Source organism: Ischnura elegans, chromosome 10, assembly GCF_921293095.1.
Source record: "Ischnura elegans chromosome 10, ioIscEleg1.1, whole genome shotgun sequence".
Taxonomy (NCBI): Eukaryota; Metazoa; Arthropoda; class Insecta; order Odonata; family Coenagrionidae; genus Ischnura; species Ischnura elegans.
In genome coordinates, this window is record NC_060255.1 from 83,178,606 (window position 1) to 83,250,694 (window position 72,089).

General features: G+C 38.1%; 1 protein-coding gene across 1 annotated transcript; it reads left to right on the top strand.

Moving 5' to 3' along the window:
- Positions 1–24,782: 24,782 nt before the first annotated feature.
- On the top strand, positions 24,783–48,602 carry LOC124167011 (mucin-5AC-like). The gene is made up of 3 exons (XM_046544776.1): positions 24,783–25,310; positions 26,830–26,916; positions 42,491–48,602. The coding sequence occupies exons 1-3, from the start codon at positions 25,296–25,298 to the stop codon at positions 46,499–46,501; spliced, it is 4,113 nt and encodes a 1,370-aa protein (XP_046400732.1). The 5' UTR covers positions 24,783–25,295; the 3' UTR covers positions 46,502–48,602.
- The last annotated feature ends 23,487 nt before the right edge of the window (positions 48,603–72,089 follow it).

Here is a 72,089-nt window from a genome sequence, read left to right on the forward strand (position 1 = left end):
AAAGTCTTACTGCTCTTACTGCATGCAAATGCTAAAACTGCCATCCGGTGCGTCGAAAGAGATCACGCCCATAGGCCGGGAGGGGCAAAACTTCCTAGTTCCATTCACTTGCACCGTGCTATCCACCACTTTATTGTCGATACAAAAGTGCAACTCACTCGAGCCTACAGTGTTTATTACGCTCGTTGTCGCCTGCACAAGTGGCTATGAAGTTTCCCTCTAACGCGTCGCATTTGGTCAGCTTAAGTTTCTCCATTGAATACATCACGTTTTCCTGCATTTTATTCTTATGAGATTTCTCGTCCTCTCTCATAACAACCACCTAGATCCCCTTCAGGCTCTGCGCTGTTCTAAATCCTTATCTGATGACGGAAATTGAAGGAAAAAGCATGCGACCACTGCGCTAGAGGTAATTGAGACAAATATCAAATAGGAATTGACATCTCCCTCGGGCCAATGAAGTTATATCATTAATTTTCACGCACAGTAGTGGATTTAAAAAATATATGCATTCATAAATCTTTCTCTGAGCCTGGATTTCTCCATTCTACATGCAAATAACGAAATTTTTCTATTTTCGCTCTTTTATATCCATATTCTGGGCAGGGGTGGCATGGAGGTTAAACTCATTTTCTACGCCTTTGAGGAGCGATGTGATTCATACTGTTAGTTACTATCTTATTGGTGTTCTTTGAGAGATATTTTTATTCCAATATGATGCCTATTGAGATAAAATTCATAAGCACATTAAAATATAGGTTTCACTTCCTAGTACAAGCTACAGATTCAACGAAAAGCTCCACATTGTGCACTTCATATCTTTCACGAGAGAGCGTATGAGGCTTAACTCATGGAACCTAAAACGCCATGATGCTGTGAAGGAAAATTATAAACCAACGTATTATTCCCATCAAGAGAAGAGCATTAAACATACAGAGTTAGAATGAAAATCCTCCGGATGTGAAAGAGAATTTTGAACCGTCAGAACTACCTTCATTGTCAAGAACTTTAGTCCCAGAACGACAATAATGGCAACGGAAAAAGGAAATACTTTTGCGAGACAGTTCGAGGAGAAATTTAATGAATCAAAATTACAAACAGCGGTCTTCCATTAATTTATTAATAAAGAATGGACCAAACATATTTTCATTTCACGCTAACGCCTTCGTACGCATAAACCTTGGTCCTACACTGTGGAAGCTGTTTGGATATCGATTCTGCTAGAGATAGCTGTATATTCGTCATCCTTCAAATTTCGTACCACGGATTTAGTGACAAGCTTCGTGGGTTTTCAATAACCATCAATAGTATTTTCTCCATTCACGATTCCTTATAACGAATTTTATTTCATATACGAAACTTATGCATCCTTTTTTTTCAATGCTTTCACCCAATTCCATACTCACATATGAGTGTACGGTCTAAGAATTAAACTTGTGAGAGCAGGGAGAAGGAAGTGTTTTGGATAGACAGAAAGGAAGATAAATAGTAGACAGAAGGGATTATGGAAGCTGGTATGCATAATAGAGGTGGAGAAAAAAGTCGTACGGTAGGATGTAAAGAGTGCAATAAGAACGGTTTTTCATTATATATAGGGATAAGTTGGTCCTAGATAATTATATCGACATGACATGGATTTCTGCCAAGTAAATGGGAGGAGAGGAATAGAACAGAGTTCATGGATTATATTTGGGATCGGAAAACATTTCAAACCAGCGGGCAACATGTTGCATTGGGCATGCATGAACGGGCCCCATTTACTAATTGGCAAGACCACTCAGCGTATACTATTATTTTACCAAAATGCAGCACACAAAGAATGTTTTCTCTATGTAGTTATCCTCAGTGATGCCCACTACTAACATTTAATTCCATTATTAGGAATTAAGTTATGTTAAATTACGATTCGTGCAATTTGTATGAAATGTCTTTGGAAGCCGCATGCAATCCGCACTCTAAGTGCACTTGCGATTGATTCCGTTAACCACGAATATTACAGAAGAGGATCCTCAAATAGGCCTCCAAATGTGTTGACACCCAGTGCGTATTTAAATGGGTTTACAAAAGCAGCACTCGCGTTGTTGACGGGCAAATCGATCCGAGTTTAACGTGAAAATATAGTATAAACTGGGGTGCCAACCAAAATTTACATTCACGATGATGTGATTTACCAAATTCATCACTCTTTGATGCTATGCCTACCAATTAAAAACATTATAATGCAAAATATTGGAAAAAAGTTGATCGCATTGTACAAATCAGCGCTCAGCGGACATTTTTGAAAATTGTTTAAAACGTGACCGAAGTGGCAACAGAAATCAGCGTTCTATGGGAAGGAATTGGGTCTCCTCTACACAGTCCCTTTGCCGTTAACTATAACGGCTAGCTAGCATAAAAATTTTCAAGTTTAAAGGCCTCAGACTTTTTTTTCTAACCAACCACTGCTCAAAAACTATGAAACTGGTGTTACATCTCGATGTTATCTCCCTGCAGACACATTTTTCACAATGTCGACGCCGCAATGTCAATGGTTCGATGGACGCAGCGAAAGTTCATTTAGGAGTCTGTTTTGACCACAGGAAAGACACCTATATTTAGTTTGTTGATTTTCTGCCTTCATTAAACTGACACACCTATGGATGTACTTTCGGCATATCCATAACTCCATGCCTCCTTCACTCGTCAATGAATTTAAAATGGTGCCACACCAAGCAAATGGAGGAAACAAATGATTTCACGCACTTCGTGTACGGAAAAAGTCTTCGTTTCGAGTATCTATAACAGTTCATTCCAGACTCAGCCGAAATATTTCTATCTATTCCACAGTTCAACCTGTTCTGTTACGTATTGGCAAAGAGCGCGCACTCATTTTAAAACAACGCACAGGTTTCTTTTTGTTTCCAGTCCGGAGAAAAAAAACCGGAAACCTTAGACCTTAAATGCACCTCGTGTAAAAACATACAATAAATCTAACATATCTGTTCAATTATTTAAAATTACATTATTAAAGGAAATATTAATTTAAGAAACTACTCCTATCAATGGTGGGCAATCATCATTGTTTTCATCAATAATTTCAATTAAGAAACTATGTATCTTTAAGCCAAAAGAAAGAGTGTTCTATATTCTTCAAATATAAGCAGAAGAGTTTTAAATGATCGTCATTATTGGAAAGCAGAACAGGCGGAGTTGACCTTTACATTATTACTCCATATTTTGGTTTCGCGGTGTGGGACAGGTTCTTTAGTCGCATGCTATAGGTTGCCCCGCTTTTTTTTGGACACCCTTTACCAATAAAATGAAACGATGAAATAATTTTTTTCGGTGCCTGTAATAACGATTACAGGCACCAAAAAATTGCCTGAAGTAAATTTTTGAACCGATGATCCAAGCTATTTCTCAAATTCCCCAAGTAGCACACTACAGATTTCTTTCAATCCTTCTCCACCGCTAGTTATCCATGATGAAGGTAATTATTTTTCAATGTTATAAGTACGAAAGGGAATTGTTCTTTTTTATAATATCCACTATAGTATTCACAATGCAAGTAATTAAACAATTTGACGTGAGAAACGAAGTTGCAGTCGAAATTTCGTCGTGTAAACTGTCTAATGCTAGAACGCATGCGTGAATGCATGGATGCAAGATGGCAAAATAGCCCCTGTTCAAATAGGGTAGTTTCCTTCATCAAAGAAAACGAAAGGCATTGATTGCTATTCGTTACCCACCATTACTTTATTCATAATATACAAATTATTTGGTTTAAGAAATCCCAGTTTAGACGACTGGCAATGGTTAATTGTAACCTCATTTGAAAAAGGCCAGATTGGCGGCCATGCGATGCCACTACACGTGACGTCACAGGGACCTAGTTTCTATACTAGCAGATAGGAGTTTTACATCGTCTGAGATAACCAATGCAAGCATGAGGCACAGAGCTCGGAGAAACATCTCTTAATAATCAACTATTAAAATTGCCTATGGTCGGAAAGTTTCTTTCATTTGATAGGGTATTAATAATCCTTATTCAAGCCAAGCGCTATCTGCTAGCAAGGTACTCTGCCCCTCACACCAAGGCGGCCTCACACGGCGGCAGACGGAACTAGAATGACGTCGCACGGGCTTTTCCCAGCATTCATACTTAGCCGTCGCGTTTTCACGCGCTTGAAAATTTTCACTTTTCATTTAATCGCTAAAAATAGATATCGTCATTTAAAAATCTAAAAGCGTTTAATACGTGGTCCAGGAGTAATAATCTTTACATTTAGGCAATAAAAAAATAGGAAATCAACCTATTTCGTTAAAGCATTCGTGTATTGGCACGCCATAATGATAAATAAATGCAGTTCTAAACTGCGCCATTACGTGCCCCGCGTAAAACGGCCTAACTAACAAGTGATTGGCACCAAAAACTTTGAGGATGTTGTGGTTATTAAGTTTGAGAGTAAAATCTAAGAAAGAAACCACGAGGCGAGTAGTTGCGCAGTCCTGACCTGCGCAACTACATGCCCCGTGTAAAACGGCCATTAGGTTGGGGACTAAAGGGGGGCATTCGATTGTTTAGAGTTCATTGCACGTACTCGACGGCCAATGCAATCGAAGATGGTTTCGATAGATCGAAAATTGGAGTTCGCCGAAATAATTATGCTCCAGCAGAAGGCCCTCGGGAGGATACCCGGCCGACGGTCGAGGAGGGGCCGGGCGCGGCCGGGGGACGAGTCCGGCGGTCGTCCCGATGTGGGTCAGGCGGGAAAGAGGAGGAGACGGGGGAGGGGAGGATAGGTAATGAGAGTGGAGAGGCAGAAGACGAACGCCTTCTCGAGAGATCTCTCTCCGTTCGTCCATTTCGCCGCGCCCAACCCACGCCCCGATCTCCTCACATTTGAGAAGTGGGGCTACTATTGCGTCGCCCAGCGCCACGCCCCCGACACGTCCTCCGCTAGAGACAACTATAGTCAGAATTGAAAAAAAATCGAGCTTTTGGTTCGAATCCATTAGTGAAGCAATTGGAGTTTTTAGACTCGTCCACTCAGAGTAAAAATAGCATTTCATTTCAATTTCCTTTCAAACAAGAAAATCAAATTATTGCGATACCTACGTATTGACGCCGGCCTCGGTGGCGGCGGGGCAACCTCCTCGCCTGTCAAACAAGAGGTCGCGGGCTCGAGTCCCGCCTGGGTAGGTTTCCCCGGTCCAGGCCGTGGTTGTTCGTGTACGTTTACATGTTAAATTTGTTGAATACCACAATTTAAAATGGCCAATATGAGTAGTATTCGGTGGTTTGAGAATAAAATAAATAAATAAATAAAAAATTTAAATGTAGCGCACATCAAAGAGGTCCTTCTCAAGATTGTCAAACATGGAAAGGGGTACCAGCATTTCAATGTTTAGAGTTCATGGCACACATCCAATGGCCAATGCAATCGAAGATTATTTGGTTAGGTCAGGGGAAGGGTTTTGGTCCAAGTCCATCAATAAAGCACATGGAGTTATCGGTTCGTCCACTCAGACCCAAAATAGCATTTCATTACAAGCAAAAAAATTCAAATTAATGCGATTTCTTTTGTATTGCAAAGGAACGCACATCAATAGGTCGTTATCAAGATGGAAAAGTGGACAATTTCTTGGCTTCGATTGGGGAGAGGGTACCAGCACTTCAGTGATTTGATTTCATCGCACACAGTCGATGGCCAATACATTCGAATATGGGTTCGTTAGGTCAGGGTTAGCTTTTAGTTCAAATCCGTCCGTGGGGCACATGGAGTCATCGGTTCGTCCACTCAAGACCCGAAATAGCATTTCATTAAAAGATTTCGTCATACGAAAGGGATAGACGGGAGAGTGGTAGCCTAGTGGGCTGATCGAAGAGTTCCTAATTTCAAATGTAATTCAAGGTAAAGCCCTCGGACACTCCTGAAAAAATCATCGGAGATTGAGGTGGCCAAGGGAAAAACGCGTGATACTCAAGTTCCTGAGTATAAATCTGGGGTGGGCTTTATTCTCATTTTTCCAAACCAAAATAAGGGCTGAATCAATAACTGAAGAGAAAGGTAAGGCTTATTTAACGTAAAGGATAAGGATAAAGATACGACGAAAAATAAAGCTTCCCTATTCTGCCATTCGCTCGCTATTGCCTAATTAGTAATCGCGCAAGTAATTGCCCACTTTTCATGAGTTGATTACATCATTAGTGATCTGACTCATTTACTCGTTTAATTTCTTGAGGAAAGGGATTGCTCAAAAGAGTGTAAACAACAGCGACTCATACAGAACCCATGCATAAGGTCTATGAGCGGCATTAAATGGATTAAACCCTCACCATGAGTACATGATGTCATCAACTTAAATACAAAAGGGTCAAGGTTGTCGACATTTCGCCATGAATCGCTGCAGCAATAGGCAACGCATCAAAAAACGGAAATCATATAGGTGTTTTAGTTAAAATCTCTTTCCCAAAATTCAAAAATTTGCATTTGATACTACCTGAATTTTTATTTTATGAATTTAAATTAAGGTTACTTCAATATTCACTTTTATTGGCTCATCTACGACAACAAAACGATTCGGTGCTACAAAGCTGTAAGTGCGTGGAATCTGGCTGGATAATAGATGAATGCGCAAAAATTTCGTTTGAGAGTGCAGTAGGATATGGTAAAATTTTAAAAACCAAATTGACTAATTGTAAGTAAACGCAGACTTAAAAGAGCTTTCATTTTATTTAAGTATTTTCTTTCAAAAAAAGACTGAGTGGTACTTACATATTGATTGATCTAGGGTGACAGAATTTTGCAACGGATTTCCAGAACTTTAGGGGCAGTGCCCCAAAGTATCTAAGCACTATTGAGTAATATTATTCCTCTGGTTAATTCTCATCAATCAGGTTAACAATAGGAATTTCTATGCCATGCCTAAAGTCATTTTCTCATCATGAATTATTCTAGGCCTACGGCTATCCATGCATGATGTCCTTATACTTGTCTACCATAATCCCATGTAATGCAGTCTATTTAGGAGATGAAAGACCCTATAAGCTCTAACGACTTATTCTCCGTTTACATCTCGTATTCAACGTACAAAACGAGAACGAGTTTGGATTTCTTCTCATTAATCTTTGCGCTGTGCTCTCGTAATGATAAAAGACAGCAAATTTCCTCTCTTCTCCTCAACATTTATTTCGCAAACAAGCAGTGGACGCAACAATATAATTCGACCAATGGACCGGAGATTGTTTTTCGAGTTCCAGCAATTTCTTAGAAAACCATTTCCGCCACTCTAACGAGTTTTATATTAGTTTTCGGCTCAATCACACGCACTAGATATATTAAATCATGATAAAAGTAATGAGTTTTATGAAAGGTTGCGTAAAATAGTTGAGGGATATTTCGGGTGCACAGGTCCAGTATAGATGATGGGCGGAGCCGCATCTTCGCGATCGGTAATGACTGCTCTCATCCACTTTCGAAACTGCTTGTTACGACAGCCATGGCGCGCTACTGAAAATGAGAGCGAGGGAAGAAAATTCTATGCTTCCCTATCAAAAAAATATTGAGATACAACGAACTCTCAATCAAAACATACGAGAATAAGGTATTCCGATTCTAAATAAAACGTGAATTAGTCTAATACCTAAAACTCGCAAGCTATAGCTCAAAATATATTGACATTTTCGTTCCTCTGTTATTATATTATCATTGCTCTCGTTATCTTTTCCAGTAAATTTCCTTCAGTATTCACTGAGTCACTGAGTTGCTCTTATGTAAAGAGTAAGGGTTCTCACCAAGATAACTCTTTACTGTTCTATTGAGTTGAAAAATTCGGTCGTAATATGGTAAGTTGAAATTACGCCCTTATGCATTTTGATGCATGCATTTAGGTTATGGTTGAGTATTGTTAATTTGTATGTGTTTTTGGATGATGCTGGTAGCAGAGATAACAGTAGGCGCTATATAAACCTGTTCCGTACTCCATATTCTTTTTAATTCTACTGGCAATTCTTGGAACTTCTTTATCTATCCGGTTATTGTCTTTCCAATGTTATGTGAGAGAGGTACAGCAATATGATCTACTGTACGTCGCAAGTTTTATTTTTCTCGTTGATCAACATTATATCTGGTCTATTATTGACATTGGTTTTATCTGTTTGGATCAAAAATTGCATGGTATAGTTAAAATGAACTATTTTCAGGCACAATTTCGCGGTGGTATCCATGGTATGCGGTCTTGGTATAAGGTATCTAATAGTTTCTGTTGGTAGGCATTTTTTGGTAAATTACTTTTTTAGCTTTATTAATATAACTAAAAATAACTGGTGCCAAAAAATCAGAGAAACCTGGGATTTGATAGTTTATATACAGGTGCCCTACGAAAGATCTAGTTCACATTCTATGAGGAAGTTAGAAGTAGCGCATTGAAACAGCATGTAGGTTAAAGCCCGTAGTTATTTATCAGTCGTGTCGTTATCCGTGAAGACAATACTCCGATCCCAAACACTTAACCATATGGTATTTTATACACAGAGAAATGATAACATCCTACATGGTAAGCGATGGTGAAGGATCAATGAAAACATGTAATATACTAAGGAGGACATTTGAGATACACCATTTAATATTTGTAAAGTGTTTAATTCTTTGAAGCCCATTCTCGCCGTGGAATTTGATCGTTAAATTTTATTCGCAAAAAAGCGATACAGAAGGCGGGATAAGGTTGAACGTTCGGTCTTGGTATCTCTCGCACTATGCGAGACCAAAATCTGGAGTAATTACGTAAAGGTCAGGTCCGCTTTTTCGGTTTTCCTAAAATGGCACACATTTAAAACTTTTCTGCTCAAATTTTTAGAATATACGGATCACTCATTTTCTTTCCCATCACAGATTACTATTTCCGAATTGAAATGATTGATAACAATCAATTGAGAGAAAAATATCTCTTACGATGGTGAGAATTAGTTTTAAAAATTGAGTTTTCCATCCAAAATTTATTATTTTTAATAAGATACTATGTTATGTTTTTATAATACTAAGTAAGATACTATTGGATTTTTATTGTTTTCGTACAGAAATATATATTTATAAATCGATGGTATAAATTTAATAATGAACACAGCCTCTTAATGGATAGGCTTTCAAACTAACTCAGCATCTATATAAATTAAGGGTACTAATGAAAAAATTAAAAATAGGATTGCACCAAAAAAGATATACTTACAGCGGGAAATTTAAAACGAAGGAAAAATGTTATCAGAACTTACATTTGGAGTATACTTCTCTACGGAAGTGAGGCATGGACAATGACTGCCACGGAGATATCAATGGTAGAGGCCTTTGAAACGTGGTGCTAAAGAATAATCATGAGGATCAAATGGATAGGCAGAGTAAGGGATAAGGAAGTGCTATGAAGAGTAGGGCAGAAGAGAAGCCTCATGAAAACCGTAATATGAAGATCTCATAGGCCACAATAACCTGATGAAGATAATCATCGAGGGACAAGTAGATGGTAAGAAAGGAAAAAGAAGATCTCTTATGAAATACATGGAACGAGTACAGAAAGTTGTGATAGAGAAGAAATGCGTAGGTGTGAAAAGATAGCTGATAGAAGAACTGAGTGGAGAGCTGCGTCAAACCAATCTCAGGATTTTTGACCAGTGGGCCTCAAGTATTCGAAAGGTAAGATTTCGGTGAATCACTTGTTCTTGCACTAATGCATGGAAATTCGGTTGAATAGGGTATCACTAAACGGGAATACTATAGAAATTATCCAATTGCCTTCATTACATTATCTTTCATCCATAATAGTGTTTGCGAGCACTATTTTCTACTGTCGCTGTTTGAGCGCTGTCATTTCCAGGAAAAAAATTATCGACTTTTGGAATTAAGTGACTGAGGAAACATATCGTTCGAAAGCAATCGCAGTACTTTTTTATGTACTCTGGATGTAAAAAGCTGGTTATATTTCCGATTTTCAAGACACCCTCCTGGTTTTTATTCGCAATTTTTTCCATATTGCAGCCTTTTAGTTTAACCCAGGTTTCCAGATAAGTGCAGAAGGATCCATTTATTCTAAATATTTCAAACTAATACTACCCTTGGAATGCAATGAAGGATATGAAAGATGAGAGATACGTAAGTGTGAAAAGATTAACCGATAGGAGAATTGAGCGGAGATCTGCGTCAAGAAATCACAGGATTGTTCATCAGTTACGATCATGATTGTCAAATTTCATTAACAACAAATATAGTGATAGTATCTAATATAGTAAAGTAGTATCTATATATAGTAACTAATAACTTCAGGCTTTACTTTGTGAAACCTCTCCATATTGGAAGTAAGGATATAAAACTTTGTAAGGTTAACTTGTAAGGTTCACTGTTAGTATAACAGTGAACCTTACAAAGTTTTATTTCCTTACTTCCAATAGTGATAGTAACTGACCAAATCCGATCCCCGACTTACTTCTTTTAACTACACAAAAATTGCTTCGCGCACCTAAAGAAAGAAAACCTTTTCTCTGGGCTATTGTGACGGGGAAATTTCACATTCCTGCTGGAGTCGCCACTGGCATGGATGAAAGTGAGAATGAAGCTCAGCTGAGGGAGGGAGGGTAGGGCGTCGTGGGGCAGTGGGACGACGAACGGGAAGGCGCGGACCTAACTGGACCGGTCCTCGCTACGGATATTCATAACCCCCTCCCCCCTTCACTCTCTTTCTTTCTTTCTCCCATCTTCTCTCTTCAGCGTCCCTCATCTCCCGTTGCGTGTCGGGTGGGAGAGAGGCAGAGGGAGAGAGAGAGAGAGAGAGAAAGAGGGGCGGGGTCCGGTTGGCCGGCTGCCGATCGTGTCTTCGCCCAGGTGCGGAGAAAGGTGTGCCGCACAGGGAAGTGGTTTGTAGTTTGGCGGAGAAAGAGAGTTTGTTTCCCATTCCACCTGAGAGAAAGAGTCGGGATGATTCATTTGTCCCATCCGCGAGGATAAAATAATAATCAGCGTGAATAGCGGGAAAAGCGAACAGAATGGGCCGTTTAGAAATGTATTTATGGTCGTTTCGTACGAGTTAGCTGGCCATTCCTACACATATCTTATAGCTTAAGTGGATACTTTTTATTTATTCAACTATTCATTTATCTATTTATTTATCTATTTATTTATTTTCATAGTGAAGTAAATAAACAGTACTGTTCATGCTACGTTTATGCTTCTATTTATTTATTTTATTCATTTATTTCACCACCAAAAGCGGCACAAAGGCTTTTACATTTAATTCTTGGGGAGTATGCCCACGCCACGTTTGGGAGATGGTCAAGGATCCACTGGTGGTAGGATTATAATATTTATGAAGGGCCCAGAAGTGGGAGAGATGGTGCGAGCGGTATATAATATATCCGGTCTCGGTGGCGGCGGGGTAAAGTCTCCCCCTGCCAAATCAAAGGTTGCGGGTTCGAGTCCCGCCTGGGTAAGCTACCCTTATTAAGGGCTTGGATGTTTGTGGCTGTTCGATTGCTAAAATGTTATCGAAAACCCCGATGTAAAGGCCGAATAATGCTGTTTTCGAAGGTTTGACATTATTAAGACAAGACTGTCTTGATAATGGTGCTATAACCGTCGGGGGTGAATATATTTTCATTATGTGCATGTACTTGATAATGGCTTGATAGCCGAAACTGGTTTTATTTTTTTTTAATAAATAGTGGAAGTCACGAAGTTTTATCATTGATAATACTCCCCGAGAATTTAAAAGGTGGAATCTATCGGCTTTCTAACTAAAAATCTATAGATCATCCTTCTCATGGGTGGTCTTCCCTTTCTCTGGGAATACTAACTATCAATTTCAACTAGTGATAGCTCGCGCCGCCTTAATGACGGCGAGGGGTTCTTCCTTGCCAAACCTCCCGAATCTATTCGTGGCGTATTCGTTGTGCTTACCACACTGAGACTCCAATTCCCTAACTCATTCCCACATTCTAGGCCCTTCAGAAAATGAGGGGCACTGTCTCTTGACTTATAGATCAAGGTTCAGAAGCGTAACCTCACGACGCTGCTGCGACTCTCTATTCCACTTTCTATCTTTGATGTGCTTTAGCCAAATATACATAACTCGGTGACGTCGAGGGCCTAACAAATGTACTTTAAGTTTTAGGCAATAGTATCATAAACTCCGTAGCGTATCAAGGATAGGGACTAGGGGGGCTAAATATGGGGTAAACACACAGAGGTAATGCGGCTCCGAACAAAAATTGCCATTTTATCAAGTATAAATTGGATGTCCAAGGGGGGGCGCCTTATTAATTAATTAACTGGGAAAGAGGTTAGCGTGCGACAATGTATATCGGACTAGCATATCCTTGTTCTAGGGTATTATAGTAAATAGAAAAGAATTTTTGAAAGTGATGATACGTAAAATTATTATTCTACTGGTAAAAATAGATAAATTATCAGATACATACTATTAATAGATATTTTAGATAGAGTGTCCAATATGAGGAAAGTCAAGCTCTAGTAGAATCATAAGAAAGTTACTCTTTGACTGCAGATCAATATTTCCCTTTAAATTTCCTAAACTGAAGAGCTTCCCACTTTCGGGATCCAGTCGTATTGTGTGAAAATAAGATTAAATGAGCACAATTTGAGTTATAGCGAGCATTTTCCCTCAGTCTTTTATGACGATGTAGTAAATTTCCAATGTTCCGTAAAACTTATCAAATATCGAAATCAAAGCTACTCTGTTTAACATATAATACTGGGAAGTCTGAACGAATAATAATCTTGCTAATGTCGCTGAGATAGTTTCTCATGCCTCATGGTAATCCCATAGCTCTAGATCAGGACGAGAACGATTCGCTTTCATATCTTTCGATTCTAATTCTAAGCAACGAGGTGGTTAAAAACACCAAGTTATTACTCCAACATTTTCCATTTCAAATTTACATTATAATTAATATTTTTATCTATCATTGCCAAGAATTAAGTACCCACTAATTGTGTAAGATCAGTTGGGAGCAAGGCACTGTGGTACTAATATTTTTCATAAGCACTACTCCTTTCCCTGGTAATGGTTTCGGGGAAACAATTTCAAATAGAAATGAAGATGGACCACTCTGATTTCAGTTTTCGTTTCGGCGAAGAACTACCTATCTATCTATAAAAGAGATCTAATCCAATGGAGTGATATGGGACTTTTATATGCTAATATTTCCACTGATCAACACCGGATTTTACTCAACATTCCTCCCATCGCTACTCTTTCCTGCGCGCTTTCAAGCATTACTCAGTGAATGTACGTATGATAATACGATGATTAACGCGAAAGTAAACATGATCTGTTGATAAAGCATCTTCATTATTCTTGTAGGCGAAAATTTTTCGATTTAATTAAATTCAATGAGGATAACTTGGATAATTATTTTAACACAGAACAATAATTGGGATTAATATACATTGATTTCATCAACCCTTCACTAATAAATTTCATGCCTTCACATCTTGTAATTGTATTATCTTTTGAGTAAGAACTTTAATTTCGAACTACAATATTTTATGTACTTCGAAAAACTACCCGGAATCATTTCCCAATGCCAATATAACTATAGTCACACTCTTTGATCTTAAACTTCGACACAATAAATGGATTAAGACGAATATCATGCAGCCTGATATGAATCGTGAATGCAAAAATAGCTCCCCTACCTCTTCAAAAAATAAATCATGACAGACTACTATGCTACTATAACACATGTAGTATACATAGATGACAACATGAGCATGCAGATTATGTAGCAATAAATATATAACTAGTTTAAGAATTACAAACTGTGCCGAGTAAACGGATTCGGCCGATGCATGCTGAGGTTATATGGCAAATAGACAAATATACGATATTATCCCGAAGAGTTTCAACGCTTGCGTGTCTTATCTAGCAACGGGATAGGGTCATTTTGGTAGGAATAAATGAGTTTTGAAATATTGAGAATTATTTATTTTTATTCCTCACTTAACTTTTCATAAAAATTACTATGAATGACCATGAACAGCATTCCAATCAAAACTTTCCGGCCTCTCATCAACAATCCCTAATCAACAAACACATGGAACACTATGGGTATTATTGGAGTTCACTTAAAATGTGGTATCAAACAAATATATTTGTTTAAAAGCTTAGGTAGGAACGTCAGAAAATATAAAACACTCATAAAAGTAAAAAAGTCAAGACTGCGCCCATCTTAGTGCAGCGGGCCAGGCTGTTACGTAGTGTATGGAGGAATTTTATGTCCCCACAAGTATTAAATTCTATTGGCATTATAAAACTTTATCATCATATTTTATAAATTAAAATCAACTAATTCACAATATATAATTTTCAAAACCTGCAAAAACGCAGATGAAAAAATAGCTTCCAAATGCTTTCCTGCATAAGGTGCTGTTTAAGCTAATCTAAGGGATCCAATGCATTTTGTTAAATTGCCCTCAACATTTCTTATAGTAGTAACCCTGAAAAAAGGTAGACACTAAGATGGTAATGAAATTACGCCTTCCTAGCGTACGAATTAGGAAAAGTAAAGGGTATTCCACCACGTAAATTGACCAGGCATTGCCGACGTTTCGATGGCAATACCTGACTAACGTAACTGGTGGATTTCCAAAGAAGACTTCACCTAAAGATGGGATGCATTTAGACCAGACGCTATTGTGTACTCAGCACACGCGTTTAAGTAATATATCTGCGAGAAGTGAAAGGATTGCAAAGATAGCAATACAAGGGTTTCCCGTAAGGTCATAGCCGTGCAAGGGACATGGGGAGGGGAGCGATCTAACGCATGCGAAGGTGAAGGGCAATCGTCACGGACGGTGAGCAGTGGAGAGAATTGGTAGTCTTAGACGGACGGCTTTGCGGTGAATGGGAGTGAATTTCACGCACCAGAGAGCACAATAGTCGCGAAGTCCCATAAAAAGTGAGAAAATACGCCACTTTTTCTATACGTCGCAGACCACTGCCATGCGTTATGAATTTAAATGAGAAGGGATTATATTAATACGAGAACGGGGAACAACGAAAGATGATGGTTCCTTTTGGAAGGGATGTTTGACAGTCCTCAGCTACTTTTTTTAAACCACATATTCAAAAGCATACACATCTCGCTTTGTGAAACAAGGATATACAATTGCGTGGGACCAGTCTCATTATTTTGTGAAGGCATTCACATTTTCAGCTATTTCCACGCACATAAAAATTTACGATGCAATGATATTGACTTACTAAGATAAGCAAAAGAGAAAAAATATAAAAAAATAAACATATTCAGAGGCAGATTTAAGTGTTTAACCTTCCCTCTTATTCTTCAAAACAAAATGAGTTTTCCATAGCCTTATTAAACTGTGATTTGGTTGTGTATTTTAGTAGAATGCATTATAAAAAAATAATTATAATATCTCACTGAGATTCAAAATAATTTAACAGAGTTAACCTAATGTTAAAATATTTTGCTTACTTTATCAGTATTAATAACTAGTATATTACTACTTTTCCTCTTCTATTCTTGACCTTGTTCAATTAACTTTTTATGATGTTTCATGGAGTTTAGGTCAATTGAAATCAAGTTATAGCCAACGTTTCGATTTATGTAAAATCATCCTCAGGGCTATGAAAGTGAAAACATGAACAATATAAAATACAAAGATGACAACGATATACAATATTTCACTTTCATAGCCCTGAGGATGATTTTACATAGATCGTAACGTTGGCTATAACTTGGTTTCAATTGACCTAAACTCCAAGAATCATCATAAAAAGTATTAATAACATCCTAAATGCGGAAAATAAAGTCAAACAATACCAATGTTAGCATACAACGTCAAATAGAGGGCATTATAACGAAAATAATTATGATAAAACACTAAGAGTCTATTTATCTTAATATAGTTAACTTATAGCTCTAGAATTATGTTTACTCAAGTGTTGACTTCGCACGACAAAATAAACCATTCATTCTACCCATCCGTGATGGAATCCAGTAGCACTGACTGACGCTCAATACTTAATTTCCACCTAGCACCCAGGAAGTAAGAAAATAAAAAACTTCGATCTTAGAAAGCTTCGGAAAAAATTATGCTTGATGCGGAGATGTCAGCAGAGGTCGCATTATAACCGCAGGGAAGAGAGAATACCAGTTTCATTAGGGAATGGGAAGGAAGATGTTGATGAAAATGTTGCAGGAGAAACTTCGTCATCTCTTTCAGAGGTGTATAATGCCTGCTAAGTGAGACATCGATAGAAAAGCTGTCAGAGAGTAAGATAACACCGAAGAGATGACCTAAGGCGGAATTATGAAAACCGGATAAAAATCAAGAAAATTCTTTCAGAGAAAAGTTTTCACCACCAGATGACTGGAAAAATGTAATGCAGCTAATTATCCCGAATTAAAAAACCATGAGAGGGTCCAGAAGCCAGAATGAAACGCAAGGTAATAGCCTATTTCAGAATTTTTCAGCTCCTAAATCTGGGTGATCATAAGAGCATTATGTCAGTGTTAATAACCCCCTAAATGTAGAAAATAAAGTCAAGCAATACCAATGTGAGCCTAGCAACATCAAATAAAATACAATCAATCTAAATTGGCCACATAAAATGCGAAAATATCAATTGTGAGGCTATCTGAGTATCAAAATAAAGCAGAGCGCCCGGATAAAGAAGCGATCAATTCATTAAAACAAGGCTCTCACAAATTACTCCAAAGAACAATATAAATTTACTAGTTATCAATTAGCTTGGATCAATTTCAAAAGGAAAAAGTCGTAGATTTATACAAAATTACTGAAAATGCAATTAATTAGCAGGCAAACATGGTGACATAAAATATATAATTATAAATATCAATCGTAGGAATACATGTTGATTATATAAATCAGAAGTAAAAGCTGATGCATGATGATTTAATGATGAATTAAGCGAAACAAAGTGGTGGATGAACAAGAGATTTAAATATGGGCTATAAAATACAAGTTCAAAAACGCATAGAGGTAAATAATCCACGCTCGAGTAAAAGAGATTTTAAAAGTTTAACTTACGATTTTTCATCAAAACTTTGATTTCATGGAGCCATAACTAGGTAACAATTGAGAGAAAAACATTTTTCAGGGAAATCATAAAAATTACTCTAAATCGAAGGTCTTCGATTGAAATCAATTCCACACAAAGGAAGCCTACTGCAACACCGGTGCGTGAGTAACCCCAGTAATAAGAAATAGTTATTTATCCAAAATATGTCAGTTCATTCGTGAGAACAAACCGGTAGCATTTCATTAAAAAATAAGTTAAAGTTGCTTGTTCCTTGCTGAAGGGGAATATAGACTTCCCATTGAGCCATATGAACTGTATAGTAATAAGCAATCAAAGTAGAAAAGATAATGCGAGAGGCTAACCAAAGAATGAAAATATATTTGAGAACTGTATAAATTTGCGGATCTATTACCTATGAAGTCCACATTCATCCACACCATTTTCGATCAAAGATCGAGTATTGTGATTTTCTCTTGTAAGGCAATTAAAATGATCAGTCAAAGGCCAAACTATCTCATTAAGAACCTTATTTCCGATTCTCTAAGCCTTATAATTGGTTTAAGTCACCGGATAAGAAACTGCTACGCATAAAATAGTCATAAATAAAGAAAATGAAAGTCAGTGGTTCATTATGCTGCTAAGATAACCAAGTTTCCTTATCCCAGGTTATCTTCCCCTGATTTATTGAGGACTTTGATACACTCCTAATTTTTTCAATATTCAGCCTCAATAGCATTCTTTGGATTCTGTTCTACAGTGGACTCAAACGTAGGCATGCAGAAAGGTGGATGCGATTTCTGCTGATATGCCGTATCTCAAACATCGTATCTCAACTTCCGGGAATACAGGCGAGACAATAAGGTTTTCCTTTTCCTCTCTTTCTAAGTAGTATGGAATTAAATCGAAACTTGAAGCTTTTACGTGGTGGAAGGGCTCCATATTAATAATGAAAAACACATTGTTACTTCCACAAAATTTTGTGGAAGTAACAAAGTGTTTTTCATTATTAAAAGTAGTATGGAGTTGATTCAATTCTCAACCCATAATTCAGGTAAATAGTGTATTAACGGATTTTTCAAAACTATCCTAACACCTTTACGTGGAAATTTCTAATGGTTGTGTGATCTTCTAAAGGTATACTTTTTTAAGCATTTGTAGGCACGTTTGCCAGTGATCATAAATACAAACCATACCATAAAATAGGTATCTGATTATGAAAATTCTCAGTTACGCTCGACTGGGAGTGAATTTAAATACCTGGTTCCCGAATTCCCAAGCTATTTGTACCACGGCTCATGGTACTAGATGCTAGGCCCTTGTGGTCCATCCAAGATGGCATGACGAGGGAGAATTCCATGAATACACAAACGGTTGAGAGCCTCATTTAGCTGTTTGTTATCTATTGACTAGGAAATAAGTCTAAACTTCCACATTCATAGGGATTCACATGAATTGCCGAGAGAAAAAAATTCCCTTCCAACAATTGGCAAGAGCCGCAGGAGCAATTTTAGAATGTGAGTTATAATAAGTGACTATTTATTAACTCAAAAATTCATAATTGAAGACAAACTTAATACAAGTTTAGCCCGCGAGGCGCAAACCTGGGTGATAGTTCACGAGATTAGATCTGGAAAAAGAAGCTGAAGAATTTTGGTAGCGAAGCAGGTTAAATTTCTTTGTAATATGATTAATATACTCAACCTTCGATGTGGCTAAGATGTTTGGAAACATATTCTTCAATTTTTATGGCCAATTAAAATTCAACTAAAGATTGTATGGAGTCATCTAACAAAGGAATAACATAATTTACTCCATTCTAATTGCAAGCGGTTGTGTTTGTTGGACAGTGCAGGTCACTTTGAATTCCTTCCAAAACCATATGTTTTTTTAATAACTACCAACAAATATGTTTTTATAAGGAAATCACATTTACCTTCTCGATCCCACAAACTCAACCGCTTATCATGGAGTAAATTATTTAATTCCATGTCTATAGCTTTACGAATATGTTAGATCACGCGAAAGATTTACTGGCACGGGTAAAATATATTAAGTTAGTAGTGAAATTAAATACGTATTAGCTTAGTTCATATTACATTTTTGGTAACATTTTTGCCCACGGCCGAAGCCGTACTACTCAAGTCTTTCAATGACAGCGTTTCCTTACTGTGAATCGGGTTCAACGTACGTAGGATTCAAATTACGGAAACAAAGACGACTTTTTGAAACCTTAGATACGCTGGCGTATGTGGTGCGTCGGTACGACTGCTCGAGTGATGAATTTCGAAACTTTTCCGCATGGTTTCTTCGCTCAATTTCATTAATATTATAGTATTTCCGACATATGAATCGAATTTCACATGCTTGGGATTCAAATTACGGCAACAAATGTGAACTTTTGTACCCTCAGTAACATTTGCGCATTGAATACGCCGGTGCGACTCGGTACTAATGGGAATATATATTTGAAACTTATTTGCTCGGCTTCTTAGCGCCTTCTTGCTGCAGCTGCTGGCCGACTGGATTTGTAACAAATTATCTATTTCTTTACTTCTTTTATTCATATTATTCCCAAACGAAGCTATATATGCGTGAGATTTTAAAAAAATCCCTCCTAGCTCCTGCCCGATTGAAAAAGGAGAAAGAGTCTTAAATTGTTGATATACACAAAAATGATGACGTAACTGTCGCATTGACGTAACTTTAACAAAAATATGAAGCAGTAATTCTCATTTCTACATTTCATGATAACGAATCTACAAACTAGGTTATCGGTAAACCACAGATGATCATGCACTATAATTAAATGAAAGGAGGAGTTGAAACCATAAATAAACTGTGTTCGACGTACGAATGGGCTCCCATTACCCGCAGATGGCCGCTAGCAGTTTTTCACCCATTGATAAATGTAGCACGGATTAGTTTACAGGTGCTGTTTATTAACGCAAACAAACGTTTTTCCACTATTAGAAGATTTTTTTAAGCAATTCAGTCTTTTCCACAAGATATTCAAGTGTTTCTAAAAATAGAAACCTGCCAATCGAAAATGAAAATTTAAAATCCGAAAATTCAAACGATAGAAGACACTGTGTCACATGCAGTAGGGAAAAGAATAAGAATTCTACCGTGAAGTTCTGTACGTGCTACAATGCCGTTTGTATAAACCATGAGAAAATGGCGTTAAATGCTGCGAATACGACAAAATTGGTGGAAAATCCTCCGAATAAATATGAAGGATGGGATTTCAACAGCTTAGTGTTAATTATTTTTTAATGAAAATACTAGTGAAATTTAATTGGACATTGCTGTTTGATAGTCGCACTAAACACTATGCACCTGCGCGATTGCTAAATGGTTACAAGAAATATGGCAAAGAATATTTAATACATAAAAATACATAATGAAACGCTAAAAATTAAAGAGCACCATCTGATTAACAAGTGGGGAAAGACATGTTGAAATATTTAAAATAAAGATGATTTTTCTGGATTTATTAAATGTATTCCCGGGAATTTCAGGTTTTCCGGCAGGGTGCCTGATTCGTATATGAGAATATCAGAGAGTTTGCTGACGTGGCCGAAATGGATTCCGAAAGATGGATGCCAAAATTAGGCGAAGATATTACGAAATTATTATTTCCATTATATGCTTGTGGCCAAGAGTTGTTAATCTATCAATGGGCGTAGAATCATGGCGCCATATTAGCCGTAAATATTTAGTAAGGAGTAGAGCATTGTTAACCTGGGGACAAATTAATAATTTTACTCATACGTTAAAGCAGAAATAAAAAATTAAAAACGACACCCATCTGCCCAATAACGCTTAATGAATTCCATTCTCTTATTATCGAGAAAAGTAAGATAACTTCAAAATCAACCTTTTCAATGACAAAAATAGTAAACAAAATAAAACTAAAAACAATACTGAGCCAGTATTGAGCTCACAACATGATAAATCAATAAAAAATTATAATATTAATAACATGCTGACATCAGTTTTTTAAAATAAGATAAGCCATCGTATTTGTTTGAGGGGCTCCCACGGAACGGTCACATGAATGGGTATAAAAATGAACCCAACCTTCCGATCGAGTGAATCTGAACCCATCAGAGGCGCGTGCGACGATGCGTCAAGTTCCCCCCTACCATTCCCCCGGATCCTTCAGACGTGGGCAGGGCTCGTCGGTCACTCTCTCGCCCTTTCACCGCGCCCGCCCCCTCGGGGAAAGAAATGTCGAAGACCGGGAGGGGCACGGGAAGGTATCCCCAGAGAGCAAGCAGAGGCGGCGGCCACGGCAGAGAGCTCTAGCGGACCGCAGCACAGGGAAAATTGGACTCTTCGGGAGGTTATGCCGCCGCCCAGCCAGAGCAGGAAGGATGGACGATGAGAATGTAGGCTAGAGGGGAGGGGAGTAGGGAAAACACGTAGCGAGGTAGGGCGTGGGTGGTCACTGGACTGACTGGTGGGCGGTTCTTCTTTACGCGAAATGAGGGAGAGAAGATTACGGGAAAAGTCTCCCGCCCGGTACGTAACAGCTCTCTCGAAATATTCCACGACCGACCGCGATTAACTCACACATATTTCGACCAGGTGCGTTGCCGAAAATGCGTCTGAGGATTAGCGGAAAAGAAAGCGTTCCGGAAACCGAATCAAATTAGCAGGAGGGTGTATTTTGAGAGGCTAAATAAGTGGATAGGATATAAAAGCTGCGCCGATAATCGCTTCCGATGTGTCCGAGGCGGTCCATTAAAAGCACGTTAGGAAAATAGCAATTGTGACAGCTAACATGAAAGCACGCCACAGAAGGTGACGGAGGAAAACACAATCGTGATGAACAGGATTTCTTCCACGTACGTCACCGCGTCAAGCAAAATAAGCTCGACAGTTTTTGAATGGACGAACAGAGATAAGTGGATGTACCATGTATAGCTTCAAGTTTCATATCACAAAATAATAAAGTATCACCTAAAAATAAATATCTTTTCAATTTACCTATTACTTCATATTTTTCGGTTGCAGCTGGTGAAATCTTGGAAAAATTGGTAAAAGTTGGAAAAATTGGTTATTTTGGAAAAGCTGATGAATATTGGTAAGCATTTAAAATTATTTTCGAAGAAAGTTAAAAATAGTAATGAAGATAAAAAAAAGAGAATGCATGCTTCATAAAATAATTCACACTTAAACACATGGTTTTGATGACTTAATACAAATATTTCATAAGGGTACAATAAGCTTCTCAGGGTTGAGCGTATTTTGCGTACCCTGGTAACTTTAATAACAGCCCATTTTCCAGGAAAATTCGGCGCATACTTATGAATACCTGGCGGCTAATAAAGCTAACTTATTACGAATATAAAGCCTCTTTTAAGAAGAAATTACTAACATACACTTCTGCCATAACTATGTATGATTTAAATAGCAAATTTCCGCTATAGCCAGCTGTTTGAACTTTCGTCAATGCTATACGAGTCAATCACGTAGCTTCATTTTCATTAGTAAATAGACAGCAATCTACGAGAAATATGGGATGAAAGACATATTGGCGTCAATCCTGATCCAGAGAACTATACAAGCAATCAGAGTTCATATTGAGTATCTCATTCTTCAGACGGTTAATTTGAACTCTTATTTTTGAGCGAGATTACTAAAAGAGTTTACATCACTTCCGCTCAGACAATTATATATTTCCACGTTTCCTTCGCATTAATTGGTCCTTGAGCCATGATTTAATTTAAAAACCGGAATAATCTTGGAAGTCCTCACCTTAATATTCTCAAGGTGATACGTCACTTGAGATGAACCTAGTTTTGCAATATACCAGAAAGAAAAAGACTGGAGTATGGCACAAAAGACAAACAGAGGTTATACTTCAAGCTGTAGGATAATTTTAAATTTAGACCTCTATACTTAATGGCTCGTATCAGTCCTTAATTTCAAAAATTTTAGGCGGAGCATATACCAACACATTAAAATTACACGTCTTTCAAATATAAGCCCTCCTCCTAAAACTTCCAATTTAAAAAAAACTTGTAATAAAAGTAAACAATGAGGAATCATGTTATACCAAGCATTAAAAAGACGACGAATTTTTTTAATACCACCCTATTTTCCTTAAAGGTGCCGGAACGTTATTCCGGCACGTTCCGGGCGAAACTAAGCACCGACTAGAGCACAAAATTTCACATAGACACCTTACCTTCATATAGTGAAAGATGAAGGAAAGAAGATAGTGAAATGGCCAAGTTCGCATTGACCTAGGTTCCTTTTTTCTGTACTACTGCATATACGGAGAGAGTAATCAATGTAAAAAAAACTTATAACTCGTTTTTTTGCCACCTTTCACTTTCATTTCCTCATTCTCACTCCAACCTGAGGCAGACTTAATACACACTGTCATTTTTACCCTTGCACCAAAATTTGTATGAAAAAAACAGACCAATTCATCACGACACAAGTCACGTCTAATCTCCCTATTCAGTTGAAATAGTAAAATTCTCTACATGCTGCACACGTAGGTTGGTGGTTTGCGAAGCAAATAAATTAAATATTGTCGGTTGAGCTTCAATTGGGAACTAAGATGCCTCGGACGGTGTGCTCAGATATTTTGGGCTAATTTTTAGCTATATCAGCACTTTTAAAAGGTTATTTTCACTCTCTTTCACAATTTTACTAAGGAGGATGCATCACTTTCACGCGATCAGTTCTTTTTGTCTTGTCTTCAGAGGTATTTATTGTTCAAAACTATAGTATTCACTTTGAAATTCTCACGGTACATAAAGTAAAGCCTAGCCAAAAGTTACCCTTACCAAAAACATTTTTTTTAATCTCAAAGAAAATACTTGGATAAATTATTCGTATTTAATACATGTTATAAAAATAGGTTCCACACCGACCATTTGAAATAATAAGATAATAAGGTAAGTTTTAAACAGCTGATGTGACAGGAAAACAGACCGGTCTATACAAGTGATATTATAATAATATGATATATAATAATAATATGTGATAATATTCAGACAAATAACTAAAATATTCTTTCTGCTTTTAGTTATAAATTGATATTGCGATCTATGTATGTAGATTGGACGATGGTCCCTATTCATTGACGTACACACAAAAATGACTCGAAGGATTGAGGTAAAAAAAAAGAAATATTGGGGGGAAAAGTTAGTCTTTCATAAACGCCACACTTCACATAGCGCTTTCATGAAAAGTATGTGTAAAGAGACAAGTTCAATTATATGAAATAAATATAGGAACACTAATTAATGAAGGTATTTTATGCCATTTTCAATGAGAAACTCAATTTTTAATTTTTAAGCTCTAGATGATTCAAAATCATCTCTAATATGCTACTGGCTCAATATTTCCTTGCACAAACATACAGGTATACATGTTAATTTACTAACACTAACATGGTCAAACACCTTCCCCACCCCAATAAGTGGTCATCTAATAAAAAAATCGCTGTTAGAGACTGGATGGGGGAAGGGTTGCAATGGAGCTTATGGTCAAGCGGAGAGGACCAAGATACAGTGGGATGAGTGCTGCAGACGAACCCAAGGAGAAACAGGTGTGAGTGCCGAAGCGACCATAAGGGAAGGAGAGTATGGGGTTCGTGGGGCGGGGAAGGTAGGGGGAACAGTGAAAACAGCAGAAGAGCGGGGAGCGGGGGTGCGGCCTATAAAAGCATTCTGGAGCTCCGAAATCGCTGGATTCTCGAGCAACGGCAAGTGAGCGCGGGCGTTGAAGTCTCCGGCGGGGAATAATCGGAATAAAAGATCCTCCAGGCTTTAAAGTCTCCGAAAGTGAAAACAAGCAGCTTGCATCACGAATTTTAATTTCTGTTGTAGGGTTGGCAAAAAAAATAAAAAAAAGAAGAAGAGCAGTTGGAGAAGGGCGAGTTCTTGCGAAGTGAAACGCGGGTGGGGGTTGTGGGGGAAAGAGAAGAGAGCTGGAGGGGTGGACTGTGTGAGGGGAAAAGGAGTTGTCTGGCGAAGAAAAGGGAAAGGATCCGAGTGGAGGACGCGGAAATGTGATTCGGTCTTCGGACGGTGGTGGATCTGCTCGTGAAACGAACTTCGCTCCTTCTCCCGGCGAAAGGGAAGTTTTTTCGTCAGTGTGGACCCATAGCCTGGATACGGGACTAGTTTCGAGGTGTTTCTCGCCTCCTCCATCGTCAATCGGGACTTCTGCAGAGCTGCTTCTCCGCCGGAGTACTTGGCGTCCGCCGTCGGCGCCGAGACATGGCCAACCTCAAGGTAATGCAGAACCGGCCCGCCCCGGTCCCGCGGACGGCTAACAGTTGACGCACGGCGACCTTGTGGAAAAACTGGACCATCATTCCAGCTCAAGCGGCGTGTCCACTGGATAAATCCTCTTTGGTTCGGTTTCGAAGTCCGCAAAGAAATGATCCGGCCGTTTCAGTGTCAAGTGTGCTAACCAAACGAGATCCCGAGCGAAATGTGCTCAGTGATTCAAAACGACTCGAAAAGGCTACATTCGGCATTACACGCTATAATGTATAGCAATATGCGCAATGTATAGCATTAACCATATAACCATAGTGCCATAAAGTTAGATAGGGCACTAAAATTTAAATGCGATCACGAAGGATCACGTATGGATTTTGCTTCATATTAACATGTAATATTGCCCATTAGCCGCTGCCAAAATTAAATCCTCGTCTTGCAATACGTTTTTTTCTACTTTTCGTCAATGTTTTAAATACACCTGCGCATATTATCTTTTTGGCTACGGTAACAAAATTCTAACTTCCCAACAGTTAATGGTTCCCAAAAATGAAACATTCTTGGCTACTAGTATAAAATTTCTATAAGACTATCCCGCAGTGTAATGTAATCCAACAAATATTTTTTCAGTTTATTAGAAATTATCTCAACTAATTTGATTTTGCCGATTAACTTCGCCATTAGACTATGAAAAAAATTAGAATATAAAAAGCACAACCTAATATATAAAAATAGCACGAAATGCAATAAAACGGTAAAAAAATAACTGCCTTCAATCATTAATTGAATACATCGTGTATCCGAGAAAACTTGATAGATTTACATGATGAATTTCAGCTGAAGATAATTTGCCTAAGAGCACTATATTTGTTCATAAATTTTAGGACCAACGCAAAGTCACGTGCTCAATTTCAATAACATTCGTGATAAAGTCGTCATCATTATGATAAATTGACCATCCTAAAATTGGGTTTGCAAATTTCTCCACTCACTTCTTTTCAAATTGATCATTATAATCGTCTTTTTTACTAATCATGTAAAAAACAGACATAGGAATTACATTATCCTGGTGGAGGTATCGTTTTTTTTCATAAAAGTAGTCACAATAATGTTGAGACTTCATTTCGTGGAAGAATAATTTGGGGAAGAATATCGAAATGGATATTTGCAATCCTTTTACATTTTGCTGCAGCATTAATTAACATTTTACGCGCGGATACTCTAGATTCCGTTGAAAATATGACATCATGCCCTCACTTCAATTATTTAATATAATAGTTGCTTTATCATTAAAGCAACTGCTGCTTCAATTTTTATTCATAATTTAAATTGTCAAAAATAATTTCAAAGACCATCTTTGACAAACTGACTTCTTAAAATTGTTAGATGCTTTATGTCTACTGAAGGAGCCAAAAAACAATAAAACTAATTAATCGACAGTTGCAAAAAAAAGGAAAGGAACAAGGGAAAATTGAAAAATTAAATTGGAAACAAAATGACTTCCCTTTTATTTTTCTACATTTTTCAGGTACTTTTGGCGGTCACCGCATTAGTGACTGCATGCCAAGCACTGAAGCCACCCGGGTACGTCGAAAAGCCGCCGGTTCACGATGAGGTGAGTATTTCTTCGGTTTTAACTTTTAAAATATTTCTGTGGATATTATAGGAGAACGGAGGAGAGCTACAAGCATCATTATTGTCCATTTTTCAGTAAATAGATCAAAGCACACTAAATTCCGAACTAATTTTAATTTATTCACTCTCAAAGTAAATTGTGCGTATATTTTAATGTATACTGGGACTAGCCGCGGTGATATCTTTCGCACAATATTACGTATATGTTGACGCCAGTCGGGGATTTCACAAATTATTAGTTGCGCGGAATTTACAATCGTCATCTATTTATTTAAGCATGAATTCGTGTTCCCATAAGATAAACTCGCAGACTATATGTATATTGTCGTCACCATCCCCACTAACTAAGAATTTACGCAAGGTACAGGATTTGCTTTAGAAACTATATTATGCCTAAATTTTTAGCTAATGTGAACATGGAACTTTTAATAAAGACTCGTTCTTTAAACGGATTAATATGAAATACATGCAGCATTCCCGTGGAAGTGAGAGTGCCACTTGAGTACCTGTCTCCTTTCTCTACGCAGATACTGGTTTCGGCTGTTATGGCATCCTTGGAGACCAATATCATCCTTGGATATTTGCATTTATCTGAAGACGACATAACAGCCCAAACCGGTAGTACCTACCTGAAAAGGTAAAAAAAAAAAGTGGAATCAAACAAGAACAGCTGTATTTCATCGGGGCAGAATTTCGAGATGTAATTAAAAAGACGAAGGACGAATTTTGAATTAAATGTAACTGCAAATAAATGAGATTCAGTTGATGGCTGAAGGCGATAAGGTTCGTGAAGTTTAAGTATCGTAAAAGTAATTGATACCTTGATTTTCATTCAAATTTTAACATGGAAAATAATTTAAACATGCCTGAGACAAGTACAGTTTTACGTACTGGCTTAGTAATAATTTACAAAAGCCTATCGTCTCCTAGAGGATCAAAAACTGATTTTAAAAATGAGATGACGTTATTGAAATAGGTCGTGGTAATAAAAAAAACTCTGTGGTAAATATAAAGTAGTTTCTTTAAACATTTTTAGGAATTAAGTTTCAATTTCTGTGAAGTCCGGTGCATTTGAATTCTCAATCACTTGGAAACTGAATTCTATGATGTCAAAATACAGCCGAACGAAATTAATATCACAATAAAAACACAGGGATAGGAAAAATTGAAAGTTCATTTCCATATTTTGTACAATTTTTAATATTATATTGATGGAGGCCTTCATAATCTCATAGGGAATATATTACTGATGCCATTTTAAAATTTGAAATTGCTATTTATGTTTGCATTTTTTTTCTAAAATAAATAAATGTTTTCAATGGAATTATATTGGGCCTTTCTCCCTTTTCATCGTATTGGAATTCGCAAGAGAATTTTCACAAAATACAACATCGAAGTTTCTTCAGAAAAGCTTCCACGCAAAAGGTAGAGCAATTGTATAAACCCCGTAAGAGACCGTTTTGCTCGTCGAAAACTCTATGAACACCGAAGAATTTAACTCAGGAATCAGTGAAAAAAATTTTAGAAAATGCAAGTCACTTCATCAAGTAAGAGATGTTCTCTACGAACACAAAAACGGTGCCCTATGACACATGGCAGTTACTGCCGTAAATGCTAGTCAGAACTGGAGACTAATTTCTTAAATCATTACCTGCATTCGCTTGAATGATCAAATTAACGCGAACGGAATAGCCGTCATAAAAGGCGTGCGAGAAAGTGATGCATGATTCGCCCTCGGGGGTATACCCAGTGGTTGACGTTACGCAATGTATGTGAAAGTTCACTATGAATCAGGCGGACGAGAGTGGTCCTCACGGATCAGGTTCGATGAAATAGGATGACTCCATCCATCATCAAAGGGATAACTCCGGTTCATTCTCAATGTATCAAGTGGTGAAAGGAATACCTTGTATACTTAATGCAACAGTAAAATTTCCCTCGAAGAAATTAATACGACTAACATTTATAACTCGAGCCCAATGTAGCAGCAATGGTCATTTAAAATATTAAACCGACGATTTAACCTCACGCACGCCTTCATTATTTTTGTACGTGCGGTTAAACCAGAAATTTTGCCATGAGGAAATAACGTTGTGCAAAGAGAATTATCTCTGTAGTCACTTATCATTCCATAGAAACTTTGTATGTATGTATATTCTAAAGAATATTTTGAATAGTTAAAATACAAAACTGGGAACTATTCTGATCAAAGTTGCCTTGCATTTGCGTTTTTAGGATGGGTTTAAAGTAGGCAAATGGAAAAGACAAATCAGCTATGTTCACCCTGGATAAAGCGGGTGATTCCCTAAGGGTAACTATTTATTGATTAAATTCACTTATTCATCTGCTTTGATTAAATTATTCTAACCACTATTAGCATGTTTTATTGTGCGCTCCAAGAGACGATTTTTTTATGTAAAAAAGGAAATAGCTGCCTCCAAATTACGAGTAATCTAGAGGCTATTAGCAGTTTTTTTTCTGAAAATATCCTATTTTTCCGGTAATGATTTCATAACAAGAATGCATAATAATTTCCCGATTAGCAAATAGTATATCTGCATTACATCGAGTTTATTTTCCTACCTCTTTCCACCAAGAATACCTCAAAACGGATACTAAATAAAGCACAGGCATTAAATTGCAAGTTATCTCATCTTCTACGATCATCAAATTGAACTCATATATTAATGTCAAACGAACATTTGTATTCCATGCACTTTAACAATAGAAATACCTTAGATTTAAAGAGATTAAAAAAATAAACATTTTTTACTTGTCACCCAAGGAACACGAAAAGGACGTGCTTAAGAAAAAAAGCGATAAAAAAAACGAATGATTTCCCCTCACTCAGTTAAAATTTTCTGTTTTGCATTTTTAATAAAATGTGAAGGACGTTATTTCTCTCTAAAAATTTAAACATGTAAAATAAAAGCATATTTTATATCACTTTCACATACTAAGCAGGTGCATTATGACCTACTATAAAAATTATTCCATCGCTTTTAATGAATAATTTAGTGGTCGGAAACCTTAGTATACATGATAACCACTTGGGTAGCATAAACACGTGAGGCTGTAACTTTTAAGCATAATGGTAGTGAAACTAGTTGTGTCACTATAGAGGAATCACGAAACGCTATGATGGAAGCATACGATATCACCAATTACCATGCATAGTTTTCCCCGTCCCTTTAAAATTTACTATCCTCAGTACTTAACTACCATTCATTAGAGTGAATGTTCCAAATAAAAATCCAGATATCCGTATTTACTATCTTTTTATTGGGGTACAAGTCATCCGGAGCTGTTACAGATAACTAAATCTACGAAATATATGCAATCCTTTCGAGAAATTAGTTTCGCGGAACGTAAGGGTTAATATAAATTTCCTCAAGCCATCCATCCTTGCCCATTAGTCAGTACGGCTATTTCCTTGCCGATCACGGATAATTGCAGTTTCTCCTTTACTGAATTTCCAAATAAACTTGACACCCGATAGAAAGGCCAGAACAGAATAAGGATATAAATAATCACCAAGGCAACATTGTTATATGAAGGAGCAGACTCAATTAAATATGACCGGTATTTCTGTTGGTCAATGCATACCCGCAAAATCAAATTCGCTCTGGCAGGCCGTAAAACTAAAAGTGAGGATGGTACCTCATCAATATATCAGCTTATTTGCATCGATTAGTTAGTTTAGTATTATCCAACAGTCCCCAGTTCAATTCCCGGTTTAGAGTATTTTTTGCTCATGGCATTTCATTTGAATTTTACCGCCACTCATGCGGCGGGTTCGAATAACAACTCATTTAGAATTGGCTAGAAATTTCTGAATAACGGTAGAACCAGAGGCGAAACTATGGGAGGGGATAGATCCCCCTCCCAAAGCTTTAGAGAAAAAAAATATTTTAAACTATTGCATAGTTTTGACATTTAATATAGCTTCATCTGCTTCGATAAAAAATGTTAGCACCAAAATAATGTAAAACGGACATACCATTTTTTTCCCGGACCCCCCGTTTCCTGAGGTGGTCGCCACCCTAGACCATCCCATTCCCCCAAACACATTCCTAGTAACGCCAATGGATGGAATCATGTAATAAAATCGTCATGATAGGAATATATACTCACGGATAGCTTTAGGTATGGTATTCGCTAGATATTATAGATATACTGTCGCGAATGACTTTCATGAGTCTTGCACAGGTTAGGAAGATTTTTGTCATTGCCAACATCAAATCACTACAAATATTTTGATGTCTATTTGGGAATCGAGGAATCCAGCCCTTGGATTAGGCAGAGCAAAATTCATCTTAAATTAATGGATGACGGCGATACTTTATAAAGCATTAAACAAGGTAAATAAAACAAATTTGTATCGTTCCCCGATCAATTTCGACAGCTAAGCGTCATTTTGTAAGCGGAGGCAACTTCTATCGCGGGATACATTGAGTACAAAGTTGGGATTGGGTTGGTGTGGTGGCTCGAGTATTGGCTACCCATTCCTTGGCCTCGGGTTCAAATCCTAATCTGGTTGCAGGGAATTTTCAGAGACCGTCCTTTCCTTGCTTGAATTTGAGCTTGAAGATAGTTCAAGCGCAATACTCCGTCCGTCGGATGGGACGTTAAGCCGTGGCCATCCGTTAATACCATACTAATGGCGAAGCCGGGTCTCCCTCCACCCTCCCTTTCATACCCTTCCCACATGGTGCGCTCAGTTGTCGATCACCTCTAGCAAATACTATACCATACCACACAAAAAGTTTTCTTCATTTACCATGTTTAATAATTTAGCTTTTTTTCGCCAAAAATATTCATAACTTCTGTTTTTTGTTGTTTCGTATTTTAGACATTAGAAAAAAACATCCAAAATCAGCCACTTTGACGTCTGCACCCTTGCCATTTCAGCCAGTGCACTTGTATGCCACGTAATGGCCTCTGAAAACGAAAGTTACCGGCCTGAAACTTGAATGGGTTGATGTGTGAAACTCTTTCGCTGGTGTCGATGTACCTGCGGGCACTCTCCCTATCGAAAGGCGCGGTTTGTCTATCTCCCTAATCGAATCCCCGTGAGACACAGCGCTCCTTCTCTCAATGCAGTTTTCCGCCTCCTGTTCGACCGCAGAGCAGACCGCTCGCCGTGCCAAGGTTGCCCGCTCAGTTTTACTTTTCGGCGATGGAAGGCCCACGATGTGGCGTGCAGCGCGGATGCAACTCGAGTGCACTCGACGTCGGTGTACTTTGACTCTCGCGGTGTAGTATAATGTCTGCGTGAAGGGGATACGACCACTTTGGCGTCCGAAGTCAGCCCGCAGACCGTCCCGTTGGGCAGGTGTGAGGGGTTAAAGTGGGTCAGAAGACCGCGAGATGTGTGCGTTCGAGGAGACAGGTTACGTGCTTTCCTCGTGCCTGGCCCAAGGACGGAAAATTCATCTGCGTGGGCGTAGGTAGGTGACTTGTCCAGAGGATATCTACCGGGCAAAGGGACTACAAAGAGGAGGACTACGGTCCCCTGCAATAATGCTACCCAGTCCGTCCCGTAGAGGGTTTACTTACAGTGAGTGTAAAATGCATTCGGACAGTTCTTCTTTCAAGTTAAAACTTTTCATTTTCTCTGTGTTCGCTTATGATTCTGGCTTTAAATGATTCTCAGTGTGCACTATGGTCACTATTTATTTATGATTACACTGCAGCAACAGCAACAAATAATAAACTTTCGAAACTTTATAGAAAATTGAAAAATAACTTCAAATGCGTCGTACAAAAAGTATTCGGACACCTGAATTTTTTCTTATTAAATGAAGTTAGTTGGAACACTTTACGCAATACCTAGTATTTTGCGGCATTCCTTTTGGTTTTCAGGACTGCCTGAAGGCAATTAGGTATTGAATGGAACGATTTTTATGTGACAATAGGAGGTATTTGGTCCATTCTTCTCGCAAAAAAGTCTTCAGGTCTTATATGACATTCCCTTATTTTTGTCTCCATAATACTCCAAACATGCGCTATTTATTAGAGGTCTGGTGATTGTGGAGAGGTGTTCAATTCTTTGAATGTGTTACACACGATCCACAGCTTTGTTTTCTTAGCGGCGCGTTTGCAACCATTGTCCTGTCGAAATATATATTTATTTCTCAGTCCAATCTTCTAAGTTTTAACTTAAATTGAAGTAAACATTTTGCTTAAGTACGACGCCATACATCTTTTCATCCATGATCACTTCCACAAAGTGCAAATTACCCACTCCAGAAGAGCCCATGCATCCCCACAACAACACAGAACCAATCCCATGTTTCAATGTTGCTTTAAAGTTCTCGGTATCAAGGTCAGTATTGTTCTGACGCCACATCATTTAATGACCATCTGATCAGAATATGTTGCTCTCGTCATTGGAAATCACGCGATCCCTCTATTCTTAAGGCTCAGATCGATGTTCCGCGCGAAATCTATCTACCTCTTGCGATTGACCACGCTGATCCACAGCATCCTCCTTGCTACTAGGCTGTGGTACCCGTTTTGCTTCAACACATTTCGGGTTCCCGAATCGCTTTACCATGTCGTACACAGTTGACCTAGGTCGTCCGATAAGTCGAGCTTTTTGATTAAGTGACTTTCATTGACTATAGTACCTAGTAATGAGCTTTCGCTCAGCTTCAGTCGTCTCAGTTGCCTTTCGTCCCATGCCTGTCAACACTTCAGGTCGCCGTTTGGTATAAGATGCGTTTCACCTCACCACAGCCAAGGGGAAGTATTAGCGCCCACAGCTGGACAGCAATTGCAGCGGTGGGCTCCGGTAAACGCCTGATCGATGTGCACCGTGTGTACGAATACTTTTAGCGCGCGAAATTTTTGCTTAATATTGACTCAATTTATAGCAAAGTAGCAACAAATTCTCGTTCTTTCAATTTGTAAACCTTTACCGGAGCAGTAAATAGTAATACAAGACTCACGTTGAATCCGAAGAACAAGTGGAACGGAGACAATATAGTCATAGTACCTGGAACAAGTACCTACCGTCCGAATACTTTTTTCACTCACTGTATGTTGTCGCTATGGGATCACTTTAATCGGTTTCCAAAACTTGCCGCAGCGTAGTAACGGACTCAAGAGCCACGACTATTACAAAAAAGGATCCTCAACTTGGCTACTTAATATATTGTCACGTACAATTACATGGGTTTACAAAAGTCGCCAATCGTGTCACTATCCGAGATCCGAGCTTCACGAGGAAATAAGGTATAATTAGGGGCAGTGGCGGATCCAGAATAGGGTAAAGGGGGGGCCAGTAATATTGGGGGTCCAATTCTATCTAGTGTAAATTGGATACCCAAAGGGGAGGCCCCTACCCCTCCCACCCATTAGAACCGCCACTGATTAGGGGTATTATAGCAATTTATATTCATGATGATGTGATCTATCAAATTCATAAAATCTCAACGCCATTCCTCGCAATCGCAAACGATACACTCCAAAATATTGGGAAAAAAGTGGATCGAATTGCACTTACCACCGCGCCGCGGACATTTGTGAACACCGATTAAAATGCGACCGAAGTGGCAACAGATATCATCCTTCAGTGGAATGGAGTTGGGCCCCTCTAAGCGGTCCCCATGCACAGAGCGATCCGTTGACTTACACTTTTTGTACTTTCACCCGCTATGAATAATATTGAAACCTATGCATTCGATAGATTGTACCATCAAAAATATTAGTTGTGGATGGAAGCCCTAGTAATAATTTATCTCCCTCCTGATATTCGGAGTCCTCTACCGTCAGCGACGCGAATGGTGATTTATGCCAGCCAATTAAAATGCGTAGTGGGTGAGGACACATTTAGTGGCCGACTGTAGAATCCTTTATCGTAGTACTCGTGGTATCGAGACCAAATCCTCCAATGCGTAGATTTTTCCTTCCTATGTTCAATCGGATTCTGTATTTTTTGTATTATTTTTGTTGCACATTTATTTGATCATATATTTACGTACCAAGAATATAAAGACTTCTAAAAAACTTTACTCTGAGGTCCTTTACATCAGATTGAATTCCTCGACTCCTAATGAGGATGAGCGAGTTACTCGCTGAAACATTGGAAGAAGACATGAAAACCACAACACGGTTTGAAATCGGAGATATGATAAATGAAAGCAGAAATTTTTATTCAAAGTTTGCCTCTTCTAAGTGTGATTTAATTTGTAGGTTGCATTGGGTAGGTGAGGGTAGAGCTCACCCTCGACTAGGTAATCCATACAAAGATTACATAATAAGAGGCCAGTTCCTATCCCTGGGCCACCTCGTACATCGAGGATTCACCTGGAATTTTAACCACGAAACCTATAGCAGTATTCCAAAGCTGACAGCACGCTGATACACTGAAAAAAGTGGGTTAGTGACAATGTTGACTAGTGGCAATTTAATTTTTTTCGGTATTAGTTTCTTTCTTTCAAGAAATAATTCCAACTACAGTTTGTTACCGATATAATATCCGAAGAATTATAACCTTTAACTACAGTGAGATTTGGATGTTCTAATATTTAGCTGCACCGCTTGTCTCACGTCGATTCTACTGGGCAGAATGGATAGTCAAACCGCTTGACAGTGAGAAGGCTCGAGGGGGGAATCGACATCCGCTAAGGAGTTTCACACTTCATTCCCTTCGTCAAGTTTCGTTTTCAGAGGAATTGCGTGAAACTCAAGGTGGCTGTAAATAAAACGATGCAAAATAAACCAGGCTTGTTGAAGATGTGAATTTGAAAAAAATTTGTTGGCTAACTTTGGATAGGATGTTCTAGATGCAGGAATGTAAAAGTGACGAAAATTTCAAAGAAGCGACTGTTTTCAGTTTTCTTTGAAACTCGAATACTGTGAATAAACGCTGCTGACGCTGTTAAAATATTTCCGTAAGGTAAACTACGCCATAACTTTTTAACATGGTACTTTTTTCTCTAATCCTTGCACTAGCGTCTTTCGGTCTCACTCTTAAGCTTGGTTCAATGACTCCCCACTCGATAGCTACACTGTGGTGCTAGCCTTTTCTTGACAGCCTTTCTTCTATAGCCCTTTCTTCTCTCACCAATCATGATATCAATTTACAAACTTCGACGTTACGAGATTTTCTATTGTTAAGATCCCAAAAATAAATAGTTTTTTTTCTAAAACATAAAAATACCAATCTCCTCAAAAGTATAAGCAAAATTTTGAAGAATTTTTTAATCAATATTCAATCCTGACTATACATTGAAAAGCGATATCATTTAATCCCACACCTTGACAATGATTTCTATGACTTTGACCTTAAACATCATCGAGAGTTGCAGTATTTACCCATCGTCATATCCTGATTACTGAATTTCACACCCACAAATAGAGAAGAGGCAATACCAATATTTTTCCTTAAGTTGAGCTCGTTTTTTGCAATTTCCTCATCATACCGCGACAAACATCCATTGAAAAATCCTCCTGAAGAATACTTTATGGATATGAGCTAAATAAGGAAGCTTTCTAATATCACTGTGGTTAAGAATTATATTCACTTGTTCATTTCACTAGAAATAATTACAGCAACTAACTGTTGCTGTAAATATTTCTTAGCAGATAGAAACTTACTTAGCTAAATAAAACCAATATATGCCAAGAGCCAACATTGTCTTCAACCCACACTTCTGCAGTGCATAAGCGTTGGTCTGAAAGACCCCGTAAGAGTGCAAAGAAATCGCTTTTTCGGGTACAGGGATATCGAATATAATCCTGTATTTGAACATTTGAGGACTTTCACCTTTCACCCCCTCATGTCGACGCCCACTAACTTTCCATTTCAGTTGCTTTTACGTTGCATGTTGCATGAAATTGCTGGCCGTTACAAGTTTCAATAAGGGTCAACGCGCACCTTCTTTTTCTAATAATTTATGGTGTGTATCAGGAGGACGAAATGACTGAAAGATCCTCGGGGTTTGAGTTATACTTTTGATAATAGTTCAATAGTAAATTGATGACCTAGCAGGAAAATGTCCTGAATTCATTTCCAAATCATTCATCATCAAATCATTATTCTAAATGAATATAATCTTCGCGTAATAATCAAGCATCTGCATAACCAAAATGAATAAAATTACGATACATCTTTGAATTATTTTGATTATGTTTGGTATATTATGGTAAACTCTAAACTCAATTTTCCGAATAAACGAATTTTCCGATTTAATTATAACACTGAGTGAGCAATTTACTTTCAAGCAGGTCAAGAGATATTCGAGGAAAACACACTAAGAAAAGAGGCTAGTTGCAATCTCTTCCCCAACTATCAAAATCGACCATGGGCTCCTAAATTTCGATGTACATATGCAATACCTATGCCTTTATCACTTTTTATTTGCTGAAATACCGGATAGTTAATGTATCGGGATTTTAAAAAATCGTACTTTAGATATTTATTAACTTAGTTTACTTACTTCAGATAGTTAATAACAATTATTTGGATGCGTCAGCAATATTGAGCTAAGACACGTGAAGACTAATTTAATCCTTTTTAACTTCCGTTCTCCTTTTAAATCATGACTTGTCAAATTTATCTAGCACGATCTCGGTGTTTTAGATTTAGGTAATCCTTATCAGGAAAAAACTGCTAATGAATACATTTTATTTTCAAGCAGATATTTGATTAATTCTTCACTTAAACTTATCTACAATTAAGTTTGGCTGATTGTGAGATTAAGTCATAACAGTCTTTGCAATGAAAACAATGCAAGAAACCTTTTCAACTCCCACTTAACGTGATCAATTGAAGTGAAGTAAAATGAAATATATGGCTTAGCTACTGATATCATTTCCTCCTTCCTTTATTCTTCAAGAAAACTAACATTTTCAAACATCAAATGCTAACTGTATATACTTCATTCCTAGTAGATTTGTTCTTGTGCGCAAGTTTCAATTCATCCATCGCTTTCATAGTTAGCTCTTTCATGCAGCTTGTAATAGCTAATTTTAAATTACCACCATTACCTCCTTCCATAATTCGGCAGGTGCTCAAAACGTTACTCGGCGATCTCAACAATTCACATGTATGGGCTGCGTGACACCACTGAAACGAAATTTTACAAATAAAATTATGCATAAAAAAATAAAATTAAATAAAAATTAAATACTCAAAGGCACTAGAGAGATTTACGTGAAACATTCGATATTAATAGCCGCACGTAACCAGTAATATCAAGATCACCCATTAACTAAGTGAACTGTTAGATTTATAGCGCACTGAACTTTACGGCCTAATTCTATTCACACTTACCCTGGGCCTTATCCGGGGCCCGCAAAGACCCAACCGAAATACCCCTTCCCTTTGGACGGATCTTGTATGAAGAGTTTACAATTCAGTAGTAACCCTGATAAGTGAGGTACGGCGTGAACTAAATACATTTTTCACCTATATTTCCTCGTCATAAATTTTTTATACCCTCATCATCTTGATCTGAACCAAAATATAGAGTAAACATGTTAAGATACCGGATTGCGACACTTATATCCTGTTTACGTATGTGTAACTAACATACATGGTGTGGGGTGATGATAACTGCAGAATTCGTCACTATGGATTCCAAATTGAATGCTGAGACTTCCAGCCTACAGGTGACTACGTCATTAAATTGCTAACTTATTTCTATTCGATATAGCTACCATCATAAATATTTACTAATATTCGAATTTTAATGTGAATAATTAATTCTGTACGAAGAAAGACCTATGTAATTTTTTATAAAATACGTCCCTCTAATAATAATGATAAATATGGATACAAGATAAATTCAGATACACAATGGTTAGCATGACTTTCTAGACCGAAAAGTCGTTATTTTAAAATGGATTTATTCCCCAATTCTTTGCACCCTCAACTTCCTTGATCGCTGTTATGATTTCTCGCCATGAGCGGGAGTAAAATTCCATCACAGTATTGACAGATAGCTTGATGTATAAAGAGCGAATGTAATTAAAATGATTGTACGTTGGGCAAGGAGCGCTTTTAGGTGATATAGATTTTTAACGCACAGTCATATTGAAAGAGCCACGGAGTTCCTTGGATCAAGCCTTTCAAAACTCGAATCCGCCAACTTTCAAATTTAAAGGCTTTTACGTGGCCCTCGAGAGCATTGGCCGTAACGGATTTAAGGAATAATGCACAATCCACGTGTCGCCCTTTCCCTCATTACTCACGCCAACACATCACGGTAAAAGAACAGCTGTAACTTCAAAGAGAAACTTTTAATTTTTCTTAAATTACACAAGAGAAAAAATTCGGAAAGCTTTTGATTGCACATGCTGATCGTGTAATTTCATTGAAGAAAATTACTGACCTCACAAGTCAAGACATTTATGGCTTAAACACCAACGTGAAGTAACAAGGTAATCAGCGGTAAAAGTAATAAAATCCGAAGGTCCAAGCGTGATAGAGTGGAATTTGTCCACATTGAAATAAAAAATTGCAATTTTACACGATTATAAAATTTAATCCGACCTAGGCTTCGATGTAACTACATCATCATCAAGTTGATGTAATTACATCGAAATCTATGTCGGAATAAATTTACATGTCGTGGAAAATTGCAACTGTTTATTTTAATATGTAAAAATAATAACTATGAAGAGAATACAATCTGGCATTGACTTATTGCCTCTCAATACCTTAGGGAAAATTATAATAAACATAGGCAAAGCGTTTGAGATTTGAGACATAAAATCCTGTATCGTTTCATTTAGACCTTCATAGCGAATGAATAGGCAGATACATAATTTCTCCGGTCAAAATTATAATTTACAGGTCATTTTTGACGCATAAGGCATTTCCTTAACCATTTACCAAAATACCTAGTGATCGAATACTAGCCTCACCCTACATCTACCTTCGCTATTTCCTTTCCTGCCTGTGATGTCATCTTCCCTCATAATTTTCCGACACCATATATTACGTAAGACTAACCTATACTCATCCTGTCTTTCACGGTCTCGCAAATTATCGTTGTTGCCGATTCCAATTCATAGAACTGTCAATAAAATTATCTTCCAATGTCCACCTAAAGTAGATTGTGGCTCTCTCAATGACTAATACAATTTATGACTTCTCAACCCCTACTTAATGATGGTGCACTTTGTGTTTACTTATACTTTTTAGTCATTTCAAACGATACTTTTGGTGGGAAATGAAATTTAAATGTTTTATATTCAAGACATTTTCTTTGTGAATTCAGCACAGCTTTGGCAAATCGCGTTTCACAGTCAACATTCCGAATGGATTATTGACACAAAATTTCTACAGTCGAACTAAATAATTTTTCAAATGAAACCTTCGTACCTAATGCTTGTATCTCAACATTGTAATTAAATAGTCGCATTTATTGGGGCGATGGACAAGGTACTCTTACAGACCACACAATGCTCCAGCTCACGCCAGGTAAGCATTCAGAATGAATATTTAATGCGGTCACCGAGGCACGAGGTTCGGCCAGCCGTGACCCGATATATCGTATTCATCCATATTTATACTAAGCAAGGTCATATAGTGTCTCTGATAAATATTTCGTCTCTTATGAAAGGATAGAGACTATTGATGTGAATAAAGGGATAGCCAAATGGAAAAGAGAGGTGAAGATTGAAAATTCACGCGACTGTGGAGCAATGAAAAAATAATCCTTCGTTTTTTCCAAGCATATTAAATAAAAGGTACCTACATACGTCATACGAAGATTCATCTCCAAAAAAGGGACGCTTTGATATCCACTCCAATACGAACACGCCTTTTGCAGCACTTGAGTAATAGAAACTCCACATTCCCTTTATCATCAAGCCTCACTTTCTTGCGTCTTCTCGTTTCGATCAGAGCATTTAAAAGCAAAACGACTCTCAATGAAATATTACCAACCGCATCGTTGGTATTAAATAAGAAGAAAATTCGACTGCTTATTATTTTTTCATTTATTTAACTGCTTTTAAAATTAATTTAGCGGGCATTAACCCATTGTATCTTACTTAATATCTCGTTAACTTAGTATCCCGTTACTTTCACTTATGCCTACGTATTAATACGTAGGCATACGTAAAAGTAACGGGATACTAAGTTTTAGGTAGTTATGGAATTCCGCATTGGATGTAAAACCAGAGGTAAAACCAAAATAGTCCACGAAACACAATTCCCATGCCCCGGTTTAACGCAAATTTATCGTAGTCATTTAACATACAAGTGGTTAAGCATCGACAATCCATATGCCTATTGAGTAGAGAAAAAACTAGGCTTAAGGAGGAAAGGTCACGGTATCGTTTTTCACTTTTGGATAGTGCTTGTCATAGAAGAGAGGCATACTCAGTACCACATAAAAATACGCATTATATTACAGTAAAGGCAACATTTTAATATGCCTACAGGCACCAAAATTCTGCAACACAGAGTTCTCGTAGGAAGACAATTGGGCTATTTTACAAGGAGTTTCGGTTGAATTTCGGGCGATGCCTTTGAAAACTCCTAAATATCTTCACAGTCCGAGACAAAATTAATTGCTCTACTTACCCTGTATTTGTGAATTTCGTACTCATATGGCTTCGCCCAAATTGAGCTCTACCTCTATCACGACCTCTGTTTTTCAAACGTAGACTTCGAGTAAAACGCAATGAGAGTTTAAACACGGCATTATGTCGAAAATGAGATAAAATGTAAAAATAACATAATAAAATTTCATGGCTGGAAATGAAAATGATATCAAAATAAAAGGAATTGGTAACAAAAACTATTTACCTAAAATACTCAAGTTTAAATATAATTTTCCTTATCTTCCATAATCAAGATTTACATTTTGCATCAATGCCAACAAGGCACTAGCAAATAATTATCATTAACGTTGACTCTCAGCCTCTGATCTGGATTATTCCGCCAGAGAATCTGCAAGTAGGGACTAATTTTCCATGCAGATTATCTTTTTTCATGTCAGATTTCAATTATGAAACCTGTTATTTTGATTCGTCATTACTTGCAGAAATTAAAATAATATGGGGGATATCCGAAAACGCACTCGCATACATTAATGAAAGAAGCTTCAAGCCTGAATGGAGGCGCAATTCGTGTCTAGGAGAACCAACATAAAATGACTAATTTTTTATTCGAATAACAAAATATATAGCAAGTTCAAAGAAAACGATATCGCAGAAATTACTACTAACCAAAATGTTCCCGAGACGTGGAGGATATAATAACCCTTTTGATCCTCCTCACCCGCAAAACACGCATTGCAATTAGGTTTGCGCGCAAATGTAACGTTATAGTTAGTAAATAATGGTACTGCTCTCTGCCGCTTATTTACTATGATGTGCAATTTAATATGATGGTTCACAAATAAATAAAACATTTTTTTCGTGGTCGTGGAAAACATTTGGCCTCCTAATAGTTTAGAGAGTGCTCAAGGAATTTAAAAAATATAAAGAAAAGAATGCGATTGGCAAGTTAATGTTGTTTCACGATTTACAGAAAATGCATGGTAAATAAAATAAAGGCTAATGCACTTTCTCTTCCACTAACTTAGAGTCCGCCGAACTACGCCTTCGACTACGAAGTGAGGGACCACGACGGTGGCGCCCAGGGCCACACCGAAGTCCGCAAGGGAATATTCGCCGTTGGAGGGTACTACTCCCGCCTGCCCGGGGACAGCGGCGCGCAGAGGGTCGCCTACTACGCCGATGACTGGGGTTTCCACCCCGTCCTGGTCGCCTACGGCGGCCGGGGCTACTCCACCAGACTCGCCTTCGGAGATAAGGCGGTCGCAACGGCCAACGCTGCCGCAACAGGCGAGTTCAGTGGAGCCTCCGCAATCAAAAGCATCGGGGTCCACGTGCCGCAATCGGTCAATCCGCTGCCTGATCTGACCCAGACGGGTGCGGCCGCACTTGCTGCCGAAAACCCCCAAAAGCCGGACGCTGACCAGCTCCTGGCTTCCGTGGGGGCACCACCAGCTCCACCTCAGCCCCCTAAGCCAGTACTAATACAAAAGCCGGCCCAGCCCATCGGAGTAATACCGGTGGTCACGCCCAGGCCTCCTGTCTATTCCAGCGCATCTTCATCTGTTGTCCTTCCTGCAGCGGCGTCTTTCGTGAGGCCCGTTCCCACTTACAGTCCCCAAGTAGTGGTCTCCACTCCCAGGCCTACAGTATTAGCTGCGGTGACCCCTACAGTCACCTCTCACATATCTCCAGTCATAGTGCACCATGGTTCCCCAACAATTCACACGGGTCCTGCTGTAGTCACTTCCCACGTTGCACCCGTGGTAACCACGGTATCTCCCCCTCCCGCTCCGGTCAAATCCACCAACGTAGTCGTTTCAACGGTTCCCAAGCTCATTGCACCTCTCCTACCAGTTCATACTGCACCGCCGACAGCGACAAGCTACGTTTCATCAACAGTATCCTCCCATGCGGCCGCTCCAGCAGTAGCAACAGCACACGTTGTGCCGGCAGGAACTACGTACTTACCAGCAGCAGTACCATCTTACTCGGCAGTGAGCAACGTGGCCGTTGGAGGGGCATACAACGGTGCTTCATCGTTCCACGTAAACGTTCCACAAGTTGTAGCCATCAGAAACCCGACTCCTACACCGTTTTACGTCTCCAGTACCCCCGCTCCAATTCCAGTGGTCCAGGAAGGTTTCCACGAAATCAAAACTAACAACGAGGCCGTGTACTATGAAGTTTCCACGCCGGCTGTTTCATATGTATCGAGCACCCCAGCAACGCCAGTCAAAGCAAGTGTTGAATTCGAAACATCTACGGTCGCCCCTAAGTTTTTCACCCAAGAGAAAGGCCATATCAAGGAGTCTGCTGCCGCTGCAGCAGCCGCGGCGGCCTCTGCACTGGCTGCAGCCTCTGCTACAGGCTCAGGAAGTGGATTCAACTACCAAGAATCGACTCTTCAGTCGGGAGAGGAGGCCTATTACAGTCAATCTAGTCACAGCGAGGGAGGTGGAGCTAGCTATTCTTCGAGTTCCTTTTCCTCTTCTAGTGGAGAAAACGAGGCAGCCCAGAATATCGATATAAACACACAACAGGAATACAGCCAAGAAGGTGGATATAACTACGAGGAAGTAAACGTAGCAAATAAAGAAAATGAAGCAAACTTACAGCAAGAAATAAATCAGGAGGGTGGTTACAATTACAACGAGGTGCAACAGGTATCAAAGGAAAGCGGAGCCACCGCCCAACAAGAGATTAGTCAGAACGGAGGTTACATTTACGAAAGACCGTCCGTCGGCTTAACATACACACCTCAAGTGGGGACCACAAACGTAAAGGTTGAGTCCGGAGGTGCCGTAGAACAAGGCTATCAATATCCAGTCAACTTTCAGCAAATGGCTTTGTTTTATAACCCAGGATTCCAAGTACAGTATCAAGAAACACCACAGTACGTTTACACCGGGGGATTATCTTCATCATCAGTTTCCTCGTCATCTTCATCCCAGTCTTCCTCATCATCTTCATCCGGCGTTAACATTGGTGATTCCGGTGGTACATCATCCCTGGTGCTAAATTCTAAACCGCAAGGCGCAACTTCTTTCCAATCACATGTTGATGAAAGTTATTACAGTCAGGATAACCCGTCAATATCACAAACTGAGACTCCAGGAAACGGATATCAGGGAATTAATGTACAGGTGTCGGGAGGAGGTTACGAAGAACAACAGATTGTTACCACTGAGAGACCTCAATTTGCTGTGGAGGAAGGATATGAGTATCAAAATTTTGGAAGGCCGATAGTAGTGGCAGAAACTCCAACATCTGTAAGCAAACAACGGCCAATAATCGAATCTTCAACTTTGCCCCCTCCTACTGCTAGTCCCACCTTAGCCCCAGATTATGCTTTCCCCACCTCCACTCCTTCCAGTCCACCAGCTGTAGAAGTTACAACACCAACGCCAGTTACTGACTCAGCTCCGATTTCACCGTATTATTCCACTTTTCCGGCCAAGCAACCCTGCAGATCTTGTCAATATAGCAACAATGGGCCCACGACACCTTCAACCCTGACAGCAGTAGAAGTTACAACACCAGCTCCAACCCTGTCACCGGATGATATCAATGCAATTTTCACATCCGAACCCCCTAGATCAGAGTGCAGTGGATCAGGGTGTCAATCGAACGGTAATCAGGAGGGCACAACTCCTAGTCCACCTAATGAAGAAATAACTACATCAGAGCCAGTCACTTCTTCAGAGCCAATAACTCCCTTCTACTCCACATTCCCCGCAAATTCAATATGCAGATCCTGCCAATACACAAGAACTGAGCCCATAACACTTCTAACAGCCCCTGCGACTGATTCGACATCGCCTACTTTGGACGAAGAGCTTCAGCAAGTATTCTTTCCAACCGCCGCAGCCAACATTGATTCAGAAGACAAGACTGTAGAAACAACTCAGTCCATAGACGTGACTCCGAAACCCTTCTCCGCAGATGAATCTTACTCCACAGAAACAACCAGGCCACCAACAGTTAGCGTTGAGGTAGTCCACAATGAGGAAAACCACGAAACTACATCATCAGCTTTCCAAGAATACACCCAATCAGCGGGGACTACAGTACAGGGATTATCAAGCGGCAAGGGATCGTACTCCTTTTCCCACGGACCATTTGGAAGCGACCAATTCCTATCGCACCTCGTCAAAACAGCTAGGCCATCGTTTTCCAGCGACCAACAACGAGAAGTATACCCAAGTGGCGTAGGAAACCAGATTTACACGCAGACGAGCGGGGAAGGAAATCAATACTATTCAAGCAATCAGGAGGCGAACAAGGAGCAACAGAGCTTTAGCAGCGGATCGGCTCAGCAAAGCTATAACACTGGATCCGTTCAGCAGAGTTACCAAGAAGCCACGGAAGAGAAGACCGGAGGTGAGGAATATTACAATGGTGGACAAGTGTACACGGTGACTTCAACTCCCGCACCACCCGCACGTGGTCAACAACAGCACTCATTCGCCGTTAACCCATCCCCACCATCCGTGCTTTATGTGGACCGGCCGGTGGCAGTACCAGTGCCTTACGCCGTACCGCAATACGTTCCGTACGCCGTCAAGGGATCCTCATCTTACAAGGGCAAGGGTAGTCACCGTACCTCTTCCTCGTCATCCTCGTCAGACTCCTACGAATCCTCGACGCCTTCCGTTATCAGCGTCACGCAGATCACAAAGATAAGAACGTCTGGGAGAAAGACGGCGGACAGAGGGTACGTGAAGCAGATAGTTCAAGAAGAGTCTTCATCGGAAGAAGAGGATGAGGAAGGAGAAGAGGTTGTGATCAAGGGTGGTTCGGTGAAGGTTAGGCCGGGGAGCTTCAGGCAGCAGGGATATTTCAGGCCCGCGCAGCGCCCTTCAGCCTTCAGGGCAAGTTCTGTGAGTGATGGAAGTAGCGCGGTAGAAGGTGGGCTGAAGTACGGAGACAGGATAAGGATAGACAGGCCGCGAAAGCTCTGCATCGAGTACGATGGATTCAAGGCTCCTTTAATCCCATCTCAGACAGACTATTCTCATTCTATCAACCTACGATAGAACACCACTAGTGAGACTTTGATCACAATTCAGGCAAGCCATTAATGTGGGCCTTCATAAAATTTTCTGCATCTCAATTTTGCAAATCCAGCATGCATAATCTGTTAGCCTAATGAGCAATAAAGTACAACAAAACGATGGGAACACGTGCTTGAGCCTTGTAATGAACATGGAAATACAGGTAAAATAGATCTATCCGTGAACGTTCTCCATTACAAACTCAGGTTTCAATTCAGTTATTGCCTAAATCTCAGTGTTTTGAATCAGCAAGCATACATAAACATTTCAGGAAATCATAAGTGGACTTTAGAAATTGATTTGATGAGTGCCCTAACAATGTCATGTCCCATGCCACCAGGGTAAAATGATGACGATAGAGGAACAGTAAATTATATGTATGAAGAAGGTACTTTGCCAATTAAATGCAAAGTTATCCTGGAGATAATGGACTTTCCAATAATATAGCATGCAAGAGTTCAGTGAGCAGAGCGTTCAAAATTTTCAGACTTGCACGTACTAATGCCAGCAGACGTAAAAAAAACTAGATATTTTTTTCCCATCTAATCAGACAATTAAAATTGAGGTAACCATGGAAACGTCAACAAATCATATGTTTCCTTGTACTTTCTAGATATCGAATGTCATAAACTTCTCATCCATTCTCTTAGTTCATGCTATTAAATATAGCAACATGACTGAATTACTATATTTTTGTGCAAAAATTTTTAATTTTGGTTGATGATTGTCAAGGAAAAAAAGATAACACAATTAGAAATAATGAGAAAAATACGCGAAATAGCGCATTGCCTCACACTTAGTGATCAAAACGTAAGTAAATCTAAATTCTTTACATATACAACTACTTCCGTCAAAATTCATAAACCAAAGGGGATCTAATCCAGAAACAATATACAAAAGTTTTCGAATTTTGACATAGATCGTAGACCACGTTTAAATTATGCATCTCAAAGACTCCTAAGTATAAAAATACGATAGAAGCAGCTACTGCAAAAGGAAATAAATATTATTCATGAAAATCAATTTTTGAGTCAATACTAAAGTCAATAATGCCCAGGGATGCATAAAGGTGCATAATTTCGATCATAATTCTAAGAGGTGTAAAAAGGAAGAAACAACATTTCAACTGAAAAGAAAAATTGCAAAAAAATATGAACCAGTCCTTTCTTCCAACTACCTCATTTTAACATTACTGCAAGCTTACTGTATGCAACCTTCATTCATGGAGAAAAATTTGTACCAACACATTGAATGTAGCCGCATAAAAGTTGAAAATTTGAACTCATCAACTATCATGAAATACCCATCAAATATTGCTCAAGCCTACGTAAGTAAATGCGAAACGAGGAGAGAGGCATCTGCGAGTATAAATTTATAACACGAATGAAATAAGTTTGCACTCGGCAAAGATAGAAGCCGTCATGAATTTTTATGCGCATATTTCGAAGGGAAATTTAAAAATGTTGGCTATCACGAACATTCTACATATATAAATGCGATTCTGAGGGTGCAAAAAAAACGGCTACAGTAGAAGAATAGAGAGTGATACATTCTCGGGAGGCTCAAATTAAATTATAGATCCTGGGAAAATGTTTTAGGGGAAGACTGCAGCCGATAATAAAATTATTGTATGCCATTCATTCCCAGTAAACAATCGATAGTGACAGGAAGCTGTGGAACCATCACTATTTCCGTCTATGCGATGACAAGCACCGACCCTGCGCACGCTTTTAAGGCGATTAGGGTCAAAAGTAGAAGACTGAGCAGTCACCCGGCTATTTTAGAGCGGCGAGAATAGATTGCTTCGGGCGGCGAAGAAGATCCTTTGGTCGAACGCAATTCCCTTTTCCCGTTGTAAGAGATACGTTGGTGGTGACATCCTTACCCCGACATTTGGAGGACGGTCAGACGCCGAAGACCTGGAGTCTATAAGAATTTAGGGCGGTATTAATCGTTCGGCTGAGCCGGCATGTTGCCCTAAGGAGGTGAGCTCTGCCTTTGAAACAACAAAAAGAGCTGTTTATGTATGAAAATTGTACATGTATTTTTATTTCTAATTAATAAACTGTAATATAGAAAAATCTATTGTTAAAAATGTATTTATTATTTCAGCTAATGTGCTGAACCCTAAAACAGGAATAATCGAAGGAACTTGGAACGTGGTAATCAGCGGCGAAGGGCTTTACAAAAAGATGAATGATGACTACAATACAGCGTAGAATACCAAGGTAATCCTCTTATGATATTGAAGATAGTTTATCAGGAAATCATATAATTCAAATCTACGAACTTTAAAAAAGTATCGTTTAAAATAAATTACTTAAAGATATTCTAAATACATTTTTTGACACTAGCAACCTATATCATTCGCAATCGATGCAATGCATTACCAAGTGCTTGATAGTTTCAGGGAATGACCTGAATTGGCCAATGTGAATCAACCATCCTTCATCATACCTTTTGGATCATAACAATGTTTTGCTTCCGTTTGGCTACCTAGGATTGAATTTCACGCACTACCACTATTGACATTCATACATTTTAAAACATTTGCACGTATTTTTTAATAGGAATAATCACTAGGAATCAATCTCAAATACATAATACTTTAATGTGAGTAGACAATTCCTTGCATGCAGGATTATGATTAGATGCCTAACTTAGAATGTAACTAGTGAATATTCATAAATACAAACACTTCATCGAGAAGTCGTGAATGCACGTGCCCATGTATCATTGCTTGTTTCACCAGATCCAGCCACAATATCTTGTATTTAATTTCCGCACCTTCAAATTCATATTTCACCCAGAAGAAAATGAATTCGTGAATACGTTGCATAATTTTCAACTAAATACCATTTAAACATGTGTCTTTCACGCAAATTCCAATTCAGAAGTTGTTTTGACTGACAAGAAGAGGAAGATGATACCTCAATACTTTTGCAGGAATAATTTTGTTGTTGATAGGCAGAAGTTATTGAGCGAAATAGTCTCCGCTTCCGTTCTCCAACAAGGGTTTCTGGCATTCAGAGTGTATCATTCTTTGAGTTACATCAGAATACGTTCACTAGTTATTCTAAATTGGAAGTTAAATGAATTATTTTATTTATAATTCAAATTCGTGAAATATACATCGCTTCCTTGCCCCTCACGAGAAAGCCCGATTACAAAATTCCCTGTGCACTTTGAGGACCATAATTTTTAACATCTTAATTTATAACGTTCTGCATGTAAACCAGGAATCGTTCAAATTTTATCATTGACAATTTTTTCTTGCGCCAGTATTTTTAAGTAAACATAATCTAAAGTTGATAAAACTTACTTAAAGCAGGTGTAAATCTATTAGCCAAATTGGCTTTAAATGCCGCTTATGATTTGTTAAATTTGTTTCAGAGCACTTTTATGCCTCAGAAATAAGGAAAAGGTGCACAGATAAACTCAGGCAATGTGATAATCAACAACATTTAAAACTAGTGCATTATCACATCAAATAAACATTTTTCCAGTAGGTAATGCGGATAAAAAAAGAAATGTTAGCGGGAAATTGTTATTCTTCTAAGAAAGGCAATGAGCTTGATTTTTTTTAAATCCATAACAGTGGAGTTAAAGAGAACTTTGATTCGTGAACAATAATTTCAAGTGTGTCAAGTGGTTTTCTCGAATATTTCTCATCTCTCTAGGACCATAATTGCGATCATTTATTTAAACACCGAGGTAACAAAAATTGATGGTCAAAATCAAACACCGGTGGAGCTTAGGTGACGGAAGCAAAGCCTATCCAGCCACCTCAACACAAAAGACCCAAAGCACACTGTCGTGCCATTACGGGCCTCAACCTTAAGAATACGGTTAAGGGTTCACCTCAGGAACATCCTCGAACAAGTACACAGTTAATCGGGAATCCACGACAAGTTTCAGGGAAAGATCAATACCAATTTTCGGAAAGCGTAAAATTATTGACAAGATGGAAGTGTCAAATTACTTCACTTATACCAACTGATTTATGAAGGCTCCATTTTCCGGGTTTCACCGCGTCGTACTTGTGTTGGAGACAACAGTTTCTCCTGCATTCCAGCAGGCGTCTTCGGGTCAAAGTGGAGAATCCTCGTCCTGAAGACGCCTGCTGGAATGCAGAAGAAACTGTTGTCTCCAACTCAACCACGACGCGGTGAAACCCTGAAAATACAGCCTACATTATCACCGCACCGCGGAAGCCTTCGCGCCAACACCAATTGATTTATTTTAAACAACAAGCGGACATAAAATAAGAGACAGGGTTTCCTAATCTGAAGAAATCTTATGTATCATTTCTACTGTATAGATACCTTTTTCTCAACTTATACGCAACCAAACTCTACAAATGAGGTACCAAAATGCACAGAATTTATCAGAGAACATGCGACGGCATATCTACTTCCTAAATATTGCCATTATTTCCTAAAATTGGTTTTTAAATAATAAAAAAAAACAAAAAAGAAAAACCTTTATTATTCCTGACGTTAACGGCGCACAAACTGACACATTTGTTCATTTGCAACAATATCTCGCAATCTTTAAATAACTTTTATCAAAATGCGGCTGATTCCACATTCATGTCTCCTGTTGATACGTAAGTATGAGTCATCATGTGCGTTTAACAGAGAATAGTGTAATTACTTCCAATGATGTGTTTAAAGAGGTCCTCTGACCTCAATTTGTACATGAACATTCCAATTACATTTGCACATAAGACCCTGCCTTTTTTCTACATTTTAAAATTAGAAACGCGCCTATCCTTCTTTGGAGCTGCATTGAAAAGAGCGGGAGCAGCCCGCTGGCAGCGGGCGCATCACGCTCGTATTATTAAAATGGCATAACGAACTCAAGTCGAAGCAGTCATCGACACCCAATAGTATCAGTATAATTCTTTCATAGGTATGATTGACTAATTTCAGGTGGCACTGTAGGGTCGCATTTTATAGAATAAAAAACGACAAGAAACGGAAGCATGGGTCGCATCATAAAACATACATACTCATGAAATTAGGCCTTACGAGAGCTTCGATCCCAATTCGCCCGCAACAGAGCTGACTTTCCCAGCAAATATGAACAGAAAAAAATGGAAATGGACTCAACAATGGAGTTTTGGCAAGTAAATTTAGTTACTTAAGTATAGATTTTATAAGATATGGCATGGTAGTGATTAATATTTTTTAAACAATGCTGGCAAAAAATTGAAAAAAGATCTGATGCTTTCCCGGCGTATGCTGGCAGTGAAAGCCATGCCATTCATCGGGAAGATCATCTCTCGAAAGAAGAAATATTAGGAAAGGATCGCGAGGGAGGCCATAGAGATCCGGCTACCGGACAAGAACTTCAATAGAGATGGCGTTTACTCCCAACAGTAACGTCTGGAAACCCGTATTGCATAGAATCCCATTGGCTAATACCAAGGCCCAATCAGAGGAAACCTGAGACCCCGGCACCATTATATAATACGAACACTTTCCGGGAATACGACTCGTACCCCGAAACGTCGGCAGCCATGAAGGAAATTACCCTGTGGAGCACCCGAACAGCCTTCACAATTGGCAAAAAATTGATTTAATATTTTTTGGTAATAGCCAAACGATCAAATCAAGAATATTTTAGTTCTTAAATGATATCAGTGAATTATAGAGCGCGTACGCTGTCTTGGCAATGCTCGGTCTCCAATCGTATCCCTCATCGCTCACGTGCCCAAGTCAAGTCAGAAAATATGCGAGAGCCACGCCGTGCATTTTTTCCCGCTCGCCACTCCACAGCCTCCAAAACTCGCCGTCGCTTCGCAGAGTGGTCCGGTATTATTATTTTTTTGTGTAACGAAGAGTGGGAGAGGGGAATGGAGGTCGATATCTTAAAGGTTAAGGAAGAGTGAAAAGTGAAAGTTGTTGTTCGACAGCAGCCCGTTGTTGACTCTAGGGCGCATGCGCGAGGATCTCTACCCTTCCCTTTCTCCCTTGGCGGTGCATTCCAAGAGGTCGTCTTCAACCTGCGAGGGCAACCTTGTCCCAGAGTAATTGCGGGTCATTAGTACTCACTCCCACACGTACCCCTGCACTCGCCCACGTAAATTGGTAGTGTAGGCGTCTGACAAATGTCATCGAGAACAGGTGTTCCTCAGATAAGGGGCGAATTAGCACTAGTCAATCTTCTTCTATAATTATACTATGTTTTTGTAACGAAATCCTACGGACCGCCGAAAGGCGTTTGTTAAACTGAAATTTCGTTATACGGGAAATTTCGTTATACGGGACGGAAAATAATTTCGTTATACTTAATATTTCGTTACATTGCGTTTTTTATAAAGACATTTCACTGCATATAAAAGAGGATGTGTGTTTGTCTGTCCGCTATGAATTTCCATAAGGCTGCAAGGATTGCAACCAAAGTTAGTATGTAGGCGCACCTCATGCTTCCAAAGCGCGTAGTGCTACTTCACTTTTGGTTTTGTCCTTCGTGTCTTTTCTCACTACCGTTTATAGCAGTCGGCACACCTATTGACACTCTCAAAGGGAAAATATAACTCATAGGATTCTACACTTAACTATTAATCCTCTTGGTGGAAACATTTTTTTCCGGGGCATGCATGCAAACGACGTTTTCGGTCTACGCACGTACGGACACAAATAACACAGGCCAACAAAAAAATTTTTGAAACTTTTTTTATTTTAATGGCTTTATAGATTTTTACGTGCCGAATCCAAACCTGGCCTTAGTTTTTTTGTATCGCCCATAGTTTCCAAGCAATATGTATTTTATAATATTATATAGAATAGATATTAATACCCCTATATGGTATATAGGGAAATCAATGAAACCCTGTGTTACATGGTTTCATTGATTGGTTTGGACAAAATGGTTTGTATTTACAATAGTAATGTAGTTTGATAATATAGGGTTGACTAGAATTGGACAAAATTTTCTTTCCCTTTTTTCCTTGAAACTTCTTGTGTAGCTTTTTCTGCGATGAATCGCTTGCTGAACTTCCCGGTGAAGTGACCAATAGTAAACCCTCATCATGTTGGCGTTCCAGCGGCCCTGGTAACGTTTTTCCATCACTTTAATGTCCTAGTGAAAACGCTCACCTTGCTCCTCACTAACATCTCTTAAATTGTCCGGGAAATAATCGAGATGGCTGTTCAAAAAGTGTACTTTCAGGCTCATCAAAAATCCTAACTGTTCAAACTTTTTTTACTTGTTAGCAACAATAGACTTATTTCCTTGGGTCTTTTTCATTTCCCAAAAACTTGGTGACAACTTGCTTGAATGATACCCAAGCTTCTCTTTCATTTGAGGTCATTGTGGATTCAAAGTTAACGTCAAACATCATTTTTCTAATATCAGGTCCGGCAAAGACGCCTTCTTTCAGTTTAGCTTCTGAAAGGTGTGGAAAATTCTGACAGTATATTTGAAACAAGGCCCATCTTTAGTCAAAGCCTTTACAAACTGTTTCATGAGACCTATCTTAATATGCAGTGGTGATAGGAGCATGATTCTTTGATCAACGAGGTTTTTGCGTAGAAAGTTCTTCACACGAGGCTTTAAAGACTCCCTTGAAGGGCAGTTTTTTTCTGCACCAATGTTGATTCCTAGCTCTTTTGTCCCATTCACACAGGAAACAAGAAATTTTTGCTGACCTAGGAGCCACCTTGCTGCCCTAGGAGCATGCACGTTACTTACAAATCACCAGATATCATCCGACCATGTGCAGAATAACCTATTTTATTTAACACTATTTCTAGATTTTCGTAGCTCTCTTTCATATTTACAGAAGGACCGACAGGTACAGAAGCATACATAATATACCTTATACGGCGCCCAAGATTTATCCTGATCTCCGAGTTCACTTCCAAAGTATGCTAGATAAACTGTTTTCACATAGCCTGTAATGTTTATTTGATATTATTTATATCAAACTCACCACAAATATGACAAAAACTGTCAGCAGACTTTTACAACCGCGATTAGACATTGCACTGAGCACATGTACAGGGAACGTGAAAGTCAGATTAGGCTAGAAGTAAGCAAAACATAAGCTGTGCAGCATTTGTTTCAGCAATGTAATGAGCATCATCTTCGTTCAATAGTCCTACTTTTTCAATTTTATTTTAACTATAAAAAAGCTGTTAACATCTAAAAATATTGCTTGATTTCATAAATAACGATGAAATGTGGATAAATGGTGGGTGATACAACTTTTAAGTATCATATTCGGATTCAGCAACCTAAAAAACATAAGAATAAGGTATTTTCAGTAAAAACGTTTTTTCATCGTTGGCCTGTGTAATGATCAATTTTGTGGTTCGGGGTATCAGCTAAACCCGTGCGCGATACATGGAAATCGTTTTTTCCATTGTTTGCTGTTACATACCAAATACTTCGTTCTTTACTTAACCTACTTCGATCCTTTACCTAAAAAGTCTGCCACGTATCCATGAATTCCAAGTTTCCACCACCCTGGTTACCAGTGGTATAACTATGGCGGGGGGGGGGGGAATGAGGGGATAGATCACCCCCAAAACCTGAGACAGATATAAAAAAATATTTAGAACTATTGCAGCTTTTTGACGCATAATAATTGCATTGCTTAAGGTTAAAACTATTTAAATTGTATTTCCAGGCATGCCACTTCGCAAAAATTTTCCCCAGAACCCCCGTTGCCAGGGGGGTACCACGCCCCTCCATCCCCTCCTCCAGAGCATACTCCTAGTTACCGCACTACTGGGTACTATCCTTCCCGAGCAACTCCGAGTAGCCTACATTTATTGCACTAAAAGTTCGTTAATTCCACTTAGGACCGACGCGTCGTTCCTAATTATAAAGTCACGACATTTACGCCTGCAATCAATTATTAAGCAAAAAAATATTTTCAAATTTCTAAATATTAGTTTGACTTTCAAATTTTAATCTTAGTGTTTATTTTTTGAAGGAAATGCGAAGTTATGGTGCTCAGATCCTTAAATATATTAGCACCGTTTACGTCTCATCTCGTGTATATTACGCATCCCGCTCAAATGATTCAGTTTTTGTCAAACTATTTCAAGGTTAATTATAAATCCAAAAACGAGTGGCTTAGGCGTGATAAATGTTGTTGAATGCGGAATGGTGGAGTGATCAATATATATTATTTAACCCACTTCTGTCCACTGACTGACTGACTTATTCATACAAATTTTTGGAGAGAACGAGACGAAATATGACAATACGAAATAATATAACAATACGAATACGAATAATAAACAACGAACAATACGAATAATATGTCAATACGAATATTCCCTCGAAAATCGTTTGAAACCCTAGGAAAAATTAATGGAACACCAAAATTTTCTAGCTATAACATAGTACCAAACTGCCTCTATACCTCTACTTTTTGGGCACTTTTGGGGGTTTAAAAATCGATTTTCCAAAAATTTCATTTTTGTAATCTAGACCACGTTATCCGTCGATAAGCCAATTTTCAGACCGATCGGAGCACTTTTAATTTTGGCCAAATCGTGCAATTTCACTAATTCGTGAACTATTATCTCAAAAATGGCAGGAGATAAGATGTTGCGTCATAAGGAGTGACCAGAAAAGGCCGCAGCCCAAGGGTAAGCAAGATGCAAATAGAAAAGCCCGAAGATGATAATGTATACAATCATTGGTAAAAAGAAAAAAAATACGAGCAAAAACGACTAGCGAACTGGGAGAGGTATAATAATAATATTAATTTTATTTATTCCCACATGTAGTAAATACATACTACAAGGTAAAGAAGAATGAAATATGAAATCACAATCCGTGCAGTCAAGATAATATTTCGCATGCCAACAAATCATCCGAAAACCTACAGTACACCTGGGGAACGAAGTACTAATAAACCAACATGTATCCCTAGTACATCTATTTGGACGCACTGATTTCAAATTTTCGTACAATATTGCGAAATATCCTTTATCATAATATATTTCAGTCATTTTCTTGAAAATGAAATGGTGCATGAGTATATGACCACAATCAGTGAGATTTTTTATCATAATATAGCCCTAGGAAACGTATGAGTGTTGTATTTTCCACCATGAAACATCTTAAAAAGATAATCAGCCACAGTTACGCCTCACTTGAGCCAGCCACAGTCACTGATATTGAAGACTTAAATATCCGAAAAAAAATGATAAAAACAGGTCCGTACATTTTTTGTCTTCGTCGTTCCAGAAAAAAATTAGTATCATTCATTGCCCCGAGCTTTTATTACAATAATTGGCTACATAACAGCCATAATTATTTGCCCATTTTTTTTTTGTTAGTGCTTGGCCGCTCCGATGAATTTATTGAATGCTGTATGTTGCCCAATAATATTATGAATAGTAGTTTAATCTCTACCAAAGAGAACGCTAATAGGAAATGTATACAACAACAAGAAATAAAATTATTTACATATTCATCCATTTATCACCACTATGCTAACTCAAAATGACTCCTGACCGCACCAAAGCGTCCTTCGATTCACAATGGCGAGATCGCGAAATAGGGCCAAACGGATGAGGGGTCTCTCGGCTGGATACGCCAGCTATTTCCGTAAATGCCTCCCCAAGCGCGTGAATCACCGCAAGTTATAACCGGAATGAGCGAGAATAATACAGGCATCTTTCTTTCTCAACTCCCACGCGGCGAACATATTAAAGGTCTTTTTTTTTGCAGACCGCATCAGCGCGTTGCCTTCAAGTTGAGCAATATGCGCTCTCAAGGACCTCATGTGAGGATGCGTGGATATTTTGGTGAGCGGCACTGAAGTAAAGAAGGCTCCGAAACAAAAACTGGGAAATCCAAGGGAAGTGAAAGCGGTCTGGTAACTCCTTCTTTCGCATCTACATCCATGCATATTCACGCGTTATCGCCAGCAGTGACTTAAATCAACAAATAAAAGTCTCTTAATTCAATTCCAATTAAAGTCGTATAATTGAAAGAGTTCTTTTCAATATAGTTTTCTGCTTGAGGGATAAATTCTCTACCATCACTGATAACGAAAAATTGGTTTAGAGCGCAAATGAGATTGTGAATATGTACCTATTATTCGATAGTTTCTCAGATCCTTTAATAAATAAGTAAATAATATTTCCGAATTATATACATCTACTTAATAAATTTCAAATAATCCCATTAATTAACTATTACGTAATCGAAAAAAATGTAACCATACTTAGCGTATGAGAACTAGCCAACATACAGCTGTCACCAACAGAAAAAAGCTATAAAATCTTTAACAATATCCACAGCAACGAGACAAATATCGATTATTACTGACGTTAAATGAAAACATTTGTTATTTCTGGGGTATTATTTAATAAGTGGTTCACCATAAATTCATTATTTGCACATACTTTAGAAACACTCTTTCTGAAGAGTTCTTGTTTACTACACTGATGCTGGGTTTTCATCCAAGCATTAACGGAAACACTGTACTTCACAATCCATGCATTTAGAACAAGCAATTTTAGCAATAATTCTAATTAATCTTCTAATTTTTGTAAGACCAAACCTGTGCAGCTTCATGGATTACGGGCACTCAGTGGCAATGAAAATAAAAGGCTAAAAATGACTCACAAAAATTACACAGCACAAAATATTTCATTTTCTATAATTAGGAGAAATTACCAGCTAGTAATACTGAGGGATAGTAGTTCTTAACCACACACCACCTACCTAAAGATTGATTGAATACTGCCTACAAAAATCGAAAAAATAATGACCGATGATTTCATTGTCGATCAAAGGAATTTGCAAGGAGGTAACTTACTTGGAATAAACAGATACATTAAATCTGAGTGAGAAGAAAAGTGAACATAAAGGATAAAAGATTAAATTTAAGGACTTGGTACGAACTTAAATCCCACTTCTTTGATCCTAAATTGAACTAGCCGACTCAAGTTGCAGATTCACTCATTTAGATAATATACAGGATGTGATGAAGTATTTAACGTATTCAAGAGATGCTCTATAATTTTACTAAAATTTGAGGTAGGTAATCTTTAACAATTCAACAGGGGATTAAAATTTTCGTAAGCAGTTACCATTAAGCACCTGACTGTACTTCCAAAAAAAACTGTTGCAATAGCAAACTTTTAGGTTGAACGATGGATAATTTTTTTAGACCTTAATAACTGGACAGAAACCATTTTTTTACACGGCCATTCCCGCCAACAAGCCGTTAAGTGCCCTTAATGCGTAGATAAATCATTTCACTCTTAAAAACAGCCATATCTGTAGCAGTATTCGCGGGTGAATTTGATGCACTCGACTCGAGAAGACGCAAAAGTGCAGAAGTTGAAATAAAAAAAGTCTGCGACCACGCCTTTTACATGTTCCCCTATCCTCTTCACCTAAAATTCCAGACCGTTGGTCGATCCAAGCCACCTTTAAATCTAGGAATAGGGCTGCACAGGGCTAAACCCATCCCTTTCTCTCCCTAAGGTCGTGGATATACCCCTGAAACCCCGTCTACGGCAGGATATCCTCGTACATGATCAGGCCGTTGCTCCGTAACTCGCATTTTTTTGTGAGTAATCCGACAGAAGAATTGGGCCAACGATCGTAAATGACCTCTCTCTCTGCTCAGTGGTTTTAAAGGTTTAAAATAGTCCACGCATGCAGATTGGGAAACTCCAAAGCGATCGCTACCAACGCCTTCACATTTTTTGGCGTACACAAAGGTCACTCGATCATAGGGAGCGATACATTTAAAATTTACCTCATGGAGAAAGTGGACAAAAAACCCGATATCTTGACTAAGAGGTCATTTTAACCGATGCGACATATCCTGCAATGTTTCGTGTACACCATGAAACGTATGACGGAAGAACTTCTGCACCAGAAATTACCATTTACCCATTAAGCAAGTGAAAAGCGGTGTAATTAGAGAATAAAACAGTAGCCAGAAAAATGTTGATTGTGTTCATTTGGAGAGTTAGGACGATTACGGCGGGAGAGGAGACACTCCAAGGAGAATTTGATTCTTACCCGACGAATGGTGGCTGTAAATGTCTATCGGGCTTGCCACCGGGTTGGACCCTCCATTTATGCCGGCAACTCAATGAAAAGCTTTTTCAATCGAAACGTCGGGAGAAATGGAATAAATAACCCGGGAAAGCCCGAGAGACATTCACAGACACTTCAAGACAGCCCCAACCCCATTTTGTACGATTTATCCCAGAAACCTCTGTTTGTACACAGAGGTTTGTGGGATAAATCGTACAAAATGACAGAGCATTCACCTTCCATCACCGTCCGTATAAAGGACACTCACCTACATCGCATATGAAAACAAATAATGAACTTATTACGGCAGTATCTCGTCCCTTAAGAGGAGGAGCCCAAATATTCAAACATATGAACCAACAAAGGATTCTTCATGACCACTACTACCTCAATCGTATTCATGCTAGCGGAAAGCATGCTTAGCAACGCGGACATTGAAAAGAAAGTGGATTATCCACTTCATATTTCATTGTTTTGGTGGCTTTAAATAACTCACGTTATCTAGATTCCACCTCAATGTCGCCATGGCTATGTCAAGTGGTTTCAAAGTTCGCCTCAGCTCTCGATGACATCGCAATCAATTCCAGCACTCATCCTTAGTTGCAACCACAAGTATCGAAAGGACGTCATCTTCCAAAGGTCCTTCCAGCTGCTAGCTAGGCACCGCAAAGATGAGATAAAAATAATTAATGATAAAATATTAGCAATATTTTACGAATGCCGAAGGTGGCCTCTCTCAAATACGAGAAATTCTCTCGTGTGTATAGAAATGAATAATTACAGGCAATCAGTCTCGCGAGAGAATAAAAAAGTTAATGGAAATCCCAATAAATGCAAAATGCCTTTGTTTTTGATCTCGCATGAAAGCTTTATCGCAGGTTAAGAATATTTGCGAAAAATCGAAAGCATTCATTTTGATATTCAAAACAAATTTCATCTTTCGACACCCGGAAAATAAACGTAAAGTGTTAATTCGTTAAAATATGGCACCGCTCCGTAAATTGCTAATTACAAATATATGTAATAAACCGAATAACTTATTAATTATTTAAATTAATGAATTTTAATAATAATATTCATTAATTCGCTTTAATAATTCAACACTAATTAAAACTGAGGCAAAATTAAAGGAAATTAGATTGAGCTATATTTTTTGGAAAATAGTGGGATAGCTTTTGGTGCTATTTTAACCTCGCATAAATAGATCTAAATTTATCGTGGATCCTTAAAATAGTACCTTAGATGGCATTTTTCACACATACCTCCTAGAACACTGAAAAAACGGAGATTATTAAATCTAAAATTATCTTTCCCCAGGTAACGAGAAAATTTTGTTTAAGAATTTTTAAATTTATTTAACATTAAAGCTATTAGAAAGTTTTAAGAATTTTCTTTACCCCTTCCCGAATTTCTTGTGTCTATATTTAGAAGCCACTGACTACCTAAAGGTGAGAAGTATTAAATGTCATCAGAGTATTACTACAGTCGGTAGGAAAATTGCTACCTTGAAATGATACGCGCGTAGTATTTTGCTATTTTTAAACGGTTAGAAATTGGTTTTCAATGCCTAAGTACTATATAAACATGCGACTTTGTTCGCAGTTACGCCTACGGCAAGTTAGCTATTCACAAAACGGAAAAAATTCCCCGAGGAAAGAAGTTGGCCCAGCCGAGACAGGTAATGATTTCCCTTCAAAAATAGCTGCATAAGCAAGACTTCCGTCTCCTATTCCACCATATGACTGAGACGCTTGCAACTTATTTGGGAAATTAGTCTAAAATGCACCTAGAGAGTAGATGGCTTGGTGGTGTGACCAGTAGAGTACTCGATCAGTAATCGGTAGGTCTTAATCTGGGCAAAGCAAAGTGATAATTTTAGAGTGTATTTCTACGCTTGGTGTAAATAGTTTTTCCTTTTTTACCTTTGGTATACATTTACATCACAGATTGCTTGGCTCATGTAGTAAAGGGATGAATTGGATATGGAATAAGTGACTTTTATAGTTATATCCCTGCAATGTTTCCAAGACTTAACCTTAATTTAAATAAATAAGTGTTTCAGGAACCTAAATCAATTGATTATGGCCAAAAAGAAACTTCCCTTCAGCATCCGGAAGGGGAACTCACCAAACCATAAAAATTGGTCGTAAACTTACGCGTCTTATTTACTTAAACCTATGAGAGACTGGCTGATTGAAAAAATAGTTATTTTTCGTAACTCACGTTTACCTTCTCACATCTACTAAACTCTTTTCAAGAATTGCAACTATGGACACATAGACGAGACCCCATTACAGACGAGATACAATTCTCAATTGCCATCATGACGTCTCGTCTTCTTCTTAGGGTGTAAAGAAGACTTTTATTTTATCCAACTCTTTCTTTGACACCCGTTTTACTCATGGAAAACCTTATGACCGCAAGGTTCTATTAGAAAAAGGTTGTTAGGTCCAATAAGGGACTTGCATAAAAAAGGTTACAGGTGTCTGAGTGTTGAGGGATTAAGAGAAATGCCAAGGACATCTGAACGACATCTTCTCTTTATGGCACAAGAGTGCAATTTTGACCGCGCGAATGCAACGCCGCCCCTCGGGGTGTGTTGGAGGTATAACTCCCCCTGGAGGCTATAGTAGAGAGAGAGAGGTCAGTCTCCCACAGGCTACTGCGGTTGGGGAAATGATCGAACCGAGCATTGCACTTTTATTGCACCTCAGATTGTGAGCTCAGCAATAAAATAGATAACATTTTCCATATCTGCAGTGATATATCCCGCGCTCTATGGACGGATACTTTGTTTCCCGGCTGAAATAGATTTTGAGATGTAATATTTTAAAAACTTTTGGGTTGAAAAATATTCTGGGCATCAAATTTTTATCTTATTTATTAATTCATTCAAAATTTCCTTTTTTCACAGCTTTAAATTGAATTTTCTCCATCATAGGTGGAATAATTTCTTTGTTTGATAAAAGATTATCCTGAAAGCATTAATCTCGCTCGTGTGAAATGTTGATACAGATTGAACACGTGGCAAAAATCCAATAATTCTCTTTCAAGCGTCGTTGCTGAATATGAAACTGAAGGGTCCGCATGTGCGCGAGAGACATTGCTGGAGGCTGCAGTCTCAGCGACTGAGAGAAAAACATCACATTTTCTAAGATACCAGGAGTGTTTTTTTTATTTGGCGCAGAGAGGCACCACACTGGCAGATACTACAGAGAAAAACCTCCCAGGTTAAGGAAAAAGGAATCAAGGACTACACCATTTTTCCGAAGGCATGCAGATTTTTTTGAAGAAGTAAATTCGTCTCTAAGGAAGAATACGGGAATTACAACCGGAAAAGAAGCCATGTAGTTTCCCAGAAAAATTCCAAATATACCTTTATATTGATTTCTACGAGCTACTGCTTTTAAAAAAATTGTACATTTTAGGTTAAAATTTCTGGAAATTGCAGATATATTTGGGCTCCAATGGTACTGCTTTCCGATTTTAATAGCAAAAAGTAAAATGACAAACAACCGTCACTTTGCCTATATTATGAATAGAGTTGAACTTTATGCAATAATCTATACGGAATTATTATGCAGACTAAATTAAAACGATAGGGTGTTTAAAAATGAATAGCGAGGTTTTGCCGCTTTATTTTACTAATTACACTCAACTTACAGCTACGAATGATTCATCAAACGAAACAGCGACGAGTAAATATGGCGACTAGTGAACAGAAAGCTTTTTGTGTTTTACATTTTGCAAAGACGGAATCTGTAGTTACAGTACAACATGCGTTCCGTATTAAGTTTGGCTGTGATCCAACAGGTGATAGTATGTATAAAAACATCCGTGCCTTAACTACCAAAGGACCTTTTCGATGTAAGTAATATGATTGAAACAGCTGATGCAGCAAATACCCGAGAAACACTAACAAACGTTTGGGAGTAACTCGCATGTCGCCTTGATCGGTACCGTGTGACGAAAGATTAAACACAGGCTTTAATATAAAACTGTTTGAGTTGCTCTTTCATTCGGTGCATGATTTATAGCTGTATTTTAGTGTAATTAATCTTAGAAAGCGTAAACCTCCCGCCATTCATTTTGAAACACCTGGTACTCTGAATTATAGTCACCAAGGTGTTATATCCGCGAATAAATGTTACCACGAAAATAAATAATAATTATAATGTCGTCTTTACTTCACAAGCGAATTTAGGACTAGATAGTTCTCTCTTACAATTAACTTGTTTGACAATCACATACATCCATGCCCTGAATGGTGGTCAAACCACCCAGGCGGGATTCGAACCCGCGACCTCTAGGTTAGCAGTCGTGGACTTTACCCCGGCGCCACCGAGGCCGGCAATATACGATGGTGAAATATGAATAGTGCTTCCTTCGGCTCAAACAGCGATAAGACACGTCTATTAAATATTTAGCTATTGAATTCTCATTTTATTATTCAGGAATACTTATTTTGCTTTCCTATGTCGAGAAATGTCATGCATGAATGCAATTTTATAACAAAACGAGAGCCAGGCCAAGTTCAAGTGAAATTAAAATGGAGCTACGGTTGATTAAAAAGAAGTGCTTCAAAAAGTGATACTTATTGAATTAAAGACATTCACTGAAATCGAAACAATTTTTTAACAGCGATTGATGCCATCGATGATTTCTATAATTTGAATAAACTTGAATAAACTATGAAACATGAGTTCAAATAGAAACTAACTGGTTCTTCAGGTGGCTTCTTAACAATAAATATTCATATTCATACCAATCATTGAATTAACAACATATACTCTTATTCTGTTTTCCAATATTGAATGATGCCATGTATGAAATTCATATTTTCATAACGCATCTAAACGGGAGAGTTCGATAAGAACTTGTATCTCTTTGGGCGGCTTAAGTAGCGATAGGAAGTCTTAAATAAAGTGTCAGATTATTATGTAAACTAATCTTGATATTTTGCATCTACGGATATAATAAATGATGATATTTTGATACGAAATATGCAAGAAATTCATTAAAGGTTATGGTTTAAACTGTACAGTCACTACTTAAGGTTAAAAAGCAAGGGAGCAACTAGACTTTCACGAGGTCAAAAAACGCACAAATATTTAGACAGCATAAAATACGTTTTTAAAGCGGAATGAGTTTCTTCCTAGAAACGAAAAAAACGGAATTTACATGAATTTTTCAAGCAATAGTTTTATTTGAAATAATTATCAATGTAAAAAAATATCACTCAGTGATTCAACCTGTAAGATGGTTTTGATAGCGAAAAGAAGACTTCCTTCCCGACTTAGATACGGGAGTGACTCTCACACATTCAGGGTAGGTATTCAATTTCCTTTCCATTGGCCATGCGCACTTCGATAATTTCTCTTATAACCCTTAACCTGTGACGTGCGGTCTGAGAGACCGCTGCGTTTCTAAAATTATGAATATTTTCAAAATTACTATTTCAAAATATCTATAACCCCCGTGAGCGTCATAACTTTGTATTATCACTCTTAAAATTTAGCGTTCTTATTATTTATTTCTGAAAATTTGCAACTGAATTTTAGTAGCGGTCTGTGAGACCTCACGTAACTAAATTGTAAAAACCAATAAACGCAATTATGGTAAAAATAATTTTAAAAAATGTTAAAAACAATTTATATTGATTTTTCAAGAATAGTAATAATTAATAGTTCGTAAGGAAGCATTTTTAGTAGCATAACGTGGATGATTTAGTAGGTACTTAATTTAAAAAAGTACGATTATAATAACAACTCAAGTGTTTTTGATATCAGTATTTTGATCCCGTTTCAAATAAAAATTTTTACTGAAAAAGTAGGTTCGTATTGGGAATTCATAATATTAGCTATAAGTTTTATAATAGTTGAGAAGTCAAAGAAACATTACACCAAGCAATAGAAATGACAATGCAACGTTTTATGAATTTTTGTTTTATTGCGGTCTCCCAGACAAGAATTGCACGTCACTGGTTAAGGGTAAAGGGTGTCCGAAAGCTCAGGACTCGATACTGGGACCCATGGATTAGCAAAAAGGCGGTCTTGATTCCGAAAATTTATTTCCCTCATTGAATTATCAACCATGAATACATCCAAATTTTCCTTTATAGAATCAAAACCTATGGAAGCCATACTTTCATATAAAGCAGCGGTCCCCAACCTATTTTACCTCCCGTACCCCTCTATATTTATATAACTTATATTATACTCCCAAATATGTAACGTACAGATTTTATTACATGATTTCACTATTGGTAGGTGACACTTTTAGTTATAACTAATGGCATAGATTGATACTTCGTTTAGATACCCCAAATGCTATACATAGTTCCCGGCGTCAGCAATGACGGATTATCTTGGGCGTAAGCCCGAATGGTTCGTGTCTTACCTCTAAGAGGGACGCGTACCACCGGTTGGGAACCGCTGATATAAAGTATTAATTACAGTTGCAGCAATAGCATGCAAACATTTGTTACATGAATACATGTTCACTGAATTGTTACTTTTTTGACTGACCATGAACTGCTTCTCAAGATCGAGGGACATCAACTATAAAATATATAATTTTACAACAAAATGTTTGAAATGTCGCGTCTAAGTAGTACTTTTTTGAATAGTGAAGTCATTTCGGATGAATAGATGCGATAAACGATAAAAGGGTGAGAGGTATTCCCTCGACTTTTCCGATAACATAGTTGTGTGAATATATAGCATGATAACATGTACATGAAATAATATGTTTTGAATTATTACCGTTTAAATTAACCACAATTGTTTTTCTGTATCGAGGGGAATCAACTATAAAATAAATAATTTTACGACAAAATATGAGAATATTTGTATCTAAGTACTTGTTTTGAATAGTGCAGTCAGTATTGATGAATAGATAGGACAAAGGGAAAAAGGGAGGCAGAAATTCCTTCGACTTTTCCGATAACATAGTTGTGTGAATATATAGCATGATAACATGTACATGAAATAATATGTTTTGAATTATTACCGTTTAAATTAACCACAATTGTTTTTCTGTATCGAGGGGTATCAACTATAAAATAAATAATTTTACGACAAAATATGAGAATATTTGTATATAAGTACTTGTTTTGAATAGTGCAGTCAGTATTGATGAATAGATAGGACAAAGGGAAAAAGGGAAGCAGAAATTCCTTCGACATTTCCGATAACTTGGTTGTTACATCAATACGCAGGGTGAGTTTTGTATATAAAGTCTTGCCCTGATTATAAAAAATTATTACAGAATAACCGTGGGACATAATAACTTTTTTATGGGGCTATATCAAGGACAAAGTCTTCGCCACACCAGTTGCTGACTTCGACAAACTGAAAGCTAAGATACTACTTGCTGAGGGTAGGTACTGTGACAGAACACATTTTACAAAACACCTGGCGGGCACTGGAATATACACCTTCGATATTCTCCGAGCTACCAAGAGGGCAAACGTTGAAGTTTACTAACGTAAATGGTCTAAATAAAAATCTAGTAACACTGACCTATGTAGCAGTATCAAGTTTAAATTACTATTCCAAACGGTTGTTCTACAACATGGGTTCCCAAACTTTTTTGTACCACGCCCCCCCCCCCCCCCCCCCCGCTACACAGATCAGCTTTCCATTTTGCAATACCCTATTTCCACGGTGCCGTACATGCCAACCTCTACTTGTACAAGTACTTGTACAAGTATGTTCCTACTTGATACGGTGAGTAGGTAGATTTTTTTGTTCACTGTTGAATGCGGCAACGCAGAATGGATAGATTCAATAATTGTACGTATGATGAAAATTAAAACAAGTTTTACATGAAAAACTGACTGACCGTTGCGTCTGACAGTAATTGCTATGGAGGGAGACGGTTTTGAGAACCTTGAACTCTTGTGTGTTTTGTGGTTTTAAAAACTGTAACCTTCTTTGATAAAGTTTACAACTTTATTGAAACTTTACAAAAACAATTATGAAAACTTAGAAAGACTTTGTTTCAAATATCTGAGGAGATTATTTTTGTAATTTTTTTATTTATTTCATTTGGGTGTCACGCCCCCCCAGGAATTTCTCAACGCCCCCCCAGGGGGGCGCGCCCCCCAGTTTGGGAACCCCTGTTCTACAATAAATATTTATAATCAAGGAAAAACTTAATGCTCACCCAGTAAATTATTTTGAATTATAACCATTTAAATTAAGAATAAACTGCTTGTTTACATCGAGGGATATCAATTATGAAATGAATAATTTTCCAAATAAATGTTATAATATTTGTGTCTAGTGACTTGTTTCGAATAGTGCAGCCATGTCTCATTAAAATTTAGGATGAAGCATAAAAGGTAGACTGGAATTCATTCCCTCGGCTTTTTCAATAACGTAGTTGTTATATGAAGGCATAATTATTGAACTATAGCCACCTGGTGGGCAAATTAACCATAAACTGCTCCTCTATATTGAGGGATATGAAATATAAAATGAATAAGGTGCACCTAGAGCGACTGTCTGTGATGCCTTAAAGAATCTAGGATTCATAAAGAGCGCCTGTCAAAAATTTAAAAATGTTCATGCTTTAAAGGCTATTTATATAGCTCTGGTACGCTCAAAACTAGAATATTCTGTTGTTAACTGGTCACCTTACTATAATACAGACTCAATCCGGCTTGAACGTGTCCAAAATAAATTTCTCAAATTTATTAATTATAAGTTAGGAATATTGCAGTCTGATTACAATGCTCCATATCTTCTAACCCTTTTAAATCTGAAACCCTTATCTGATAGACGTTCTTCCATCGATGCCCTCTTCCTCTACAAAATTATTAATTCTTATATCGATTGTTCCCTCTTCTTTCTTTAGTAAATTTTAATGCACCCCGCCATAGTTCTAGAAATTCACACACATCTGTTGTTAATTACCACAGAACTAATTATGCCTTTAACTCCCCACTTTCCAGAGTTATGAGGAATTTTAACAATCTCCAGGCAAAGTTTTGATATCTCCATGTCTCTTTCTAGATTTCAAAGTTACTTATGGCAAAGATGAAATGAATTTAAAAACTCTTAGGAGAAGATATTAATACCTTAAAATTGTATCTTCCTACATGCTTATCCATTTGTGTGCAAGGTTGTTTCGATAGTTTTTAATTTTATTATTATGGGTTTATTGCATGTGTGTTCAATATTTTCTATTGTCTGTGAAACTATTTGTATGGCTATTGTTAATGGGATTTTCCCGTTGATAAATGAAAATGAATAATTTGTGAAAAAACATTTGTGCCTAAGTTCTTGTTCTGAATAGTGCAGTCATGCCGGATGAATAGGAAGGATAAAAGGGAGACAGGAATTCCGTCTACTTTTCCGTGGGCATACAGATTTTTTCGAAAGCAGGAAACGGCGGATTTCTCCGTCGGATTAAGTCGAACTGGTACTCAGCGGAGAGCAGAGCTGACAAATGCGATTCCAAAACTCTTTCGCTCGAACGCCTACCTACTCCTCCGAATAACGTGAATCCACTTTCTCCACTAGCAGCGAGTAAAGTTCTAGGCCAGCGAGAATAAAAAATACCTCAACTTTGGATGCGCGCGAGAGGAAAATCTCCTTATATTCAAATTTATAAGAACGGCTAAAAGTCTCACGTACGGCGAAGAGCTGGCACGCTGAAGATGCGATGAGGAGGGGACATTATTCTTCCCGGCCGTCCAACGCTAGACTCAAGAAATCGCGATCTTCTCTTCCTTTTGTATCGTTTCCGTGAAATCGTGGCGAGGCATTTCGCTTCCGTGGATAACATATTGACAATCTCGGTTGAAATCCTACTTCCGGGAACCAAGGATTCTTGGTATACAAATCCTGTAACCGCCAGATTTACATTGTGTTTGGCACATAAGATTGAACAGAAAAGTAGTTTCAACTTCCTCAAGATAAGAAAAAAAATAAAATTACTCAGAATGTGTTTTTTTGAGTTGTCAGCAGCATTATGTATCTCACATATTTTATGTTAATGTGATCATCACGCCTTTATTTTCGAATTAAAACTATTAAATTAAGAGGTTATAAGGAATAAACCATTCAAATACTTGTAAAATACCCAGAAAAACATCACTGGAATTTATCATCATGGTTAAATTATGGATCCAATATTTAGTATTCGTTATTTTGATGATTACACTAATCAGCAATTATTGTTCTAACACTCACAGAGGTACAACAGACTCAAACATCTTGGTCTCCCTCTCCTTTCGCTTCCGAAGGAAATGGGGGAAGCATTTCCCTTGTGCAGGCAACATATTCACAATCTTGACAGAAATCCTACGATCAAGTAAACAAATTCTTTGGCCATGGAATATTCTTTGTGGAATCCGAGCACGATCAAACATAAAAACTGGAAGGATTTATACTTAATGATGTTTTACATAGATGCTCTACAACTTTTTCAGCTTTTCATGATATAATTAATTTCATATTCGTAGAGACTGATTCAGGAGCGGGTACAGCATCAAATTGGGGGGGGGTCATAACCTGGATCCGGAGATTATGGAATACCCCCGGGATATGGAATGGGTTTTTTAAATACCCATTTTTTACACATTTTGGAGCATAAAATTTCATTTTTAAGGAATAGCACAATTTTAGGCATTTAAGGATACAATAACTATTAAACTAATCAAAGTTTTAAAAAAATTGATAAAACTTGAGGGGGCCATGACCCGTGTGACCCATCCTCCCTGAATCCGCCACTGGAGTGATTGTTTTTCACAGGATTGTGTGGCAAGTGATCTCATAGTTATTGTAACTGCTTGTATTGAGTATCAGATGATATCTGATTTTTTACGATTTTGTGATGAATAACACATAAAAACTTAGCCAACACCCAGTAAAAAAAGTTTAAGACTGTAACTAATTCATGATTGCTCAACGGATCCAACAATTAGTACCGCCTACATTGTTCAGATAGCGAATATTAACTGTAAATAACTAACGTCTTTCAATTTATCTTTCCATCTCTAACATTAGCACTTTTTACGAACAGTGAAAAAGATTTCGCTTGCGTGGATTACATTTTGAAAACTTCGCTTCAAATCTTAGTTCCGCATGATGAGTCATTGGGTAAATTTCATAAACGTCCTTGTGTGGATGACAAACATGATCACAGAAAAAAGCTGGATACTTACATTCCATGAAGCTAGGTACAGATTTCTTCCAGTATCCAACTCTTACGGGTAATAATAATAGCTAAAAATTCTGTGAAACAGGTTGAGTTTTCGATAGCACTGTGTGACGTGTAATCTAACTTCTATTTCATAATTTACTAATTATTTTCAGGATGTCTATATTATTTAAAGATCCTACGAAGAAACCAATAAAAATAACTTGAAAATGTCCTAGTAAAGTGCTCTTGAACGAATTTTATCCTTAGTTGCATTAAGTATTCAGTAGATATTGTAAAACGATTGCAATTATTCATCTCAATCGTCGCTGAAATGCACCAAACTCGGAAACGTAACTCTCCTCTTTTTATATTTCTACCAAAGATTCATTGAGAAGGTATTCACGTGCGTGGATTAAATGTTGATAAACTCGAGTCCACAGAATGTTTCAAGCTTGACTTTTAAGGAAACCCTTCAAGAATACTTTTCAACCAAGATATTTCATATACCGCGTCTAGAAGAACTTAAATTCATTAAAACTGGCAGTTATGTCCATCACATATAGTCATCATAGGGTGCCTCGACGTTAAAATTGCATTATTCCCGTTTTTCGAATGTGACTTCGGAAAGTTGACGAAATGATTTTCGATTGATCATTTACAATAAAATTCACATAGTAACCCTGTATTCAATTCATCAGATGCTACATATGGAGTATGTTTCTCTATGGAAGCGAGGCTTGGACGTTGACAGCAGCAGAGAAGTTAAGAGTGGAAGCATTCGAAATGTGGTGCTACCGAAGAATGATGAAGATAAAATTGATTGACCGTGTGAGTAACCATGAAGTGCTAAGGAGAGTAGGAGAAAAGAGAAGCCTCCTAAAAACATTAAGCAGAAGAAGGGACAACTTAGTTGGCCACATTTTGAGGCACGATGGTCTGATGAAGACAATCGTTGAAGGACAAGTGGAAGGGAAAAAGGGCAAGGGACGGCCCCGAATGAGTTATATCGGACAGGTTATAAAGGATGTAAAAGAGAATAAATATGTAACTATGAAGAGATTAGCGGATAGGAGAGAGAAATGGAGAGCTGCGTCAAACCAATCTTAGGATTGTTGACTAATGATGATGAACCCTGTTTTGGCATTGTAAGAAAACTAAGCGAATGAGAAAAGACGAGGACTGATAAAATAGAACACGTTTGCAAATTTGGGAGGATAACCAAAGCAATAACCCATTCTTAATAAATTATAACTACATTCGCAACTAGAACAAAACTCTAGTACTTATAACAACTTCATAGCTGACCACACATAAATCTGGATATTTGAGGGGAACGAAATGAATTTTCTCAGATTTGCTACTGCAATTCATTATAGGA

Bases quoted from the DNA above. Each gene is read 5' to 3' on its own strand.
- LOC124167011 (XM_046544776.1), top strand. The intron at 26,917-42,490 runs GTGAGTATTTCT...CCACTAACTTAG, and splicing joins AGCCGCCGGTTCACGATGAG to AGTCCGCCGAACTACGCCTT.